At 49.0% G+C, this 71,448-nt stretch overlaps 1 protein-coding gene across 1 annotated transcript; it reads left to right on the plus strand.

The window, feature by feature from the left end:
* The first annotated feature begins 16,530 nt into the window (after positions 1-16,530).
* On the plus strand, positions 16,531-20,841 carry SOX9 (SRY-box transcription factor 9). Its single transcript, XM_086687900.1, has 3 exons — positions 16,531-17,339; positions 18,287-18,543; positions 19,135-20,841. Exons 1-3 carry the CDS (start codon positions 16,909-16,911, stop codon positions 19,980-19,982), a joined length of 1,536 nt encoding a protein of 511 aa, XP_086544026.1. The 5' UTR covers positions 16,531-16,908; the 3' UTR covers positions 19,983-20,841.
* Positions 20,842-71,448: the final 50,607 nt, after the last annotated feature.

Raw genomic sequence — 71,448 nt, forward strand, 5'->3', positions numbered from 1 at the left:
AGCTCTTGTCTGTTTCTAGGGGAAGGCATGGGATTCCTTAAAGGCAAATAGACTGCCATCTCTCAGCCCAAAAAGCTCTGGACCACTTCCAACCCTTCCCTCACCCTAAGCTCCTTCAAACACATTCTAACCAGATTCCTCCGTTAGGCAGTGTGTCACAGATCTCTAAGGTAAGACTCTCAGCCTTGGGAAAGGCAAAAGAAAGGGTGAATGGATACTAACTTTTGATGAAGAACCACCTTTGAGTAAGAGATACCACAGAAACCCAGACATGTGGTTTAGCTCTTCTAAAGTCACAGAGCAAACTGAACAGTAGGAAGGAAGGAAGGAAGGAAGGAAGGAAGGAAGGAAGGAAGGAAGGAAGGGGAAGAAAGAAAACAAACCCATAAGTTCTGAATCCAGAGTGCCTCTGTGCATTAAATAATTAATAATGCCCATTAGCATAAGTCCAGAGACCTGAGAACTGAAACAAATCCAACTATAGAGCAAGTGTTTTGGAAAAAATTGAAGGCACTCTACTGATACCATCTTTCTCAAAGGGATGTAGTTTCAGATAGACCAAGATAGGACACTGTGGATGAACCTGATAAATTTTGCATCCAAGATGACAAAGCAGAGGCATGTTCTGAGTCTTTGCCAGTAATAGTTGAAGAAGATAAGTTAGAATTTGGGGAGTGGGAGCTACAGTTTGCACGAGAGATCCCCAGCCCAGGAGAGAGACAAAGATCCAAAAAAAGGGGGAACAGATGTGTTCAGAAGGAAACCAATCCAACACTGATCCAACAGTGCAAGTCTCCCCCACATAGAGCTCCAAGCGATTCTGGAGCTATATCCACACCAGTAGGGCTCTTGCTGAAATCTACAGAGACAGAGGAACGAGAGGGGAAGAGGGATAAAAGAAGGTAGTAGGGTCTGTCGAAAACCTACATATGTTCACGAGAATCACAGGTAAGAACTCGATGCTCTGAAGGACCGTCCTGCCGAGACCTCTGGTCACCTTAACCCTTCCGTGGGCCACAGACATTCACCCGCCAGCAGCTGACATGTCATCGTAGAGAAACAATCAACGATGGGGAAGAGAAAGTGATGTTTTAGGTGGGCTGGCAGAACAACTTTGTGGACTGCCTTGTTTTTTAACAAACCCACAAAACTATGTGAAGCCACGTGATCCTTACGCCGGGCCAGACTTTCCTACCCCACCTTGGGGGTCTGCCAGTTTTCGCTGGCTCTCTCTACACTGTCAAGCCTTCTTGTGAAATGACTGGTACTTCCTGCTTCCTGTCGCTCCCCAGACCCAGACGCACCACCCCTCCCTGGGTCTCCACCCTACGGTTTAAGGAAAGGAAGCCGGGGGCTTTTGAGGACACAGAAGCCCCTGTTCAGAGGAGGGCAAGAAGAACGCTATCATTTCCCCTCCCCGTTTCCGAGTTTCCTTCCACCTTCCTCTGCTCCCCCCACCCCTTACTGTGGTCATGGCACCCTGGCTCCAATTCAGCACTGCATTCCTGCTTCCTTGTGCCCCAGCCTCCCAGCTGCAAGGCCATGGGGGATGTTCAGAGAGTTCCAGCTCCAAGAAATTCTCATCTCCATAGACCTGTCTACCCACCTCCCACCTGGCCTCCAGAGAGAGAGCCAACATTCCTCCAGTCCCACAGAGAAGGGGTGTGGTCTGGATTACTCAATGAAGCCTCCAAGCCAGCATCTCATGCCCCCAAAACAATAGAGTTGTATTTTTCTTGGACTTCATTCCTTTTATTTGGTTTCTCCTTCGATTAGCAGAAAGAACGCCTCTCCCTCCCCCTACTTTTTTTAATCCACCAGCCCCGTTCTTCTGTTCTTCCGGGAGGATCCCAACCCCCAACCTCAGGAAGGTAGAGCCTTGGATCATGAACCTGAGTGACGTCAGTGAGCTTGAGAAATGCCATCCGTTTCTCCTGGGCTTTCTCACACGTGGGAATTGTCTCTTGGGAGTGTACATCCCATCTCTGATCTGTTTGTTTTGGATGCTAATCCCAGGACGCCGGGTGAGGTGTTAGTCAGACTGACCTTTCCCGTTTTCTGAGTCAGTGATCTTAGATCACTAAGCCAGGCGCTAAGTGTTGAAAATTAAAATCAATGTGTGGGGCCCATAAGCGGGAGCCGGGAAGGTAGGAACAAAGGGGTGAGAGGGAAAAGCGACACTTCGGTTTGGGTTGAAACAAACAAACAAAAACCTATCCATCTGCTAACAAACACATCCTCATCAAAAAAAGATTCTGCTCCTTTGGTGTGAGGCTCACGTTACAGAGACGATTACATGGACATGACCTCCAAAAGAGCCAGAACACATCTTAAGTCCCGATGCAGCTTCCGGCCATCCCCAAACCACCAAATCTCCTGGCATTCAGGGAATTTTCTGTTCGGTCGTCTACTGAGCTGACGAGATACTGTCAGGCTGCAAGGGACATTTATGGAGTATCTTACCTTTCAGAGGCTGGGGCATTTGAGGCACCCACCAATTCCACCCCAGCTTCTCTCTCAAGCAGACAGATCTAATGGAATAACCACGTTGATAATGCCAGGCGTCTGGTTTGGATGGGCTTTTAAATCTAGCTCTTCTCTGGGACTTCAAAACTCCTGGTAAGTCGGAGACCATGCAGCTTGAATATCAACGGAAACTCAGACAAGACAACTTCTCATCTTTAATAGGAGGAAACTGGCTGATTGAGAAGCACAGTGTTTTACAGAAGATCACATAACGTGTTTACAGGAACACAGAGGTTGCATTTTGGTCTAAGGACTTAGGATTATTACCAGAAAGATATATGGAGGTTGTGCTGTGTTCACAAAAAATTTAGGTGTAACCAAATGTCCTGACCATCTGCTTACCCTGTGTTGCACTAGAATCTTCAGGCTGTTCGTATCTCCCAAACCAACAATAAAGCACTTTACTCTCAGCTGACAGATTCCAGCTCCCAGTCTGGACTCCCTTCTACTTCAACATATCAACCTAACAGGTGCAATTCTTTAACAAATATTTGTTGAACATCAAGTACGCGCACCGGATTTGCTCAAACCAGATAACAAAAAAAAATATGAAATCCGCTTGTGACACGAGCCGTCATAATACACTTTTCACATACATGTTTCTAAAACTCACTTTTCTTTCTGCAACCCTGTTCTCAAGAAGAGAGCACGTGATTATAAAAGGAAAGAAAGTATCTCCGCTTTCTTTGCTCTGACAGCACACTTACGTGCGCATATACACACTCAGACACACATACACACGCACATGCACACCCATATAAAATCATTATTTGTCCGGTAAGATTTACACATACATCGTGGATGCAAATAGACTAGACCTGTCTCAGTCTGCGCTCCAAGTACCCATCCTTTTTTTTTTTTTTAAGGCTCTGCAAAAAGAAAAAGAGAAAAGGAAAACTCAGCAAGACCCTAAAGGAGTCAGATCTCCTTCTATATTGTCAAGTAATTGTTAGCAGAAATCGGCTGTAATAACAAGCCATTTTAAAGGAATGTCAATTCAATTCTCTCCTGCTTAAAGAAGATCCAGAGTCTGCCTTTGTTCCTAACCTGAGCAGTTTTGAGGAAATAACAATACCTTCTTTCAGAAACGGGGGGGGGGGGGGGGGGGGGGGGGGGGTAGGGGGGGGTTGAAATGTGGGGCTCCTGCTCTCCCAGATAAGCACTGGCAGGACAGGTGACTGCTATGGAGGAGGTTAGCTCTGGGGGGCAGCCAGGAGCCCCCAGGGGAGAGGGCCAGCCTTGTCACATGGAGGAGGTGGGGGGGTGGCGGCAGGAAGCAACTGCCTTGCCTTCAGAAACTTAGAAAGGCTCTCCACTCCTCCTCGTTGTGGACTCAGCAGCCAAGGCCTCCAGAGCGGCTGAACCACCAGTCTCTCAGGCAATGTGTCCTTCGCCTTCCCTGCGGAAGGCATGTTTGCAGTCTGGGACGGTTCCATGCAGCTGCTCCCTTCCAAGAGTCTGAGGTTTAGGGTTTGGGTGAGCTCGGTGGCTCGCCTCCCCACCCCCCCCCCCCAACCCTTACCTTTTTATTCACAGTTTCCAATACACAAAGCACTTTATAATGTCCATGGAAACCTCTGTGGCCACAGCCTTAGAAAAAGACAGTCAGCCACACAGGGGGAAGGGCTATGGGAATGCCAGTTACGTAGCACACAAGTGTTGCTTTCCCTTTTGCTAATCAGGTCCCCAAAGCCGTGGGGCTTTGTTTGTGTTTGTTTGTTTATTTGTTTGTTTGGAAAAGGCCAAGCTGACAAGGGCTTTAGAACTAAGAAAGCAGGACAGCATGATAGGATGAATTAAGAAATGCAGGGGGAGCCTAAGTGGCTCAGTTGGTTAGGCTTCTGACTCTTGGTTTTGACTCAGGTCAGGATCTCAAAGTACATGAGTTCGATCCCGGTGTCCGGCTCCATGCTGACAGATCTCCCTCTCTCTCTCTCTCTCTCTCTCTGTCCCTCTCCCTCTCTCTCTGCCTTCCACCACTCATGCTCTCTTTCCCTCTCTCAAAATAAATAAACTTAAAAAAAAAAAACTTATAGAAAAAAAAAGAAAAGAAATGCAGTTGCCCTTGGGTTGGTCCGTTTATGTAGTTGTACAGTGTGCAACCAGGCCGCTTTTAGACGCTCGTGAAATGTTTGTGGAACGAACCTGTGCTGCTTCTTTAAAGACTTCTGTGCCATTGTTAGAACCTATTGGAAGCTTCCTAGAGGCAAGAGTCCTAACATTTGAATTTGTCATCGTTCTTGTCCCCCACTAGGTTCCTGGGCCTCCCAGAGAGGCTCTGGGCTCAGTGAACAGCAATTAAATGTGATCTTTCTCCTTCTTTGAAGTCTGCTGACCTCATTCTGATATATTCTCTGGAGACAGTCCTTAGCAATCGCCTTTACCCCACTTTTCCATTTTCCCAACCAATTATACAGGGATAATTGCCCAAAATGAAGACTGAGATCTGTTGAATTCTAAGCTGGCTCTTCCACGGAAAAAAACAGCTAGAACAGTGGGAAGGACTTCGCCGTCATCAGGGGTCTGAATGCCATGCCTCCAAAGCCGTGTCTCTGCCCCACCTTCTGTGCTCCAGCTTCCTCTCTCCTTAAACAGGCATCACAGCATTCCCTGGGCATGTTAAACACGGTCAAGTTTTAAACATCAATCTCTGCGGTACAAATGAAATGCATTATCATTCAGACCACGTTTGAGCCAGAGGATCCTAATTTTGACTCATCCCAAAAAGGACATGCCCTTTGGCCTCAGGGGACACGTCAGGAGTCTGTGCAGAGGGGGAGCATGGCTCATAAGGGCAAACAGGGAGTCCCAAAGACAGGTGCAGGCAACCACTGAAATCATCAGGTCACCACACCCGCCATGGCTTGTGCAAAATGCAAGACCCCAAATGTGGATTAACACCCCCCACAAGATAGAGTCCAAAGGAAATAAGGCAGGGCCCCTAATAAAGAAGACCGTGGGTAAACAGCTCCCCCCACCATGGAATAGAGATGATGAAGGTATATCCCACCTGGCCTTTGTAGTAAGTGAATTTTTACACAGTGAGCACCCAGGAGTTGGTAGGGCTTTTACCCCTTAACACTTAGAGCTGGAAGTTTAGACAAGAGAATTAAACATCCTAGACCTGGGCTTTCTCACCTGTTAAATGGGAAAAAATAAGAAGAAGAACGACCACAGAAGGTTCTCTGAGGGGGTCCAGGCGCTTCATCCAAGGAAAGCCCTATGTACATCATGGACACAGAGTAAGGGCTCTGCAAACATTTCCCCTTGCTAATAAATGTCCCCATGGGACAGAAAGAAAATTTGGATCGGGTTCATAATGGAGGGCCTGCACTTCCAAATGAGGACTTGCCTGGACTTAAGGGGATAGCGACAATCCTTTTCTGCCCTGGAGAACAAAATGATCTTGGAAATCTAGACAAGCCTCGCTCAAGAGGTGAAAGGGGGCTGCCACATAACCCAGAAAAAAAGAAGAAGAAAGAAAGAAAGAAAGAAAGAAAGAAAGAAAGAAAGAAAGAAGCCCAGCTCACAGAGCAAAATGAAGTAAGTGCCGTGAGACAAAATCAACCAAGGCACCACTCCTGCAAACCCAGAAAGGTTCTCACGAAAGAGGAATAAAGAGGAGGGAAGACACGTGGAATGTGCACGGTTCAAGTCACAATTTGTTCTCTGCTCCCCGGAGACAAAGGCAGCCAAACTCTGATTAGGAGAGAAAGGAGGAGATAAGATCAAAAACTGCACTTCACAAAAGAGTGAAGCCCCAGTCTCTCCGTGTGACCCAAAAAGGAGCTGGAGCTCGGGGAGGACAAGCCTGTGGGGGAGCCTGCGTGCCTGCGAACAGGGCTCCCCGCTCACAGCAGCCTGTGGAATTCTCAGTGCGTGAGGCCCTGCAGGAGGGGTGGGGGCAGCCACCTCGCACCAGCATCCCGGGATCTGCCTCTCCCATTAACTGCCTGACCTTGAGCGAGCCACACGCTCTTCTCAGGGCTTCGGTTTCTTCACATGAAAAGCAAAGAGTAATTTCTTCCCCTCACCACCTCCAGGACATGTCCAGGGAATAGAGTTGACGAGTGGATGTAAGGGCATTTCAAAAGCAGAAGCAGGAAGCAGCAGCCAGGAATATTCATTAGCAGTGGGATTATTTTTTCAGCCATAGGTGAGAAGGGGAAGAGCAGGTGACTATGTGGGCTTCAGAGTGATGTGCGTGTAGCAGACAGGACGAGCAGCCTGCCCCCGGGCTCCTCTCTGTGAACGAGGATGCCCGCAGCCCACGGATGGCTGTTGGGTGGGGGCTGTGCACAGTGGTCTTAAGCGAGTCCAGGCAAAGGCTGGTTATGGGGGCAGAGAGATACAGCCCGTAGTGCGGACAGAAATGGACACAGGGCCTGGGGCAGAGCAGCGAGAGTCTCTGAACAGATGGAGGCCACGATGACGGCTTCTCCTGTCCAAGCTGGCACCCCACCGTTCCTACGTGGGTTGGCTGCTCGTTGGCTAGCGGAGAATGCACATTCTTGGCCCCTCACCGCATCACCCCACCGGCCTGAGCAAAAAATTTCACCCAGAAGCAGCAAAAAGCTAAGGCATTTTGACACTTAATATCTACATAAATACCTGTTGAAATTAACTCCACCCACCCCACCCCACCCCACCCTCAAGCTGGGCAACAGGGCCTGGAGGCTAGTGTTTCTCTCCTCTCCTGCTTCTCAATTTCCTGTGCCTCGTCCTCCTCCTCCTCCTCCTCCTGCTCCTCCTCCTCCTCCTCCTTCTTCCAAATAAATCACAGTTTGGATTTAGGGGCAGGGGTGGAGATGGGTGACATTGTTTTTGCAAATGCCTCTGGTCGGAAAGGATGTAGGGGGGGTTGTTCCAAACGGAATCGCAAGCCCCCAAAGTGCCTAGGCAAGAAGATGCATGTGTACCTACCTACGCCATCCTCACTTTCCCTTTAAATCCCTCCCGCCCCCGCCCCCGCCCCCAGGAGGACTTGGGGACGGATTTGGGTTTCTGGGGCTCTTGGGACTGCAGTCCCTGGGGCCATCTGGGAGTGATTAGCCTACAGATTTCAGGTAGCTCCAGCCACACGTGCAGCCCACATGATACCCCCTAATTCCAGACCCACAGCTCTCCTTCTCCAAACAAACAGCAGGGCCGTTTGCAGAGAAAAGAAAATGCCTTCCTTAGAGGAGCTGCAGGGGGAAGCCGGGTCATAATTGTCTCCTCTGCACCCCTGCCCCACCGCCCCCCACCACCCCCTCCTGCCATCCATTCAGCACTCAGCCACTGCACGGCTCATCCATGACAGGACTGTGCTTTGTGCTTAGAAAAGCAAGCAAGGAAACCAGGAAGAAAAAAAATATTTATTATATTGTATATTTGGGTAGCAAGGTCTAGAGGTTTTAGAGGTTCTGATAGGTTAATAATGATTTTGGTTTGTGGTTTGATTGTTTTCTCAAAACCTGTAAATCCAGGCCAGAAATGTATAAAGATTGCAATCTGAAAGCTTTATGTCCATCACTCCAAATATTCTCCAAATATTCTCTAACACCCTTTCTTAAAGAAAGAAGTCTTGAGGACAGGGAATTTAGAAGAGGGTTCCAGGCAAGGACAGACTTTCTTGTGAGGGGCATAGGTAGGCATCTACAGGAGACATTTTGAGGAAAGCCATGAAGATCTCATCTACTGGCCAAGGTATCCCACGATGTGCCTGGTAGCTGAGACGTACCATTAGGTAGTCATTGCTTTGGCTAAATTTTGGTCATTCATTCCCTCACTGAACATTTACTGGGCAGAGTCTATGTGGCATATAGAGGAAGATATAACACTCTGTCCTTGTCCTCGAGGAGATCACGGTTTAGGGGTGAGCATATACACACAACAGACCAATGACCACACAAAAAGGCATGAACAAAATGTTGTAAGAACACAGAGACAGGAGCAAATACCTTTTCTTGGAGAGACCTCAAGTCTTCACAGAGGGTTCAGGGTTTGGACTGGACCTCCACTGCCTACCAAAATCTGACTGTCTCTTAGACTCAGAATATACAGAGCCTTAATAGTCATTTACTCCATAGTCTGAATGAGTCTCACATCTTTTCTAAGAGAACAGTTGGTGAGGGCAGCTTTTATTGAGAGAGACACCATTCCCTGAAAAGAGAGAGGATTAGTGCAAGCAAGGGTTGTGATGAGGGCTCCCGGGCACGGCACGTTAGAAAGGAAAATCTTGACTATGGGGAAGAAACCAGTACATTAGTCTAGAAAGACAGGGCGAGTTCCGCCCATGAGTCATTGAGAAATGGCCAGAGGACATGGAAGAGACTTGAGAAGTTAGCGATGCTCTTAGGAATAAATGTAAGTCAATAATTCTTTCCTTCAAAGGGAGCGTTGCTTGGAATTTTTCAGAATCAAAAGAGAATCTAACCATTTCTTCTCGGGACTCATGGTTAAATCTCAAAGGCAACCTCACCCCCACTTCCTGGTTGGTTTGACTGAAAAATCAAAGTGTCCTCGGCAGAAGTGAAATTGGGCTGACAAAGCACAGGGACAGAGGAAGGGGGCCGGTGAGTGTTCCTTCCATCCTCCGCCTCACCTGTCCAGTCCCCTTGGCCAAGGGAACTAGCCCAGAAGTTGGCTGGATCGGGTCTTGGGCCTAGCTGAGCTGCGGCAGGTGAGCCTGGAGGCAAACGCCCCCCACCGGGATCACCCTGAGGCCCTGCTTTCCTCAGACCTAAGGTCCTGGAGGAGAGTCAGAATCCGGAGAACCTCCAAAGTGCCAGGAAAATAAAAAGCAATTAGTGACTTTTGCTTTAGGCAGAATCTGGAGGGGAAAAAGAAATCTTGGAGCCCTGCGAAGCTCCACCTCCCTGGGCCTCTTCCGGAACCACAATGTTCAGCCCACTCAGCGTTTGGCCAATGCCACTCTCTCCTCCCTCAGAAGATTTCTCTGCTCCTGGAAAATCATCTGGAAACTGTCATCACCACTGTGCTGGTTGGCAGATGTCCCCCAAAGAGAGAGTGAAGCCTACCACACACTACAAGGCATTTCTGGGCTCGGACCAAGAAAGGGGAGGGGAGGCGGGGTGGGAGGTGACGGCTCAGGCAAAGAGCAGCAGAGATGGAAGAAGAGAGGTGACTTCTGGGGCTCAGGAGAGGGAGGGCAGGGAGCCCACCGTGGAGCCGGGCGCCCCTGTTTCGCCTTCCGCTCAGCACTCTGATGGAGCAACAAGGACGGAGGGCAGCTCCCTGTGACCCACGCTCGCTTTCAGAGCAGGGGAACGGACATCCATGCTAGACGCAGAGAAAGAGGGTCTCAGGACACGAGATGCCCCGGGGGCAAAATGGCACAGGAGCAGACAGCGACTGAATTCGGAAGGCAACCAGACACGAAGGCAGTAACAGCAGAGACCCTGCGTTGGCCCCTTTGGGTGCTCACGCACGTAGTGAGCCCTCCAACGATATTTGCTGAGCTGACATGTGTGGGGGCTGAGAATGATTAGTGCCGGGCTAACTGGGAGAGGGATGGCAAGCAAAAGAATGAAGGATGTCTCCACTACATTGCACGTTCTCCACCCAGAACCCTCCTCCATCATCTACGGCCCGAGCGCCAACACTCAGACCCATCCGGTCGGCTGCCGAGAGCCCTGTACAACCTTCTGCGGTCATCCACGACTCAAAATCTGCAAGCATCGGGCTTGATGCCCGCAATAGCTCGTGCATGTCTTAGTTAGGATTCAGAGGAAAGCTGGATTCTGGGCTCCCTCGCGAGATTTGGAGGGGAGGGCCCCGGGGGGAGAGGAGGGTAGACCCTGGAGGCAGGGGTTGGGGTGGGTGAATGGCTGGGGACCCTGTCTGAGCCAAGACCACCCAGTGTGCCTTCCTGTCCCACCAGAGGTATCAACCCTAGCCAGACAGCGCCTTTTCTGCCAGTTGCTGAGGGAAACATATCCTGCGGGATGTCTCCATTGCCCCCAAGAAAGTATTTAAGGGAAAGATGTCTACTTTTAAGGCCCTCCGAGACTTTATCTTCTCTTTTAAAGAATGATAAATGCTCCGGTGATTGAATCTATGGTGACCTTATCCCTAATTTACAGCAATAACTGCTTATATGTCTCTGGTTTGCATGTGGATGTTAAGGCAGATGAGGCTAAAAAGACAGCCTCCTGCCAATCAAAGCTGACAATTTTGTGAGCTTTAAGAGCACCCCAGAAGGAAGCCTTTTCTGTAGACAGCCCATACCTTGTCCGACCCGGCTCTCGTTGGGACTTTCCCTTGCGTTTCAGCCAATCTGGAAATTGGGGTAGCAGCAGATTCCAGGGCTAGGACTCACTGTGAAAGCAAACAGTCTGCCCTTTCCCATTAGATGTAAATACACTGTGTCCTAAATATAGTAACGGGGACACTGTGAGATTTTCTGGGTCTTAATGATTTGAAGGGAGCAGAGAGGAACAAGCAAACAAACAAACAAACAAAAACTGTCCCTCTCTTCTTTGCCTGGCCAAATTTCACTCTCATTTATAAAAGAAATTAGGGAAGAGAGTGTAACCGAGGAGGAAAGAAAAGGCATTTAAGAGTCCACTGACACCTTTGACGTCCGTGAAAGGGCCTTGGGAGAAAGATGTTAAAGAGAAAAGGGGAGAAAAGTGGGAAAAGGAAAAGAAACAACAACCCCGCTTTCTCAAAAATATTCTGATCTGCCTATTCAAAGCTGAGACAGTGCTGGAGACACCCCTGGCTTCCCCTTCAAACAAAACCGGAATGGAACCGGGTAATAACGCTGTCTCTCCCGCAGGCTTGCAGACAGGACGCGCACCAAGAAATTAATTTGAAATAAACAATGACTTGGCTGGAAGCCCAGCGGGTTCCCCCCCCCCCACGTTCCCTGTGGCCCCCACTTTCCTAAGCTTCCCCCCCCAACACCGGGGGGCGGTTCTAAGGGGTTCAGGGTCCGACAACCCCCTGGCAGTTTTCTGACGTCACAGATCCGAGAACACTCTGCAGCCAGAGCCCCCCCCCCCCCCCCCCGCCCCGCGTGAGGACGTCTCTGTCCTCCGGAAAACCCCAAAGTTGGGGGCTGACTTCACGGGCTCTGCCCTCGCGGTTCCCGGGGGCAGAACCGGAGCTCCTGCCCGAAGTCAGGCAACCCGGCTGCGCGCTCACGCTTCTCCAAAGCCGAGCCCAGCTCGCAGCTGCAGGGCGCCCGGTTTGACCCAGTGAAGCTGTGGGTCCTGGCAAACCCGGAGATGTGCTCGCACACCCCTCCCCCCAGGGGGTCTTTTGGAGGGGGGCGGGTGAGATAGAAAAGGCTTGCAAGAAAGTCGCAAGAGCATTCGTCTTTAATTCTGACTGGCTACCTTCGTTCGAGATTGTATATTAAGAGCATTTCTCCTTTAACGTGGTTTGATGGACATATTTTCTCGGATTAATAAAGATCCGACATCATGACCCACCCGGTAGGACGGCTTAGTGGGAGCAGCTGGCTCCAGTCCCTTCAGGCTGAGATGAAGTCCTTGCACCACCCAGCCTACCCTGGGAGATTCACACAAAACTGTCCTCTGAGAGTCTCAGCTCTGTCCGTCCCCCCTTGGGACAGAGCACCCTTAAACCAACAGGGGATGGGAGGGGGTGGGAGGGGGTGGGAGGGGATGGGGGGGTGACTGAGGAGGTACAGGTGGAAGGAACTGCGGAGGAAGTCTTGGTGCTGAGGGCAGCCTCCTTGGCCTGTGGGAGTCGGCCGCAAAAGGAAGCACCGGGGTGTTGAGCGCTTTACTTTATTTGTATTTTTAGATCAACAAGGCAAAAGCACCTTCAGCTGCAAATGCCTTAAAGATTTTAAAAAGGAGAAGGAGGGAGGCTGGTCATAAAACTTGGCCTAAGGAAATTTCCAGGCCGTTCTAGGGATGCATTGAGGGAATCCAAAAGACGCAAGGCTCCCTTGTACACTGCCTTGAGACATATTTTCAGAAAAGTAAGGAGAACACACACACACACACACACACACACACACACACACACACCCCTTGGAAACACAACAGGCCCTTCGGAACTAGGACTTCCCCCTCCCATTCCTTCTTTTCCCTTCAGCTAGTAAGACGGTCCTGGAGGAGCTAGTCCAGTCCCCTGCTTTGGCTCTGGTCTGCACCCCCGGGGCGCGTCCTGCTGGGCTAAAGCCCCTGGGGCCTCACACCCCAGCCAGGTCACCGGGGAGCACTTTCCCGGTCCACGCCTCCCTCACCCAGCACCTCCGTCCACTTCACTCCTCTTTCTGTTAGAAAACAGAAAAGGGAAGAAAACGAAACGCCCTTCTTGGCCTACAGTTTAAGGGGGGGGGGGGTCTTCTACATGTCGGATAATCTCCCAAAGAAGGGCGCCTGTCTGGGGAGAATTCCACATATAAGACTGTACAGTCACATACGTTTACAAAACGGTCGCTGGGGGCTCTGGAGGCTTGTGACGGGTCATACACCCACTCGGGCAAAACGTCCAAAGGTCACATGCATTCGGCCCTCCATAGATATCTATTGCGCACCTACGAAGCTGTCTGGCACTTTCCTTTTCCCTCTGCTGTTGCTGTCCAGCCCAACGCCCATCCTGAGACTGGGCTTACCGGCAGCCTCTCCTTTCCCCAGAGAACTGGCCTGAAGAGCGGCCGACAAAGGCGCTCCACGTCCGGGAATAGTACTAATTACCGAGGAGAGGCTGGGAACTGAGGGCGCAGGGACCCAAGGGTCCCCCCCCCCAGGGATTGGGGTCTTTAATCTCAAGGGAACCGCGCCCCAGGGAATTGGCAGCGAGAAGGGGTATCCCCTTCCCTGAGCACCTCTCTATAGAGAACCAGGGCTGAGATCTTTGGGAGACGCTTCTTCTGCTCAACCCAACCGAATTCTTCTGGGATATGCATCCTTGCTGAAAACGGATTGAGACACGCTCCCCACTTTTGCTACGACATTTTGGAGAGGGAGACTATGGTCCCTAATTCCCCAGGTAAAGGGAACCCCGTTCGCACCCACCGCCACCCTCATTCGGAGTACGAAACCCCCACCCTGTGCAGGGTGTTCGCACCGCCCCACAGAGCCCGCGAAACTCGCCCTACGCCAACATCTCCGGGCTCCGGGACTCGGCGCGCCCGTTTAGACGCGGAGGAAGATTGGCGGCCCAGGCTAGGGAAATTGAGCCCGGCGCCGGCCCCGGTCGCCCAAAGAGGGGAGGAGGGGTGATCCCAGACCTCGGTTTCCCGAGCTCCCCCTTGGGATCCGCTTGCACCTCCAAGTCTCTGCTCCTGGCGGCAGACCTAACGGCGCGGGCTTCGAGTGGAGACCGGAATGCTCGCTGCGAGCTTGTGAAGTGCCCCCACCCCACCTCCTTGCCTGCAGCTTTTCTTGACCTGCGCCCTTTCCCTTCCTTATCCCCACCAGAATGAGGAGCCCAGCGAGTTTGGCTCCTGGCAGAATGCTCTGACTAAAACTGAGCCAACAGCCTCAGTTTCCAGATCTGTAACCTGAAGGCTGATAATGGGCTCCTTTCCCTCCAGCTGGCTCTGATGCGGGTCCTCTGGTCGGCAGACCGCGAGCGTCTTCCCGGGGCAGAGAGGAGACGTCAGAGGGGACCCGAGAAACTCACAAGAGAGCGAACTGGCCCCCTAAGTGGAGGTGGGGGAATCAGCACCTGAGCCCCTGCGGAAATGCAGGACCGCCCCACTGGCTAATCAGTGGTGTCCACGAGTCAGACTTGGCCTGGTCCTGGCACATGGAGCAGAGGGCGCCGTCTGGTAACTGGGAGACGGGGTCCTTCGGGGACCCGGTCTCCCGGTTCTGTGCAGACCAGAAACGTCAGGCACTTTGAACACTCTTTGCTTGCTGGGTCCCCCATAGACACACACCTCCCACTTCCTGTAACTGGGCTGCCCAGAGGTGAATCCAAACGGGAGGAAATATCGAGTAGTAGGAATTTCTGCAAAGATAAATCTCAGCCGCAGAGCAGTCCTGATTGAGTGGAAGACACCACCCCCACCTCCCACCACCATCTAAATTTTCCTGCAGTTTCTGGGAGTTAAGCGGTTTCTGAGCTTTTGGCGCCCCCTCTGGATTCAGTTGAAAATTGCGCCATTTTCAAAGTCCGCTGTTTATCCTAAGTTTTCAAGAAGATACAAGAATACAAAATGCTTGCATCAAACGAACAGAAAATGTACAAAACACTGTAAGTTTATGATTTAAAGTTCGGTTTTTTACATCCCCCTATTACATAAGTGTATTAAATATATATTTATATGTGCACGTATTTATCTCGATAAATATTTAGAGAAATATTCCAAAATATCTTCAAGTCCCAGTCTTCCGTGCTTTTAAGCCAGTAAACATGAGAACTACAATACAATGCAACTAAATACAGATGCCTTGGTTAAAATATCCGCCCGAAGTTCTGGTCTCGGAGTGTCCTCCCGGGTCAGGTGTCTGTGAATCACTCAGTTATATGCACAAATGTCCCCTCCCCAAGACACAGAAATCAGTTGACACTACGCGGGACTCTCTTCTCCAAAGAAAGGACGAAGTTGTTCTTACACTTTCCCAGCGAATTCACGGGGCCATGAATACCGCGGCTATTGTACCCGGAGGTCTCTGAAACTGGTAAACAAACTATGTAGGACACTATAGACATCCACTGTGAGCGAGTTACATTCGTTTAAAAAGTAAATAGTAGTTAACTGTAAGTGGTAACGTAACTACCCTCTGAAGAGCTCCGTTTCCTATAAGAAACGTCGACCTCTTCGGAAGAAAACGAGAGAAAACGAGATCTTTGAAAACAATTCTTCAAGGAAAACCAATCCTTGAAATCTTGCAATGTGCAAATTAGAAGTCAGCAAGTCTCTGCTGTGATGCGGCTGATTCCCCGTGACAATAATTTAGTTCGAGGCGGATATTTGGGAGAGCCAGAAAGGGGGAAGTTTAAAATTAAGAGATTTCCACAGTTGTGCTGTTATTTGCGATCCTGAAGGCATGTAACCCGCAGGCGTCTAGCACTTTCCTTGTCGTCCAGAACTGATACCCAACCAGGCACTAAAGGCAATTGGTGCAAACACAAAGACTGTGCGCAAATCTCACTCGAGATACATCAGAGACACCCCCCACCCCCTCCCCCAGAACTCCTAGCAGTCTGCGAGTCGCAATAGGACCCGACTACCGTCTCTCGGCCGGGAGGTGAAAAGCAGAACGTTCAAAGCAGTTGCCTATCTCTGGGCAGTGTCGCGGGATGGGGGCTTGGGGGGGGGGGGGGGGGTTGGGAGAAGGGCTTGTCACAGTTCAAGGTCGCTGTGGCGCGGGACGGCTCCCGCGGGCGCGGGGCTACCGCGTCGCCGCCACCGCCAGTCTCAGCTTTGGTTTTCATTGATTCCCCTTGCAAGAGCGCAGCAGAATCCCTACCAGCCGCAGCAGCCCCGGCGAAGCAGAGCATGTTAATCTATTTATATGGATTATTACAGAGGAACAGCGGGCGTTGAGTCACCAAAACATTTGCTTCAAAAGACCATTTCTAAGCACTTTTCGGAGGAGGCAGGCTCCGGGCGCATACACTGGGCTACGCGTGAAGGAGGGACTGCTTTTTGATCGCTGCAAACTCTCGCTAAGTCTCCGGTACCGCGCAGAAAGCAGCGAAAAGAAATGCTTGGGGGTGGAGGCAGATCCTGGTCTAGACACACACACACACACACACACGCACACAGGCACGCAAGATTCGTGCGGAGACGGCCCCAAACTTCTGACATTACGAGAGTACGGCAAACTTACACACTTGGACGTCCTGGGTCCCCCGCCCCAACCCCCCCCAGCCAGACCAGAGGCAGCGCTCCCCTCCCCGCTCTTCCCCTCCCCTCTCGTCACCCAAGCCCAGTGCCACAATCCTCCTCCCCGCAAAATCGAATCCAATCAGCTGCCTGCCAACCCCTGAAATGCCGTGCTGTGATTGGCTGGCCGTCTCTAAGGTGAGGCGCAGTAGTTATTAAAGAGCCCCGGGGCTGGGAGTTGAGGAGCTGAGAGCGGAGCTTGAAACTCACCGGAAAGTTCAGTGGCGCCGCGACTTGCCAGTTTTCACTCCAGGAACTTTTCTTTGCAGGAGGAGAAGAGAAGGGGTGCAAGCGCCCCGCTTTTGCTCTCTTTCTTCCCCTCCTCCTTCTCCTCTCCAGTTCGCCTTCCCCCACTTGGAGCGGGCAGCTGCGGGCTGGCCACCGCGCGCCTTCCTAAGTGCTCGCCGCCGCAGCCGGGTGACGCTCCAGGCTCCCCGGGAGCCGCTCGCTCCGCGTCCGGGCAGCCGAGGGGAGAGGAGCCCGCGCCTCGAGCCCCCGAGCCGCCGCGGCTTCTCGCCTTTCCCGGCCACCCGCCCCCTGCCCCGGTCCCGCGTATGAATCTCCTGGACCCCTTCATGAAGATGACCGACGAGCAGGAGAAGGGCCTGTCCGGCGCCCCCAGCCCCACCATGTCCGAGGACTCGGCGGGCTCGCCCTGCCCTTCGGGCTCCGGCTCGGACACCGAGAACACGCGGCCCCAGGAGAACACGTTCTCCAAGGGCGAGCCGGACCTGAAGAAGGAGAGCGAGGAGGACAAATTCCCCGTGTGCATCCGCGAGGCGGTCAGCCAGGTGCTCAAGGGCTACGACTGGACGCTGGTACCCATGCCAGTGCGCGTCAACGGCTCGAGCAAGAACAAGCCGCACGTCAAGCGGCCCATGAACGCCTTCATGGTGTGGGCGCAGGCGGCGCGCAGGAAGCTCGCCGACCAGTACCCGCACCTGCACAACGCCGAGCTCAGCAAGACGCTGGGCAAGCTCTGGAGGTAGGGCCGGCGCGGCGGGGTGGGCTCCGCGATGGCGGGGGGCGCTGGCCGCGACACCGTCTCCGTGCCCCGCCTCCCAGCAGGAGGGAGTTGCCGGTCCCGGAGCCGGCGGGGGGGGGGGGGGGGGGACTAAGTGTAACTTGGCTTGGAGTTTGACAAAGTTCTTGGACTGCTCTCGGGGAAGGGAGGGAGGCGGGGGGGGGGGGGGGCTGGGGGGAAGGGGACGGAGAGAGCCGGAGGGTGGGTGAGGACTTGTGGGAGACGCGGTGGGAGGGGGCTGCCAGCGCTATCTCCCGTCGCTGTGAAGTTCAATCCCAAGTGGGGGGTTGGGTGGGAAGTGAAGTTTGCCCCCCACTCGCTCCAACTGCGCTCTCCCGTGCAGCCTTACAACCGAGGAGATGGGATGGGGGGGGGGGGGTGCGCAGACATCAAGGCTGGAGGAGACTCCAGGCAGGAATGGGGGGAGCGCTGCTGGAAGTAGGTGGACGCAAGTGGGCGGGGGAGGGAGCAGGAAAGCTCCTTGCCGATTGTTTTTTTGGAAAGTTTTTAAAGATGTTGGGGGCGGGGGCCGGTAACCTACGGTGGCAAAGGCACTTAGAGCCGAGCAGCGGAGAGCTATTTTCATCTCCAGGGTTTCCAAAATAGAAGAGGAGAGAGGGCGGGGCCGGGAGTGACCGCTCAGGTCGGACTGAAAGAACCGAGATTTATTTTTCTGGTTTTTTTTTTTTTTCTTCCTTCTTTTTACTTTTTTTTTTTTTTTTTTTTTTTTTTTTTTAAGAAAAGTTATGAGCTGCAGCAGTGGCTGGAAAGCGGGGAGGAGGGAGGAAGGGGTTGTGCGCGAAGAAGCCGAGCGGTCGGGGTCGCCTCCCCCTCCCGCCGACCTGACAGCTCGGCCGGTTTCACAGAAGCCCCTCTGTTTCCCTCTGCGCCCCCTCCCCCGCCCCCAGACTGCTGAACGAGAGCGAGAAGCGGCCCTTCGTGGAGGAGGCGGAGCGGCTGCGCGTGCAGCACAAGAAGGACCACCCGGATTACAAGTACCAGCCGCGGCGGAGGAAGTCGGTGAAGAACGGCCAGGCGGAGGCCGAGGAGGCCACCGAGCAGACGCACATCTCCCCCAACGCCATCTTCAAGGCGCTGCAGGCCGACTCGCCTCACTCCTCCTCTGGCATGAGCGAGGTGCACTCCCCGGGCGGCGAGCACTCGGGTGAGTCCTCCCACAAGCCCCCGGCTACGCCTCCCGCGGCCGACGGGCACACCCCCGGGTCTCCACCTAGCAGACTCGCCCCGGGGACTTTGCGCTCCCCGGGGAGGGAAAAACTACCCCGAGCGCCTCAGCCTCCTCCCCTCCCTTTCCAGGGCCCCGCGAAGTCCCTACGCGCGCGCGCGCGCGCACACACACACACACACACACACGCACACGGATGTAGAGCCATCCTAGGGGATTCATTTTTATGGCGAGGTAAAATGCCTTTACAGCTTTTCAGGACTTCTCCCTTCTTCTCTGGCTCCGCCACCCCAAAAGCACACACAGGCTTCTTCCACAAGTAGCAATTTGGCCTTCCCGACCCTCCGGGCCTCCGACCCTCCCTGATAAAAGGAGATTCCCGAATGTGTACCGGCAGGTTAATCATTTGGCGACTTAGCTCCGGTGCTGCGCGCCTCCCGCGCGGTTGCGGGTCCTTAACGACACTTTTCGTTTGGAGGGAGGGTCCCAGGAGGGTTCCTAAGATTGAGGCCTTTGCGCTGCACGGCCCTGGTTGACTTTTCCGCGCTGCTTCTCTTTCCTTGCCCGCAGGGCAATCCCAGGGGCCCCCGACGCCACCTACCACCCCCAAAACCGACGTGCAGCCTGGCAAGGCTGACCTGAAGCGAGAGGGGCGCCCCCTGCCAGAGGGGGGCCGACAGCCCCCCATCGACTTCCGCGACGTGGACATCGGCGAGCTGAGCAGCGACGTCATCTCCAACATCGAGACCTTCGACGTCAACGAATTCGACCAGTACTTGCCGCCCAACGGCCACCCGGGGGTGCCGGCCACGCACGGCCAGGTCACCTACACGGGGAGCTACGGCATCAACAGCACGGCGGCGACCCCGACGGGCGCGGGCCACGTGTGGATGTCCAAGCAGCAGGCGCCGCCGCCGCCCCCTCCGCAGCAGCCCCCGCAGGCCCCGCAGGCCCCGCAGGCGCCCCCGCAGCCGCAGCCGGCGCCCCCGCAGCCGCAGCCGGCGCCCCCGCAGCCGCAGGCGGCGCACACGCTGACCACGCTGAGCAGTGAGCCGGGCCAGTCCCAGCGAACGCACATCAAGACGGAGCAGCTGAGCCCCAGCCACTACAGCGAGCAGCAGCAGCACTCGCCGCAGCAGATCGCCTACAGCCCCTTCAACCTCCCGCACTACAGCCCCTCCTACCCGCCCATCACCCGCTCGCAGTACGACTACACCGACCACCAGAACTCGGGCTCCTACTACAGCCACGCGGCGGGCCAGGGCTCCAGCCTCTACTCCACCTTCAGCTACATGAACCCGGCGCAGCGGCCCATGTACACGCCCATCGCCGACACGTCCGGGGTCCCTTCCATCCCGCAGACCCACAGCCCCCAGCACTGGGAACAGCCCGTCTACACACAGCTCACCAGACCTTGAGGAAACCTTGCACGGAGGGTGATGACGACCTTGACGATCAGAAGGAGAACCGAAGAAACAAATCACCAAGCAGAATTTCCTTGGGGACGTTTTCCCCCACCTCGTTCCGTAAAGACGTTTAAGCTAAAGGCAACTCAGACCCAGATTGCAAGACACAAACCTTAGCCATCCAGACGCATTACCACCTTGTTGCAAATCGGGGGCCAGGCCGCTCTTGGCCGGATGGACCGTTGGAAAACCCGTAAGAAACCGGACTCGAAGACCTTCTTCAGAGCAATCACGGAGGATAATGGAGAATCGTGTGATCAATTTATTTGCTCAGTCTCTCTGCCTGTTTGGACTTTGTAATTATTTTTTAGCAGTAATTAAAGAAAAAAGTCCTCTGTGAGGAATATTCTCTATTTTAAATATTTTTAGTATGTACTGTGTATGATTCATTACCATTTTGAGGGGATTTATACATATTTTTAGATAAAAGAAATTAAATGCTCTTATTTTCCCAACAGCTAAACTACTTAGTTGAACAGCGTGCCCTAGCTTTTCCTGCAACCAGAGTATTTTTGTACAGATTTGCTTTCTCTTACAAAAAAAAAAAAAAAAAAAAAAAAAGTGTGCGTGTTGTTGTATTAACATAAAAAAAAACACACAAATTTGTGTTATGCGATCAGTTTTTGGGGGTTAGCTTTGCTTAATTCCTCAGGCTTTCTGATTCAAGGAGGAGCTGCCTTAGAGAAATAAAGGCCTTATTTTGCAAATATGGAAGTAAACCATAGTTTAGAGAAGCATTTGGTAAGCTTTATCATATATATTTTTTTTTAAAAAAAAAAAAAACAAGAGAAAATACCTTGAGCCTTAAAACCATGCTGCTGGAAAATACTCTTACTTTTTAGTGCGTTTGCTTGTTTGCTGCAATCTTGAGAGAGAAGTAGAAACCAAGCAAAGGATCTGAAATCCGTTCTGGGAATGTTTCAGCAGCCAAGTGTCCCAGCGCACTGCCCCCTGGTTGCCTGCTCAAGCCCCATGTGGGGTACAGATGCTATGGCCTTTCTCTGACACTGTCACTGTGCCTCTCCGAACACCAGCAGTTGACCTTCAAGACATTCCACGTGCTAAAATTATTTATTCTGTAAGGAGAGGTTTTCATTAAAAAAAAAAAATCTTTCTCTTTAAAAAAAAATTTTTTTTTTTAATTTTACCTTCTTTAAAATAGGTTGTTGGAACCTTCCTCAAAGGGTATGGTCATCTGTTGTTAAATTATGTTCTTAACTGTAACCAGTTTTTTTTTTATTTATCTCTTTAATCTTTTTTTATTATTATTAAAAGCAAGTTTCTTTGGATTTCTTGTCCTAGATTTGTATAAATGCCTTTTTGTCTGTCCTTTTTTTTTTTTCCTTTGTGGTTTTGTTGAAAACAAACTGGAAACTTGTTTCTGTTTTTGTACAAATGAGAGGTTGCAAATGTAGTGGATCACTGAGTCATTTGCAATGTTTTCTGCCACAGATCTTTGGGCTGCCTAAATTTGTGTGTGTGTGCGCGCGTGTGTGCGTGTGCGTGTGTGCGTGTGGTGACGCAAAACAATGCTGGCATGTGTCATGGATAGTCCCCTGCAAGTTCTCTTGGAGACAGGGAAGAAAGGCAGAGGGGACCAGCCCAACGAGACCTTAATTCTTAATTCCTTCTGTGGCTGGAGAGTTTGAGGATTGCTTTTTAAAAAAGACAGCAAACTTTTTTTTTTAATTTAAAAAAAAAGATATATTAACAGTTTTAGAAGTCAGTAGAATAAAATCTTAAAGCACTCTTATAATATGGCATCTTTCAATTTTCTGTATAAAAGCAGATCTTTAAAAAAAAAAAACTATTTCTGTAACTTAAGAAACCTGGCATTTAAATCATATTTTGTCCTTAGGTAAGGTTTGGTTTGTGTTTGTGTTTTGTTTGTTTTGCTTGTTTCCTCCCCAAACCTTTGTTCTCTCTGTGAAACTCATCTTTCCTTTTTTCTTTTTCTTTTTTTTTTTTTTTGTATATTATTGTTTACAATAAATATACATTGCATTAAAAAGAAAGCGGCCCTGTGGACTTACTCCATGCTCCCATTTAGGGATAATTTGAAGAACTGACGTAGAAAAGAGACGGTTACATACAGATCACTGTGATGTTTACGTTTTATGTGTGTGTGTGTGTGTGTGTGTGTGTGTGTGTGTGTGTACTTTCGGCACCAATGAAGAGACCGTGTTCCCAAAAATCGACCGGGGCGGGGGGTGGGGGGAATAATCTGGGAGAGTGTCATCTCGTTAGGTCACATAGACAATTATGCATCAGCAGTCGCCAGCGCAGGCAAAATGTTTGCTGTGGTATTAACAGCCTCATGCTTCAGGGCAAAAGCTGGTCTGTAGAAGTCAGAGGGGGATGTTAGACCTGAAATCAGTAGCTGGTCAGTAGACAGAATGCCAGAGGGGGTGACTTCACTGTCTGAATTTAACGGAGCAAACTTTCTATTACTACGAACACATACCAAAAAAAAGGGGGGGGGGGGTATCTGTTCAAAAGGCAGAAGAAGCCAAAATAAAAGTTGGCAAAGAAGATCAGAAGGAAGTCTGTTCCATTAACCCATTAAACGATTCAGAGCCTTCCTGGTGTATCTGCAGGGACAATGGAGTGAGATTACCTTATTTTGCTGTTCCCCGCAGTTTAACGCCTTCTGAGGAGATGCAAAGCCTTGGTAGAAGTAATAAGACCTAATCCTGTTTTCCTTGGCCTCAGTGAGATGGGAGTTTCCAGGATCAGAGAAACGTCCAGGTTATTTTTCATTAAACAGATGAAATCACTCCTTCCCTCCCGCCCCCACACAGAGACACCCCCCCCTCACACCCCCCCCCACCCCGGCTGATTGGGGAAGTGTCTCCAAAGGAGGCAAGTCTCTGTCACCTCAGGCTGGTTTTACTTCTAGGCCCTTGTCTCTGACAGTCTTAAATGGTACCCAGACTCTCTGGCATTACCTCACGTTGTCTGTTTTTGCCTTTTGGATTCCTGGCTTGCGTCCCACGCCTGGATCATGGCAACCAGGAAAATGGTAGTTATCAAATCGAGGCAACATTAGTCCTCGGCCTCCTTTGCAAATTCCTCCAACATTGATTGAGGGCCTGTGATCTGCGGGGTGCTGTGCAAATCTCCCCCACCCCACCCCCAGAGGTCACATTCTGTTGTTTAGTTGTGCCACGGTGCCCATTGGCTTAGGCTCAGTCTAGCTTCCATTCTTACAAAATCTCTATTGTTTTTCCCCTTGCCAACACTCACAAAGTCCTTTTTAAAGTGTGTGTGGTGTTCATTCTTATTTACTTTTATTCCCCCAAATCCCCTTATCTATGAAACTCAACACATACCACCCCATCCTGACCACCGCTTTCCCTACCAAATCTGTAATGTTTGCTAGATTGTCCTCTCTTCTAGAAATATGCTTTTTTCCCCCAGTGTGTGACCTTCCACAGACCTTCTTAGAGCCAGAAGGTTCCATTCGGGTATAATCTCGCTAGGTGAGGTAAGGCAAGCTGCTTACTTTCCTGTGCCTTGGTTTTCCCTTTTGTTAAGAACATTTATAATCTCTCCCTCTTATAACAGGGTTTGCTATTCAAGCAGTTTTTAGCAAGAAGCAGTCTGGAAATTCACTGCATCTGAATCTTTTGGTATGCACAGGATTCCACAGCACCGGAATAAAAGATAAATGGTGAAAAGGGTGTGCACAGGATGGTCCTGACACACAGGAAAAGACAAGAGACAATGGAGCACAGGGAGAATTCATCTGAATCCCACCCACCCCCATCCACCAGATTGAGTCAAAGCCCAGCACCACCAGATTATAAAATATTTTAGAGGAATTTTTATTCTAAATCTAGAAACACAGAGCTTATCGCCCTGACAACAAGACATTTATTGAAAACCTAGGAAAGAGGGGCACCTGCTCAGTCGGTCGAGCGTCTGGCTCAATTTCCGCTCAGGTCGTGATCTCATGGTTTGTGGGGTCAAGCCCCACATCGGGCTCTGCACTCACAGTGTGGAGCCTGCTTGGGATTCTCTCTCTCTCTCTCTCTCTCTCTCTCTCTCGAAATAAATAAATAAATAAACTTAAAAAAAAAAAAAAAAAAAAAACCTGGGAAAGAGTCCTCCAGACCAGAAAAAGCTTATAATTAGATCCAGAGTTATTTATTTCTTCGTATTCAAATAAAACCCTTTTTTTTTTTTTTTTACTATTTTAACAAAAAGGGTTTTTTTAAAAAAACAAAAGGGAATAAACATAAGGGAATAAAAACCTCGCTTAGAATCAGTCCTTTGGGCTTTTATTAAAATGGCACTTACGGATTAGTTTGAGCTGTATGTTTGACTTTCCCACCTCAACCCCATCCCATCCCTTCTTTTCCCTGATTTCCACAGTAAATATTTTTGAGGCAGGGCAGAGGCACTTTTTATATGAACTTAATTGATGAACTATCATTTTAGCCAGAGATAGATTTACCATGATGCTAAATAAGCTGAAGCCTCAGGTCTGGTCACCTGCACAGACTCCTTTTAAGGCCCTGCACTTAATCTCGTATTTTAACAATTTAGTATCTTTTTTTTTTAATTCTGCCCTCCCTCAAACACACACACACACACACACACACACACACACACACACACAACTGTATAAGCTCCAGGACCCAGAAAACCCGGGTCTGTCCAAGACCCAGACAGCAAACCATGATATCAGAGGCTGAGAGGTAAATAAATACTTTTATTTCTATTCTCAACAGTGCACGGCACGTAGTGAGCTTGCTGAATACCAACCTTTTATCAAACCGTGGACCTGGTGGCAACGTCCCAGATACATCACTGGGAATCTCTGCCGTAACATTCCTCCATGAGACCTTGCACGGTGTTCTCATCCCTCTGAGACTCAAAGCATTTCCATTTCTCAAATGATAGTTTCTCCTGGGCATAGGTTAAGTAAAGTAGATCTCACAAGACTGTTAATTACCCGTCCTTCCTGGTTCCTTCACTTCTCATTTCCAACTCATCTCTATTTTTTTCCTATCTTCCAGCACCTCTTTCCTGCATTTTCTTAGGATATCTCCTTGACTCTTGTGGCTAGAAAAAGTTTGCTGGGCCCTTATTGGGTTATTCCTTTTCCATAATTCACAGGCCAGACCTGTTTTACTCTGTATCTGAAGACTTATTTTATTTTTTATTTATTTTTACATTTTTTAATGTTGATTTATTTTTGAGAGAGAGAGAGAGAGTGAGAGAGAGAGAGAGAGAGAGAGAGAGAGAATCCAAAGCAGGCCCGAGGCTCCAGGCTCCGAGCTGTCAGCACAGAGCCCGACGTGGGGCTCCAACCCACCAACTGTGAGATCACGACCTGACCCAAAGCCAGATGCTTAACCAACTGAGCCACCCAGGTGTCCCTCTGAAGAATTATCTTAGACCAAATATAATGATGGGGACAGCAATATCGGATTTACATTCATTCAAAACAACTAGGCAAAGGGCAGCTGGGTGGCTCAGTCGGTTACGTGTCCGTCTCTTGGTTTCGGCTCAGGTCACGATCTCACGACCTCAAACCCCGCATCAGGCTCCGTGCTGACAAAGAAGAGCCTGCTTGGGATTCTGTCTCTCTCCCTCTTTCTCTGCCCCTTTCCTGCTCATGCTCTCTCTCTCTCTCTCTCTCTCAAAATAAATAAGTACACTTAAAAAAATCAGAAAGAAAAACAAAACAACCAGGCAAAATTCAAGGCAGTGTGTACATTACTTTGAAGTTACTACCAGACACATCCCTTGAAATCACAGGATTTTATATAGAACTTAATCCATGTACCGTGATTTCGTGCCACCATAGTCCACTGAGGAAAGTTTCTACTTACTGTCCCCACCAACATTTGCAAAACATCTCCTATAGGTAGGATTCAGTGGCCGACAAGGATAGATGCAGTCCCTGCCCTCAGGGAGCTACATCGTATAGCAGCGAAGGCCTGCAAAAACCAATGTACTCTGGCATTTTCTTGTTCACACGCTATGAAAACAACACTCCTGATGAGGGCCAACTGGGCTGCTCCTTATCTGGGAGAGAATGATGGCAGCCTGGCCTAGCACAGAGGGACTGGGCCGTTGATGGATCTGGGACCTCTTTCTCTCCTAATCTCCATCCGTTTTTCAGTGACATGAATTTATTCTGACCCAATTTACAGAAAAGTGACCCACTGTGTTTTTACCTCAGTCATGTCTTCCTGGCCCCCTGCCAGGAAGGCAACCAGGTCTCTGCCTCTTGATGAACCACATGTTCATGTATCACACAATTCTCTTTTTACCTGAGACCCCTGAAATCCAGGAGGATCTCTTGATTTCAGAGACTCGTTGAATGCACCCCACAGGTTTATGGAATCAGAGATATAGAAGGCACCATGGGTGGTGTTTTAGTTTGGTTGTGCTCTTGTTGCCAAAATCCTTTTTGCAACATCCAAGCCATTGAGTACTCTTCAATATCTTCCAGAATGCTCACATTGGTTCATGAGTACGGACTTCCTCTCCTGGAGAGCTGTAATTTTGCAAAAATCTTACCTTTGTAGTCTCTACCAACAGCCCAAGGTGACCTGGCTTTATACCAACATGATGGGAGACTTGTCTTTCTTTCAAACGATAGCTCTTCAACTATTTATACAGTTTTCAAGTTTTCTTTCCGTATTTTTTTCCCCATGTGAAACATTTTCAATACATTTTACATGTGACCCGGTTCCCAAACGTTTCTGTACCTTGTCCTTCTTTGAATGTATTTCACTCACTAGCATTACCCAAATTAATTCCAGGCCCCCAAATCTGGTTTGACTAATATGGAAGAAAGTCAATTTATCCCCTTTGTAATCAGAAATTGTGCTTTTATTAATTTAAACTAAAATTGTATTCATTGTTGTGGTAGCCAAAGCACTCAGTTATGTTATGGTGAGACATCTCTCACCTATTCTATAATCGTGCAACTGGGTTTTTGAACCCAATTACCAAGGTTTACATTTGCCTCTGTCTTGACTGAAGTATGACATATACAGGCTCCAGGAAAAGGGATTTACATCATTGAGCCCTTACTTTGCCAGGCACCGTGACAGATGTTTTATATACATGATCTCATTTAATCCATTTAATTACCCTTAGAGACAGGTGTTATTATTACACTTTTCTTAAGAAGGAAACTGAGGCTCAGAGAGATTAAACAATTAACCTAAGGTCGTGTAAATAGTAAATGGCTCAGACAACTACCATTGACTCCCCCAACCTACTACCGGCCCCCACCTACTGAATCCTCAGTTTTCAAAAGGGAATTTGAAATAGAGTTTATAATGGGAAAAAGAGAATAAATTCTTATGTTGTTAATTATGTTATAGAGAATCTCTTTTAAAGGAAAATCCAACCAGATGACCCACCTGCCTCCTGCTCATTACCTTGCAATGCCTACCTGTTCACTTGGAATCAAATCCAAAATCTTGACCAGAGGATACTCCAGGGCTTTGTGAACTATAGCCCACAGATCAAATCCAACCCCTCACCTATTGTTGCAAGTAAAGCTTTATTGGAACACAGTCACGTCCACTGGCTTACAGATCATGTACGCTGCTTTCCCGCTATGACAGCACTATTGGGCAGCGGGAATAGAGATCATGGTCTGCAAAGTCTAAAATATTTATTAGCTGACCTTTTACTGACCCTTTATCTATATCTAGCTCTTGCCTGTTTCTGTGACTTCATTTCTTGCCATCACTCTCCTTTTTCCCCATGACCCATCCCTCTGCCTTCTTTCTCATTCTCAAATCTGTCAAGCTCTTTGCTACTTAAGGGCCTTTGCGCGTGCTACTTTCCTGGCCTAAAGCACCCTTTCATCAGAATTTTCCATTTTTCCTTTCCATCTTTCAGTTCTCGGCTCAAATGTCACCTTCCCCAAGGGACATGGCCACCCTAGATGGAGAGGTCCACAGTCAGTCTCCCATTATCCTGTCTATTGTAATACCATCAATTTCTGGATGCATCTTTGTCATTTGTGTGTTCATCAACTTTGACTAAGGCTTTGAACTTGGTTTTCTTTCCAGCTTATCTCTGGTACCTAGAAAAGTGTTTGATGCATAACAGGAGCTCAATAACTATTTATTGATGAATTCATTGGTAGAGTAAGCTGTTTTCATTCCCCCCGGGTTCTCAGGTGGGAAGTGAATATTAGGGATTAAGAAGCAAGAAAGTCATCAATTCCTGTGTAATTAAATAATCAACTAAGTGAACACACGATGAGCCTTCAGCTAGGAGCTGGGGACTCCAAAACTAATAAGGTAAAGAGCTCACAAGACAAAGGATGGAAATGGGGCACCTGGGTGGCTCAGTCAGTTGAGGGTCCAACTTCAGCTCAGGCCATGATCTCCCAGGTCATGGGTTCAGACCCTGAGTTGGGCTCCGCGCTGACGGTGGGGAGCCCGCTTGGGATTCTCTCTCTCTGCTCCTCCCCCATTTACGCTCTTTCTCTCTCAAAATAAATACGTAAACTTAAAAAAAAAAAAAAAGGAAAAGGACAGAAGTAACGTAATTAAACCAACAATAGTAGTATTGAGGGTTGAGCTAGAGGTGTGCACGGGGTGCTATAAAAATACACAAGATGGGGAAGGAAGCAGCCTAGCCGAGGGGAAGATTGTTGAGGCACAGAGAAGGGCCAAGGCAAGAACATGGAGATATGAAGCAGATTCATGTTTCGGGGCCACCGAAAGTTGGTTCGGTGTGACCAGGTTTGGAGGTGGGTAGGTAGATGGCAGAGAATTAGTTGAGAGATAAGCAGGGGTGTAGAATCTCAAGGAATTTTAGCCAGGATAATGACAAGAGCAGTAGTGTGCTTAAACAAAGGCGTTCCTTCCCCTGCACCAACCCAGGTTTTTGATTTTTGCTGTCAAAATCCAGAAAAACAGGCAGAACAGTCTGGAGTCTCTTGTTTCACCCACTGCACGGGACATCAAAGCCCGAGCTAAGGTTAAGGCAGTGGTGATAAAGGCGGAGAGACGAATGGAAATGGCTATGAGGTGACTCTAGACCTCTGTTCTCTGTCTCTGGTGACAAGGTGAGTAGTGGTGCCATCGAACACACTGGAATGTAGGAGCATGCTTAGTAGCACTTGACTACAAGTGTAACCTATAATACGAAACAGCATAGCCTGTGCGATGTGATCAAAATGCAGCTTGATTTTCCCCTTTACTGGCTCTTTAGGCTTTATGCAGGAGCTGGGGTCTTCCCTTGGCCCTGAGTGATCATTGGGAGTGGGATTGGGGTTGGGCGGAATGAGGACAAGACTCGTCCCAACATTCTCAGAAGATAAAAAGTTCTCTGGTTCTATACCTATAAAGTAATAATAATTTTTACAAGCCATTTCAGTCATTGCAATGTCCCATTCCAGGAAACACATAAATTGGCTTAAAATTATATCTTCTTCCCTGGGCGCCTGGGTGTTTCAGTTCGTTGAGTGTCTGACTCTCGATTTCAGCTCAGGTCATGATCCAAGGGTCGTTGAGTTCGAGCCCCGAGTGGGGCTCCACACTGAGCGTGGAGCCTGCTTGGGATGGTCTCTCTCTTTCCCTCTGCCCCTCCTCCACACGTGCATGCTCGGTCTCTAAATAAATAAATAAACATGATATCTTCTCCCTTCCTCACCTTATGACTTGGGAAGCAGGGTAGTCTTACCCTTCTTCGCACACTTCCTCTCTGCCCAACAGAGTCCACAGGGATGGGACAAACAGGGGAGGAAAGGGAGAGAAACATTTATTGGGATGGCATCACATGTCAGGTCCTGGTAGATGGTCAAAGCTTATCTCTGGTGGGCCAGGCACTTGATCAGAGCTGACTTTTTCCCCTGGGCCACCCTCATGGCTTCTCATTTAGGCAGCTGTCTTGACCCAGGTATATATGTTATCATTCACACAGGTGGTTTTCAACTCCTAGCCCACTGCTCAGCATGCTCAGAACACCTCCAGCCTCTTCCTGTGAGGTCTTGCCCCAGAAGATGACTCTGCTAAAAGGAGCCAAGAAGATCCCCTGCTTGGTCTCTGACCCAGGGAACCACATCGGGTGGGTGGAGACCTATCATTTACCCAGGAGAAGTCACCACTTCTCACATCCCACCTGACTTACCTAGACTCTTGAGTCGGGCACCAGTTCTCTGGGTTTCTTAACTGTAAGAATGCATTTCAAAGCTTTGTGAGCAACATCTTTTAAAGCCCTGTTTGCTTAACTCGAAGATACTGGATAACACCACCATATGGAGACCATACTATGCTATGGAGACCATAGCATCAACTCCCCAGAAGCACCTTCACAGATTTCCTTTTCTTTTTCTGACTCTGACCCTCCCTTATTTTACTGGAGTAAAAATTAAAACGAAAACAAACACAAAACTTTACATACCCTGAAACGCACAGATCTTAAGTGTGTAAGTCTGTACTTTTTGATCAATGTATTCGTCTGAGCAACCACCACCCCAATCAGAGAATGTAACCATCACCCTCACAGAACCATCACCCTCAGTCAATCCCCAATTCCCATGGACAATCACTCGTCTGACCTCCATCACCACACATTACATCTGCTTGTTCTTAAGCTTCATATACATGGAATGACACGATGCGTAACTATTTATGTCTGGCCTCTTTTGCTCATCGCGTTCTGTTCTATTTCTATGGAATCCATCAATGTTGCATGTGTCAATAGTTGGTTCTTTTCTCTTGCTGAATAGTATTACCTCGTATCAATATGCAACAATGAGTTTATCTGTCTTTCTACTGAGGGATATGTGGATTTGGTCTAGTTTGAGACTACTGTGAATAAAGCTGATAGAAATCTCTCTTGGGCAAATATCTAGAAATGTTATCGCTGTGTCGTAGAACAGATAAATGCTCAACTTTGTAAGAAACTTCCAAACCATTTTCCAAAGTGCATAAATCATCATACGCTCGCTCCCACGCGAAATACGGAGAATTCCAGTTCCTCTCTATCAATAGCAACATTTGTTGTCAGAGTTTAAAATTTTGACACCTATTTTTGTGAAATGGTTATCCGTGTTTTTAGTTTGCATTCCCCACGAGCCCTCTTCCTCAGTGCCCTACGTCATGCTCTCGTACGTTCTTCTGCGGTACAGAATTAACGTGACATCAGATCTGACAACCCCCTACACTCTCTGGGAACCCAGACATTTATTTCCTTTCTTTGGATGGGAAAAGTTTAGGTATCCGTTTTTCTTATGACTTTTCATTTTGCAGCTGCCTCTGAACTGTATGAATCCAGCGAGAACCACATGAGGCGTGCCAAGCATGTAGGGGGGCCAGTTGTACTGGTTCTCTCTGGGTCCAGCTGCCGGACAAATAAGGCTGGGAATCCAGGACTATCTAACAGGAAACTCCCAGCTCTTTTGTGGGCAGCTTGGGAGACAGAGGAAGTGAAGATAATGGAAGGGAAAGTTCAAGCCCAAATAAACATCTGAACTTGTAGGTGGTGCTTATTCAAGTTAAGCTCAATTTTCTCACCTGTGGGAACCCACATCTTTTCAGATAAAGGACCTTATAGAAACACAACATTTGCAGAGCATTTTCATTTTATGGCTCAAAGCCCCTGGAAAGATAAGAGTTGCTCCTGTTCTGGGGGTCCTTCGTCTCTATAAATTCATGGGAGAAAAGAGCACTCTCTTGGAGGGTTCCCCAAAGCAGAGATAGAGGAAAAAGCCTGGAGCTTCATTTCCCCTTATGCCCGAAGCCCCTGAACCCCAGAATGGCCATGCAGTAGTCCTGTCTCCCGGTCAACAGAACTACCTCCCTCCAGAGCCAATTTTGAAAGTCCCTGAAATTTCTGAAGCCCTCACTGAACATGAGCACACATCTGACCTCTGCGTTGATTTCATCACCCAGCTGGCCCCTGTCTGAACCTCTGCCTCCATGGAGAATTCTTGAAATCCATCCTATTCTCCACCTGCAGCTGTTTCCTGGGATTTGAAAAAAAAAAAAAAAAAAAAAGATATGCCCCTGTTCCTAGATTCCCTATTCCCACCAAGACTCTTTCACGTCCAGCTTTCATCTGTGTTATCTGGTACTTTCGATTCGGCCATGGTGCCAGTGGTTAACTACTGAAACCAAGTCTGCATTCACACCAGACGGCAAGATTGACACGGCAGGAAAGTAACTTGAGCCAACGGAGTATCAGAAACCAGCCGTGAGCAGTAACCGATCGATAGACATGAGGGCAAATGAAATTCAGCCGTCCAGCTAGAGGCCAGCACCCACAGCTATGCATCAAAATGGCCCTCGCGGACACACAGTGCGGAGAGAACTATCTTGCTCTGGTCTATTCAGCCACATTGCTCAAGAGACCATAATCACTGAGACGACAAATGTTTCATGCTCATCTACCACCTGACAGGCTCAATGCTGGGAGCTGGTGGTACAGAGAGACCCCACACCTGGTAAGGAGAGATCTGCATTAACAAGTAATTTTAATAAATCATGGAGTTATGGTCCTGGATTAAACACAGTCGAGGGAGTTAAGGGAATAAAGAGCTTATGGTCAGGTGTTCCTTAGCCTCTAAAATTCATCACCTGAACGTGTACTGCTTTTAACTACCCGAAGAAAAATAAAAGATTACTTAATAAATAAATAAACTGATCACCTGGGAGGGGGGGAATCAATAGCCTGATTTACAGAGCCACCTTCCGTTTGGTTAGCATCTAGATTATCCTACCTGGCAAGGTTATGCTTTACGACAACCCCAGTGGTTTAATTGAAACTGTAATTACGATGCCTTACTGATGGTGGGTGGTGGGGAAGAGGGGGAAGAGGTGACAGGTTCCTCACTTTCCCAGCAACTCTGTCTATTCTGATGCGATATCTACATCCTTCCTCCAAGTGGCCACATTCTTCACTCTTGATTTCTCAGAGCTACCCAGCCCAAAAGTCCCCCTGGAGAAAGAGTCCAGTGGTTCTCAAAAGGGAGCCAATGGTTCTGTCTAAAATGTCTTTACTGCTCACTCCCTGCAACATCCTGGTCCATCGTCGACAGAAACGATACGCTGTGCTAACCTTCTGTTGACTTTATGTGCCAAGGGCCTGACGAAAAACAGCTTTAAACAAAGTTGACACAGCCAGATTTATCTCAAATTTACATGAGCTCAAAGAAAGAACAGCCACGCTGCACAGACAGACGGTTAACTACCACCAGCAGCAGCGGGGAAGACTGTTTGCAAATCTTCCTCTCTGATACTTAACAGATAATTCAACCTTCATTTCGGTTGAAGTGAAGACGGAGAAAGGGTGTAGGAGCAACGTCTATGCCGAGGACGCCAATCTTGGTGATACCCACCCTGCCTGGGAGAAGAATCTTGACAGCCTGTAACCCCCCTCGGGCCGGGACCCACCCCACAAGCTGCTGTTGTCCCGCCACAGCTGTTTCCGTTTTTTATTACGATTTTCTCCGCCTTTCATTTTTCAGGCCAAGGAGAAGCTCAGGGGGCCCATCTGTTTCTCTCTTGCCCTTTTCCCTGTTCCCAGAAGCAAAGCACACACATGCATGCATGCACACGCACTCCACACCAGGCCGCCACAAACTCCTCTCGGGACAATGAAGAGAGGAACCAGAAGGGAACACTACCCACCCAGTCCACACCCCAGGGACCCGCAGGGAGAGGCAACAGGAGGAGAGGAGGGGGTGCTCTCAGAAAGCCGGAAAGGAAGAGTGGATGGTGACAAGAGCAGCAGATACAGAAGCAAAACCTCATTAAAGCAACAGGTTTTCTCCCGAGGAGAACATTCTGTCTTGTTTTTGTTTTTACTTAAACTTTCCTGTTCAAAACAAAACACAAAAAAACAAAACACCAGGCCTGGTAGTTCAAGCCTGCAGTGCAAATTCACTCATGTCCAGAAAGCCTAAGAGAAATGGTCCCATTGAGCTTAGGAAGAGTTACAAACTAATGAAAAGAGCAACTTTGCCATCAAGATGGGACAAAATAGTGGTGTTTCCTGAACCACTGAAGTCGTCGTCAGAAAGCTTAAGCCTGAGGGGCCCTGGCTTTGGGTCTGGCTGGGCATAGGACCCCGCTTCCTGATAAATGACAACTGTCGATTGGAAAACCTCCCGAAATGCACAACCTTAAATCCAGAGCTTTGGCATCTGTAGTTTTGTTTTGGTTTTTCGTTGACGAGTGCGCTTAGGAGCAGTTGCAAGGAGAGTGCAGGCCTCAGGTGTCATCAGTGCAAACTCTGAGGAGCCTCCAGATGGCGCGCGAAGGCGAGCCAGCGGTGAAGGTATGGAAGGCAGGGCAACGCCTGAACGCCAAGCAACCGAAATGGGCAAGGGGCGACTACATCTCACACGAGGCACGTGCCCGTGGACCGGGGTGAGGGCAAGGTCTATCCAAGCTTAACGTGGGCCAGAGGGAGTAAGTGAGCCTGGAGAGGGGAAGACCGAGTTGACTCATTGGATTTTCCCAATAACTTCCAGGGTCTTTTCAAAGCCCACATGAGATCATACCTGGCATATGGTGCCACACCAAGAGACGGGCTTCCATCTGTCTTCATGACTTGTCCACCATGTTGTTGTACTAGCCTTCAATGCCACTTCACACTAATTCCCTTCTGTGTGTCCATACGTCCCTGATCCCAGAGCACAGCCCTAGTTATTCACCATGATGGTCTCACCTACTCATGCCAACAGTTCCACTGGCCCTCTCTTATTTGGATGATAAAATCCCAAAACTGAGCTTGCCCCATCACCCCTTGCCTTTCTCACCCCCTTCCACTCCATTCTCTTTCTATTGCCTTTGTGTTTTCACCAGCCTCAGGCTCTTGCTTCTTCCCCTGTTTCTGTTTAGCTCATGCTTTTCCTTCCCTCAAAATGCCTTTCCCCGTCGCCTTCCACCCAGGTCTGTCTGTCTCAACAGTTTAGCACTTCCCGAGGCTTCCTGAGCACACTCAAGTTAAAGGATCTCTCCCTCCTCCAAACTAGCAAAGTGTATTGAAGGGACTGTCCTATTTGATCAAATCGATAAGATGCCACTGATTGAAAGACAAGACGCGCATCTTCACATCAATGAACCAAATATGTATTCCAAAACCTATTCTTTTCTGTACATTTAACCTGTATCACAGTTACTGTGTTTGGGTTTTCTGTCTTTCTGAATGCAGTCTTCTTAAAGGCATGGCCTCTAAGTGACCCACTTCTGCACTGCTCCTCAAACCTAGCACAGAGCTGAAGTCGTATTCACATGCACATATTCAGATGTGCATAAAACCTGGCAGGAAGAACGAATAAATACTCCAGACTGTATGCATCCTTGTGAAAATATTCAATTCATTAGCCTTTGTAGTTAAAAATGTACACTTGCAGGGCATCTGGGTGGCTCAGCCAGTTAAGCGTCCCACGTCGGCTCAGGTTATGATCTCACGGTTGGTGAGTTCGAGCCGCACGTCAGGCTCTGTGCTGACAGCTCGGAGTCTGAAGCCTGCGTTGGACTCTGTGTCCCCCTCTCGCTCTCTGCCCCTCTCCCCCTCTGTCTCTCTCTTTCTCTCTCTCTCCAAGATAAATAAACATTAAAAAATATTTTTAAAATAAAAAAATGTACACTTGCATATTTTAATGGCTTAACTCATACATTTCAAAATGTGAACTGATGCTGAACAAAATACAGAAATTTATACAAGTTAATGAGGAAGAGCAAAAATAAAAAATTAGAAAGTGTCCAAACAGGGGCGCCTGGGTGGCGCAGTCGGTTAAGCGTCCGACTTCAGCCAGGTCATGATCTCGCGGTCAGTGAGTTCGAGCCCCGTGTCAGGCTCTGGGCTGATGGCTCGGAGCCTGGAGCCTGTTTCCGATTCTGTGTCTCCCTCTCTCTCTGCCCCTCCCCCGTTCATGCTCTGTCTCTCTCTGTCCCAAAAATAAATAAAAAAAAAAAAAAAAAAAAAAAAAGAAAGTGTCCAAACATATTGCCCTGAGCATCCACTAAGTGCAGAAGCTCTACAGACCACCTGATGGATGCATTTGGTTGTGATTCTCACGCAGCCCCAGGGAGCGGGTGTCAGGGGCTCCGCATGACAGACGAGCACCCCTCTGTTCATCTGTCCAGGGTCAGGCCCCACCTTGGACATGGCTGAGGCAGAATTTGAACCTGCTTTATCTTGATGCCAAAGGCTGAGCTCAAGGATTTCTGAACAATGCCTAGTCTACTTCTCTCGTCAGAGAAGCAAAATGTATTCACTCTCCTGGAAAGGAGCAAATCTCACCACCCGGCCAGAAGATGCTCTCCCGCCCCTCAAGGAAAGAATCAGGGCACCTCGGGATATGATTCCAAGGGAGGCCGTGAGAGGCCATGAGGGGCCGTGAGGGGAGTCCTGGAATCTTTCTCCCTCTTCAGAGCGAGAAACCAGCAAGGATCATCCCATTTGTCTCTCTGGAAGTTGCAGACAGGAAGACAAAGCGAAGAGGCAACAGCCTGAAGTGTGCTGGCCTGGGTCTTCTGGGGAGCAGAAGCTGAGAGAAGATGAAGTGTGTAAAGGCTTTATGAGGGGAAATGCCTGTGTGAGGGGAGAGGGGGAGGAAACTGAGATGCAGGGAGAGCCATCCAACCACAATGCAAGCCTGACCCTGAGTGAAGGAGAGGTAAACGCATCCTAGCCCGCTGAGGGAGGCCCAGTGGGAACTGTCCGGCCAAAGGAGGCCTCCGCAGGGATGCCGAGAGCAAGTCTCCCTTAGCACCGCATCTTCGTCTTCAGCCCTTGGCCAGGAGCAGCCCCGGGGGGAGGCATGGCTTCTGCACCAAGAAGGGGGTGGGCTCCACAGAGCAGTAGAGGCCTTTGGTCAACACTCCCTGCAGGTGGAGGTGCCTTCTCAGCGGGAGAAAGGGAAGGGGGATTCTCAGTGCAACTGAAGTAGACAGTCAGCAGGCATGTTGTGGCTGCATGGTTGGTGAAGAAAGGGAGAAGACTAGCTCACCCCATGAGCTGAAGAAGGCTTCAAACCTATGTTCAGGGGCACCTTGGTGGCTCTGTGGGTTGAGTGATCGACTCTGGATTTCCGTTCAGGTCATGGTCTCACGGTTGGTGAGTTCAAGCCCTGTATTGGGCTCGCAGAGCAGAGCCTGCTTGGGATTCTCTCTCTCTCTCTGATCCTCCCCTGCTCATGTTTGCTCTCTCCCCTTCTCTCTCTCTCTCTCTCTCAAAACAAATAAATAAACATTTTTACAAAACCCTGTACTCAGAGCCACTCTTCTCACCTGTTCTATGGGTCCAAGTAACTACTATTCACACTGGACAAGGTGTTTTCCCCTTAGCTACTGTGCTACATGTGGGGCACAGCAAGAGACCCTCAATTTTCACCACTATGGTGTTTCAGCCTTTCTTTTTACCTATAAAAATGCCATACACATTGTGAACAATGAACGCATTGCAGATGCATAGAAATACGTAGAAGAATCCGCACACCCCCATCCCCAGTGGATACCCTCATCGACCACACACGTGTGCCCTTCCATCGCATGTGTGTCTCGGAAATGAAAGAGGGAGAATAGGGCAACCTGATTTACTGGATCTCTACGTACTTAGCACCTTGTACTGAACACCTGTCTCATGTCTCCTCCTGATGATCCAATGAGAGGGCCCATTTGCCCCATTTTCCGGGTATTCAGTGTGGAAGCAGCAGTCAGAAGAACCACTGAGGCATCTGAGGGTCAGGTAGGCCAAGGAGCTGACAAGAGAAGATCAGCGGCCAGATCCTCGTTAGGACTCTAAGCTCCTGGGCGGTGAGATGACAGCTCACACTGCTGCTAATCCTGTCCTCTCTCCCAAAGATTATACCAGAAAGCATCCCTCAACAAGATACCCTGTATGAACTCTGGAAAGGGCTTCCACACTCGCCCCAACACAGATTGGGTTTCTCCCTTCCACAACGGCCGATATTGCACTCTGACTCAGAATTCGAGAGAGAAGAAAGGTCTACCCGTGCATCCACTTAAAATAAATTGCCTGTCTTACCTTTCAGTTGCTAAAAATAAAACAGCATATCAGAAAGTTGTGCGGAGTTCCCATGACTGCAGCATATAAACACGCCATCCCACGACCCTGGAACTGGAGTCCTACTCTCAACTTGACTGTGTGTGCTTTGAACAAACAGATGCTATCCCAGAAGGGAAGAACATAATGCCTCCAGAGATGCTAAACCTGGGCCGTGTTTACTTTTGATCATCTCTGTTTATAGGGCGGTGAGATCGGCCCACTGGGCTTTATTTTCTACCTAAGGGATTGTTACCCTGAGTTGCTGGGGCTCTGAGTTCCTTATCGCCCCCAGTGGTCTCAAGTCATAAATTTCAAGCCACTATTAACTTGGCCAGACAGATTTTTAAGACTCCTATAGACAGCATACAATTAACCATCTCCTGTCAGCTGGAAAATCAGCTCGATGGCCATTCAAGTTCATGTCCAAACTCCTTTACATTAAGGAAGGCTTAGAAAAGTTCCTTGAGTCTCACAACTAGAATCTCTTTGAAGCTATGGATGCAGGAAAAAGTCCAGAATGGGAGATAGAGCTGGCCATGAGGAGGAAGGACAAGTGTCATATATGCATATGGGCTAGGATTTTTAAAAACTCTGTTCTTTCGAAGTATTCGGAAAGAAGGAAAACAATGCTCCAAGAGGGGTCATCTTGTGTGTGTGTCCGGTTCATCTTGGCTTTGCTGGGATTACTGATGGAAACTATCTTAGTTCTTTCAGGCTTCTGTAACAGAATACCACCACCACAACAGAAACTCCTATCTCATAGTTCTTGGGGCAGGGAAGTTCAAGATCAAAGCTCCAGCAGATTCTGTGTCTGGTGAGAGCCCACTTTTCTGGTTCATAGATCCTGTCTTCTCCCTGTGTCCTCATAGGGCAGAAGGGAGCTAGGGAGCTCTCTGGGGCATCTTTTATAAAGTCACTGATCTCCTTCATGAGGGCTTCACCGTCATGACCTAGTCACCTCCCAAAGCCCCCTTCCCCCCCATACCATGGCCTTTATGTGTTAGGACTTCAACACATGAATTGTGGAAACTGAGGGTGGGGGAGTGGGGGGACACAAACATTCATTCAGTCTGTAACAGAAACACATCACTGTCCATGCACCCAGGACAGGGGCTCTAATGAGATGATTTCATTAGTACACATCATTATTTTAACCATATTTGAAACTTAGGTGTGTCAAGAATTAAAAAGTAAAAATATCATAAAATAACAAAATAAAAGAAACCATGCGGAGATTTCCTCTGATTTAGGAAGGAATTTTCAACCCTCTGAAAACCAGACACCAACACAGGGTTGCTGTGCTTTCTCTCCCTTTGCCTGGAAATGACAATATTAACAATGAGACCTAGCAATTTAAAGATCTCCAAAGGAAAAAGAAAAAAGAATTGCTAAATCTTGAAATTCCAGTAGAACACGGTCTGGGTCTTGAACTTGTACCTTTCATGAGAAATCTGTTTAAAAAAATTTTTTTAATGTTTATTTATTTTTGAGAGACAGATTGACAGAGTGTGAGCAGGGGAGGGGCAGAGAGAGAGGGAGACACAGAATCCAAAGCAGGCTCCAGGCTCTGAGCTGTCAGCACAGAGCCCGACGTGGGGCTCGAACTCACAAACCATGAGATCATGACCGAAGCTGAAGTCAGATGCTCAACCGACTGACCCACCCAGGTGCCCCTCATGGGAAATCTGTTTAAAGGCAGGTTGTGACTTTCTACCTGGGGTTGCTAATCTGTTCTGCCTCCAGATCAAGTAAGAACAACGCCTTTTCCCAAAATGCAGCCTGGGTTTGAGTTTGAATTTTGTCATCCATTTCTTCTGCCTCCGTGGGTCTTTTTTCATGATGGCTGGGCCAGTGGCCACCTTTCCCTCTGTCTGCAACCCAGCTGCTCAAGAACAAGTGTATGACAGGGGCGCGAGGAGATGATGAGCAGGGGCTGGGGGAAATGAAGGAGAGCAAAACACGTGTAAAGTCTGGAAGCAATTAGATCAGGGTTGTCTTTCTGTCCGCAAATGGGAATCAAAGTTATTATTTATACTGTTGTTCAGCTAGATGTTAACTGAAGCTGTATCAAAGCCTGCTTAATGTATAACAGAGCTGCTAGGTGAAAAGATACATTGCAAACTCCAAACAAAGCTACAAATGAAGGCTTGGAAAATCATCCCTTCTGGAGTTGGAAATTACACGTGTCTTTATTAATAGACCATAAGATTGGATTCAATCGTTTTGGCTACCTCCTTGATACTTTTAGTTCTTACTGACTGGGCTTGCCTTTAACCCAGATAGCTTGTTTCCGTCCCATAAAAGCCATTCCTGATTGGTTTTTGAACTTAAAATCTTCAGGAATTTACTTTGGACCCTGTTGAATTTCAGTTGGCTTATCTGGAGCCACTACAACCAACTCTCAATATTAGTTTTCCCTTCCAGTTATTGATCTCAGACACGTTTCATAAGCATTTCATCAAATTTTTGTGCATGAAAATGTGGAGTGGGATGGTGGCAAAGTGAAACCCAAACGATCCTCATAGATTTTCTGTCATACTGACTCTGATTTAGTATTGAACGGTTGAGACATGCCTGTAAGATGTGGCCGTCTTGGGCACAAGGCCAATCAGGCTTCATATCTGCCTCAAGTCCCTCCACTGTTTGCTGCCATCCAGGTCTATGGGTGCCATGCGTCCCACCCAGTTTCGGAGCTAGAAGCTTCATGAGTTGAGATCAGACAGCTAGTTTTTCCTTCCTTCACGCCCTCTAGTAAGGGACTTGCAAAGCGTATATTGAAATGACCATCTGTTTGATTTGCATTTAGTGAAAATGTCTATTTCGAAATATTAGATGACAGGATAGGAATCCGAACAATTCTGTTTCTCAAAACTGAGCGTGAATTTTACGAAACGTGTCTCCAAGCCAGCGAGTGGGTCATGAGATGCCCGTTCTTCTCAGGGATACTGTGGAGCAAAGCTAAGAAACTCAAAATTACTTTTAGATGCAGTAATTTCAACTCTGACAATCAAATCTTGTTCTGGGGGAGACAGAACACTTCATACCATGAGACCGTTGTAGATAAAAGCTGCAACCACAGTAAAATGAATTGGGCTTCTCCACTGACCTGTTAGATACAATATAACAAACAGGGCACTATCGGCGGCTCACAAGCTGTCCAGTTCCAGTAAGCTGGCCACCCCCCTGGTGGCAATGGCAGGAGATAGCAGCGGAGGGGTGGGGGATGGGCTGTCCACCCAATGAGTCATCACACAGTGCGAGGGGACGTGAAGGCAGTGGAAACCAGTCAGTGGAAGCATGAACAAAAGAAGAAAAGAAGGATGGTGATGCCCAGCACATATCACGCCTGGCTTGCGACATGCTCAGTATGTTCTAAGCACTCTCTCTGCGTAATGGGAGAAGGGACCATGATCTCCATTTTACTTGTGAGGACACTGGAGGAAACAAAGAGTTAACTCACAGGGCCAAAGTCAGATGGCTGGTGAACAGCAGAGAGGGGATTTATACCCAGATAATCTGGCTCCAAACCCTCCCCTTGAATTCTCCAGCCTCCAGAGTAGAGGGAGGGAAGCAGGAGAGAAGAGAGTTGCATCATGCCAATCTCAAGTCCTTCCAGGGAGCGTTGATGGGAAAGCTAGGAGAGAACAGCGTGCTCTGAACTAGATTCCAAGGTCCCCGAATAGTCCGTGCCACTTGTGTCTCTATCCTTTGCCCAGCACCCGACTCCCACCCTTAACCTCGCTATCTTCTGCCTCCCACCTACCCTTATGGCTTCTCCCCCAATATCACCAATTACAAGGAGGCTGGCAGCATTGAGGATCCATCTGTTTTTAATTAAACTACACGCACTCACACCTCTTTCTTGGTCATTTCCTAAGAGGTGGGAGGGAGAAACAGGGGTCTGGGGAGGTTTTGAAAAGCATTCTTTCCACCTCATAGCGCCCTTTCCTCCCCACTAAGAGCACCCACCCCAGGGCATATTCCACTGGGTGAGGGGCTGGGTCTTTCCGCGGTGAGAAGGGAGAGGGGCAGGAGGGAGAGGGAGGAAAGGGGGGAAGGAGGGGGAGCACGGGGGAGGGCACTGGAGGAGGAGGGGGGAGGAGGAGGAAGGAGGAGGGGGAAGAGAGAGAGGAGTAGGTAGGGGAAGGGGAGGAGAAAGAGGGGGAGGGGAGGAGGAGAAGGGGGTGGAGGAAGAGGTTGCCTCTCAAAGGAAGATCCTTTTCCCATGGAAATGCACGGTGGCTGGTGCCCATTAGCATCCCCATGCATAATAAGAGTTCAGCCTATTGTCATGCAAATTAATTCAGATGACAACATTCTCTCCTCGACAACACGCCCCCGCACAGGGAAGTTTCTCACACTGCCTCAGCCAATGCTAACCGGTGGCCTCTACACCATCTTTCATTAATTATTTTACCCCCTTCCCTCCCGCAAGGTTTTCGGCTTACAGCCCCTTCACTCCCCCAGCCGCGGCTGGCTACGTTTCATTATGGAGCAGTTGAGAACATCCCGGTAAACAAAATAAACTATAAGCAAAGTAAATAACAAGCAGAGGAAAATCCACATGGCGGATCAATCCCGAGGGGTCCGGCTGAAGAGGGCGGTGGGGCTGTTTCCAGGCATCCCACAGGGCAGTGGCCTCTTTATTTCCTCCTCCCTTTGCGGGAAGACTCCCGAAGCAGTGTCCCTTCTTCCTGCTGGTCATGGGGGCCTGATAAGCTGGACTCTTTTTGAGTTTGACTACAAAGGGGCTGAGTCACTCTTGCCATTGTTTGCCTGCCAACCTCTTACTCCAGGCCACTGACCAAGTGTTTCCCACTCGGCCACATCTGCGGGCTTAAGCTGGCATTGCCACAGGCTGAGACCAGTTCCTGCCCTGGAGGGCGTTCTCTGTCAAAAGAAACAGTAAACATGGATGGCTTTGGACGAAGCAGAGGGACTAAGAGCAGAGCTATGGCCCATTCCAGCTCGCCACCTTCTTCTGCCTCCTGACTCCCTGGATCTCCAGACGTGCGCCTCCCCCCCCCCCCCAACCCTCTCCTGGCCTGTCCTCCCCCTAAAGTTAAGAGCTGGCCTCACCCTCCCTTCCAGAACTATGCCTTCTGGTTCTACGCACAGCATACATAGTAGACTAGCTAAGCCATAGTTTGGGAGTCTGCGGACCAAGCCCAAGTTCTGACTGTCCCTCTTGGGGCTGCAGGATCTCAGGCAAGTTACTTACCCTTTGTGTGTGTTTACTCATCTATAAAATGGGGGTAATAAATGAATTCACCTAGTAGGGCTGCTGTGGTGATAAACACATAATTCATGTACAACACTTACAAACAACGCCTGGCACCTTGATAAGCATTTTTTTTGGTAACTGTTAGCTAGCATCTTCAATTTTCCTCTTCTTTTGGTTTATCCAGCTATAACTCTCCTCTTTCCGACTCAGCTGAGTTCACTCCCTACTTACTGCTTCCAGCCCTCCGGGCAGCCCTGCCCTGGTTTCTGCTGCCGTCTGTCCAAGACGTTCTATGACAATAAAACTCATAATAATGTGCAGCATTGCTGACACAGAGAGCATGTGACCCAGGGTCTCCCCTTGTCCCCTGAAAGTCCTGACATTTCTACCATGCGTCTGAGTAGACGGGGGTAAGGAGAGATGGGGAAAGAAAGACATTCTAGAAATTAACTCTAGCTTAAACATTATCTGAACAACAGACAGGCTTTGTAGCCAGACACAAATTATATGCAAATCATATGCAAATCTGAATGTAAATACTTTGGGCCTAGGGAGAAAATCCTTGAGGAGACATTCCCATTCCCTTGCAAACCCCACCCCCTCCCCACCCCCCCACTTCCCAAGCTGCACTTTTGTTTTCTGATTGGTTAGTTTGGAATTCATTAGAAAGATTCAAAGGTGCATATCATTTTCCAAAAGAGCTCATTTCACCTGTTTGTCAGGGGTCAGAGGCTGAAGAGACCCGGGGAAGGACACTCCTGCAGAAACTTCTCCCACGGAAGGGAGTGTTCTATCCACTCTACCCCCAGTCAGCGGACAGCCAACAATCCGTAGCTCTGGACAAGGTCAAGAGCCAGTGCGACTACAAACCTCTCAGGGGCTCTTGGTGGGGCTGGGGAGGCCCGATGTTTGGACCCTCGAGATAGCCAGAAATCACGTGTGTTTCCTTAGTGAGCTCGCGTTCCCATTCCGAAAATGGCTGTGTCACCCTTTCTCTTTCCTCCAAGCTACTATTCCCCTTCTGCTCCTCACTCCAGGGTGACGATCATGCCTCCTACCGAAAACTAGAGAAAAAAGGGGCTCCTGGGTGGCTCAATGGGTTAAGTGTCCGACTCTTGATTTCTGCCCAGGACATGATCTCAGGGGCGTGGGATCGAGCCTCGTGTTGGGCTCCGCCTGAGTGTGGAGCCTGCTTGAGATCCTCTCTCTCCCTCTGCCCCTCCCCAGCTCGTGTGCATGCATGCGCTCTCTCTCCCTCTAAAAAAAGAAAGAGAGAGAGGAAACAGAAGCCATCCCCCTGAGCCCGCAGACTTACCAGCACCTTATCTGTCCTCTCCTCCTCCCCTAGGACTTGGGGAGACACGGTCCTTCTCCTGTAAACCTCGTGCCCTGCATCCTCCTTGGGACCTTGCTTCCTCAGTTAGACCCCGTTCCAAGACCCCTTCAAATTCCTCTTCCCTTCTTGTGCTTGCTTTCCAGCATTTACACATCCAGTTGGTTGAAAACACTAACTGGGCTCTCTCTGTCATGCACTTGGAATGTGGCCTGTTATGTAGCCTGAGAGTTGGCTGTAATTATTCTATGGAGGCTGGTCAAGCTCATTAGGGTCAGGCACATGCCTCCCAAAACAGTGAGGTTCCTTTCTCTGTCCAAGAGTAGCACTGTCTAGCAGAACTTTCCGTGGTGATGGAAACGCTCTGTACCTGGGCTCTACGGCATGGCAGGCCACTAGAGCCACGTGCGGCTGGTGAACTCTGGAAAGGTGGCTGGTGCAACTGACGAGCTGACTCTTTAATTTAATTTTATTTTCATGAACTTGAAACAGACACACGTGGTCAGTGGCTGCTGTTTCAGGTAGCGTAGATCTAAACCTGTGGAAACTTAAAGGACTGATGTGGCCGAGAGTGTGGGAAGACAGGTGCCCCCATACACTGGGAGTTCAGGTGTCAGTAACTATGTCCCCTCACAGGGCAGCCTGGCAGTATCTATCCGTTTAAACCTGCTTTCCTCAAGGTCGCAGAGTCTAGACTAACATGAACCCATGTAAAGGCTCAGAAAGGGAAGAATAAAGAAGTTATAATTTGCAGATGTGTGTGCTTGTTTCCAGTTTCTCCTATTGCGCAGTATGGTGTAATATGCATCCTTTCTTGTCTATAAACTGATGGTGGTCCTCGTATACAGAGTTGTTGAGAGGATAGGAGCTAATTTATCTTAAAAACCTAACGCGGACTCTGGTACAAAGCAGGTGCTTAATAGTGGTAACCTGTGAGGCGCCTGGGTGGCTCAGTCAGTTAAGCATCCCACTCTTTTTTGTTAATGTACTTATTTTTCAGAGAGAGAGAGAGCCAGAGTGCAAGCGAAGGAGGGGCAGAGAGAGAGGGAGAGAATCCCAAGCAGGCTCCAGGTTCCGAGCTGTCAGCACAGAGCCTGACGCGGGGCTAGAACCCACAGACCGCAAGAGCCTGACCTGAGCTGAAGTCGGACACTCAACTGACTGAGTCACCCAGGGGCCCTAAGCATCCGACTCCTGATTTCGTCTCAGGTCATGATCTCATGGCTGTGATTAGATCAGATTATCTTTCTCTCTCCCTCTGTCCTTCCCTGGTTTACGGATGTACTCTCTCTCCATTCTGTCTCTCTCTCCAAACAAACGGTAACATTTATTAATAATAATAATCACAGGAGTAACATTGGTAAGGTCAGAATTGGAGTCAAAGCCTTGTGAGCCAGATCCTAAAGTGTCCTGGGTTTACGGGGAAGCGAAATGCAAGGGGTAGCTGCTGGGTGGGTGAAGATGCCCCCAGAGAGACCATGTGCTAGAGAAGTACCAGGCGAAGAAGGGCACACCTGGATTCAGATCCCACCACTTACACCTCCTCCATTATTACTTACCTTTTCTCCACATGATGGAAACAGCCAACACCAGAGTCCCACTGACCTGTGTTGAAATCCCAGCTTTTCCCTTTAAAAGGTCCGTGTCCTTGGGCAAGTTACCAGGCTCCTCTGAACCTCGGTTTCCTTACTTGTGGAAATTGCTGTGAGCTCATTGTCAGATTCCCCCACCAAACTGTGAATGGCTCAGAAAGAACGAGGTTAGAGCCCCCGTGTTACAGGATGAATTGTGTCTCCCTCAAAATTCCTGTGTTGAAGCCCTAAGTCCCAGCACCTCAGATCATGACTGCATTTGGAGATGGGGCCTTCAGAGAGGTCGGTATGTTAAAATGAGGTCACGTGCCTGGGTCCTCATAAGAAGAGGGGAGATTGGAACACAGACACATTCATGGGGCTCCTGGGTGGCTCAGTCGGTTGAGCGTTTGACTTCGACTCAGGTCATGATCTCACGGGTCGTGAGTTTGAGCCCCGGGTCGGGCTCTGTGCTGACGGCTCAGGGCCTGGAGCCTGCTTCGGATCCCGTGTCTCCCTCTCTCTCTGTCCCTAACCCACTCGCATTCTGCCTGTCTGTCTCAAAAATAAATAAACATTAAAAAAAAAATTAAAGAACACAGACACGCACAAAGGAAAGGCCATGTGAAGGGGCACTTGGGTGGCTCAGTCGATTGAGGGTCTGACTCTTGATTTCGGCTCAGGTCATGATCTCACGGTTTGTGGGTTTGAGCCCCATCTCGGGCTCCACACTGACAGTGTGGAGCCTGCTTGGGACTCTCTCTTTCTCTCTCTCTCTCTCTCTCTCTCTGCCCCTCCCCCACTCTCTCACTCTCTCAAAATAAATAAATAAACAAAAAAATTAAGGAAAAAAGGAAAGGTCATGTGAAGACACATGGAAAAGATGGGCATCTACAAGCCAAGGAGAGAGATCTCGGAGGAAACCACCCTGCCGACATCTTGATCTTCGACTTCTAGCCTCTGTTAGGTAAGCCCTCCAGGATGTGAGATTTTGTTATGGCAACCCCAAAATGAATGCATCCTCCCAGAGTATTTTAACGTTTCACCATCACTTCTAGAACAACTTTGAGGTCTATAGGAGTCCGTCTCTAATGGGAAAACCCGAGCAACGGTGACAAGCAGTATAAGAAATACACTTGGCCGGTTCCTGTCCTATACAAAGCTGCCTCCATCCAGGCACTATTTTCCTATAATGTTTCTTGGGCTCTGAACAGTCTGCAGAGTCGGAGGACTTCTCCTGGGAACGCTCAGTCGGATTTTAAGGTGGTGGGAAAGATAAGGGGAGATGTTTTGAGCTTTGGGGTGTATGCCCTAGGAATTCCTCTTGTCTGAGTCCTAGCTTGATTCGGTGCCTCAACGTCGCTCCTGCCGGTCCGCAGCAGGAGATGACAGGTCCCGGAGCCGAGTGTGACGAGATTGACACAACTCTAGGTCTCCCCGCCTTTAACATTCTCTCGTGTTTGTGTCATCCTTTCTCTTTCTGTGCCCCCCCCCTTCTTCCTCGTTCTCCGTCACACACACTCACTCTCTGCTCCATTTCTCTCCACATTTCTTGCTTTCTCCTCATGTTGTTCTTTTTCTCCAACTTTACCCCCACTCCTGCCATCCCTCCTCAACCTCTGGTGGAAATAGGTTGGAATTCTGGAAGGCGACCAAGACTTGGTCTACAGGCTTGCTTCACTTGGTGGGGATAAACGATACTGCTCTCTCTTTGTGGGGGTGCCTCAGCTTAGAGAATTCCCATGACTTCACTGGATCCAGTAATGGACTTCAGGTGGGTTGTCCTTCCCCCTCCTCCAAGAATGCAATAGTCAAGGAAAGAAACTGAGATCCCGGCTTCATTTCCAGAAGCCATTTCGTTACCAGAATGTGTTTCTCCCAAGTCTTCCACCGCTCCCCTCTTTCTTCTATGTCCCCTGCACCCCCTACCATCATTTCACAGGCGGAGGAATGTTCCCATCTCTTGCCTGCCTTCAGAATGTGGAGTCCCTCAAAAACCTAACACAGGGAGAGAAAGAAACCGTGGAACCGGCCCATTGCTTCCCATGCGTTGCCTAGACCTCACTTGGCCCAGTCCAAGTTTCCAATGGTCACATGCCTGCTCTCTCTGAGCCCCTTGAACGCCATTCATTTTCACTGACGCCCCCTTGTGCCCAGTGCCATCGACAAAGACGAACGATCTGACCCTCTGTCCATCTTCCATATGACCTCGTTTGCAACGTCCAGGGCAAAGGACAGGACCAGGCAGGGCCTCGAGTGCCCTTATCGGTGTGGGAGAAGGGCCCACAGCTCGGTCCTCCCAGCAGAGGACTCCTGCTTTTGATGTTGCTGCTCGTCCAACACCTCTCACCCCGCCTGCCAATCGCCCCAGCAAGGGGGGTGGGCGGCGGCTGGGAGGGGGGGGGGAGACAGAGGAAGGCGTCACTCAAGCTGCCTGCCTTGGCCCGTCATTCCCCGTCTGTGCGTGGACTGTGCCTCTCTGTTCTCATAGCCCGCTTCCCCGAGGTGTCACGGTGTGAAGGGACCAGGCATGTTTCCTCCTGGTTTCCCTAATCCCCCCGTGTCAAGTAACATATGCATCGAGCTCTACCCTCAACACACTTTTGGCAGGCCTTCCGCCAACATCTGCTGCCCGCGGTCTGCCCCATACAAGCTTCCCCTTCATCAGATGACAGGGCCAGTAGGCAGAGCCCTTCTCTTCCCTGCCCTCTGCCAGCTCGCAGCTTGGGGTCCCGGGGCCCAGCACTCGAGCCTCCAACCAGCGGCCGAGCGGGCCCGGAGGCGGAGGCGGCCCCAGGGACACATCACCAGAGCCATCTCCCGCCCCATCCCCCCCCCTCCGAACGACGCCCGGGTGACCTCCCCGACAACACCAGTAATTTGTCTTGGAGACCCGCCATACCTACAGCAAACACAGGAAGGATTAGAACACAACCTATGCGGCACAGCAACAGAAACATGTTAAGGTCCTTCCTGAGCCTGAAGGATTATTGAGGGGGAGGCCAGGGAGAGACAGCGAGCAAGGAAGATGAATGTCCAATAAGAGAAACCCCGTTTATTCATCCAGAATGGAAAGGAAATGGATGCCTCAGAACTGGGTGTGTTGAGGTCAAATCCGATATGGGCTTTGAGCTGCAGCCGCTTTAAAGCTCATTGGTGACAGATGTGGACTTTCGCCAAGTCAACCACAAAATAGGATCAAAGGAAGTTGAAAAACAACAACGACTGGGGCTCCCTCGCTGAAGTTTCTGCTGCCCTCGGAATGTTCGCCCGGTGGACCTGATCAGGAAGTGGAAGAAAGACCGGGGCTCTATCAAAATGAAGTGGGGGAGAAAAAAAAAAAAAAAGAGAGCCCACAAAGATCCAGAAACCGGTCTGACGCCTTGGGGCGGGGCGGGGGTGGGGGGGGGTGCTTCTCCATGGCGCAGCAAGGAAGCAGAAAACAGGAACCAGACCGCCCTGAGTGACATCTCGAACAGTGCTGCTCCTTTGAGAGGAGATCACTTCACCCTCATTCAAGGAAAAGAGATGTTGAGTAATAATTACTGCATTTTAAAGGTGGAAGGGACAGGGGAGTGACTTGGGTTTCAAATTACTGGCTTTGAGGTCAGAGTAATTAAGTTCTAATCTGGGTGTTCCCAAGAGTCCTAGCTGTGTGACCCTGAGAAAGTCACTTAACTTCTCTGGGTTTCGTTTTTCTCATCTGCGGCTAGGGTGGATAATAGCGTGTGTCATAAAGGTTTGTAAGGATTCAAGATACACACAGAATGTGCTCGAAACAGTGCCTGGCGAAAGTAAAAAGGCAATAAACGTGAACGACTTTTTCGACACTGGTTTGTAAGAATAAATTTACATCTTCTAGAACCCCCCAACCTGGGGGAAGGCCAGATCAAAAACACCGGGCACGTGTTCACAATTCTGAACTCAAGGAGTTCTCATCAACGTTTCATTTTGCAAATGAAAATTGTGTTGTACAAACACATGTAAACTTCAAATTCCCCATTCTTCACATCTAAAGCCAGGCTCTCTGCGACCCATCCGACGAAGGTCAGAGACAACTAAAATAACAAAAATAATTGCCTGGAGAAGAAAAGCATACCTGAAAAAGGGTTGACCCTCTTGCTGGCGCTTTCCAGTTGTGATCATGTTGCGACCTGTTCTTTAGTCAGTAAAGGTGGTTAGAAACATTAACCACTGTTTAGTTATCCGGCTTCCTTACCACCAGTGTTAATATCACGCCTGCCGTCCGCCCCCGACCCCCCACCCCCGCCACCCCTTCCAGGTCTGCTCCTCTCTACCATAATGTCACCTACTCCAAAGACCTGGAATTCTCAGGTCCTTTTACACAGCTCCATGTGGATCCGTTGTCCAAGAGTTAGGTTTAGTTATGCTGGAGCCCTGTGGGAAACGGGATACGCTATTATCACTAATTCTGGGGCACAGTCTCTTTACACAAGACATCCCATCCACCGACAAATGTTCCCAGCTGTGGGAAGGAGAGGTGGGGGTCCTTTCACAACACCCCGTCACCCACTGGCTATTCCTCTCTGAGGAGCCTCCTGCAGAGAGGAGGCTGATACCTCTTCCTGGGAACGTCTCCAAGGCCGGCTGTGTGCTCCCCGGAGTTTGGGGGACACCCCACGCTGTCTCTGGCCCTATGGCTCAATGGAGATCTTTATGATGGCGGGGGGGTGTACTGGGATAAAATATGTTTGAAAGAAAATCTCTCATCTTAGAAAACAGTTGAACAGATTTTAAATGAACGATTGAAATAGCGTTCTGGTTTTTAGATCTATCCAAAGACGTCTGTGACACACAGGTGTGGCAGGTAGGTTTTTATCACATCTCAGCAACCAACCCTGATGGTTTGGTGTGATAAACCAACACTAAGTTGTTCACTGCGATCGATTAGCAACGTCTGCCCTGTGTGCATGTGTGTGTGTGTGTGTGTGTGTGTGTGTGTGTGTGTGTGTGCAAGTTAACAGTGATTGGTTAGCAATGTCGGTCAGGTGTGGTGGCCTTGGATGGGAGCCTGGGATAATACGAAAGAAAATTCATCCTTTTTTAATGTGACTGTTCCAAAGAATCCTTGAATGGTTTCTTAATTTCCTAAGCCTTCATTTCCATTTTCTTAGAATACAAAAGAGAGAGAAGGAAGAGTTAATCTTTTAAAAAATATTTGAATGAACTGGTGTCTGAAGTCAGTTTTTATTTATATATGTTAAAGCAGGCATGGAAACCTTCCTATCCAAATACCAGATCTAATCCTAGAGAGTTCAGTAAAAGTTGATTTCTACAACTGTACCAGACTTTATTTTCTGCCTCCCTACAATAATTTATCCAGCAGCTTGACGGTCCAGCCACCTACCTATCCATCCACAGGCTGGTATCACCACTTGAATCAGAAATCTTACCATCAAAGATCAAGGTGCAGAACCTCAAGGGGAAAGCAGGTAAATTCATGGCAGGTGATGTTAAAGGTGTGGCTGGAGGGTAGGGGGTTGAAATATGATATTACATAGACTGAAATAGGTCAAAACACTCCTCTCTGGATAATCCATATTCTCTCTCTCTCTCCCATCTTTTTTTTAATGTTATTTATTTTTGAGAGAGAGAGAGAGAGAGGGCACATGTGGGGAAGGGGCAGAGAGAGAGGGGGACAGAGGATCCCAAGCGGGCTCTGTGCTGACAGCAGAGAGCCCGATGCGGGGGTCGAACTCCCGAACCCTGAGATCATGACCTGTGCTGAAGTCAGACGCTTAACCGACTCATCCACCCAGGGACCCCTCTCTTACCTTTGGAGATCTCCTTCTCCATCTTTAAGAAACATACCAGAAGAAATAGGACAACATATCCCTCCGCAAAGAGGCAAGGAAGAAAGGAGAGATTCCAGAAACATGAATGAACTGAGATTTTGGAAATGAAGTTAGATTGCATTAATCGTTCATCCTGATCTACCTTTTAAGATTAGCTTCTGCTGTCTTTATAAAAGGGACAGATATAATTAGTACTATTAGTTTCTTCCCTCTTCTTGCCTGGAATGCAACTATGATGCCTGGAGCTGCAGAAGCTGTTTTGTGACCATGAGGTGACACCCATGAGGGTTAAAGGCCAACATGTTAAGCTAAGAAAAGCCCTGTAGAAAGGCAGACGAAAGCATGGATTTGCAGTCGTCATTAAGTGCCGAGCCAGCCCTGCATTACCATCCTGCAGACTTTCTTGTGAGGCTGTTTAAATGCTTTTAATTTTTAAACCACTGTTATTAGAGTTTTATTATTATTAATTTTTTAACATCTATGTATTTATTAAATATGTTTATGTTTATTTGTTTATTTTTGAGAGGGGGAGGGCGGCCACAAGTAGGGGAGGGGCATGGAGAGACACAGAATGTGAAGCAGGCTCCAGGCTCTGCACCATCAGCACAGAGCCCGACACGGGGCTCAAACTCAAGAACCGTGAGATCGTGACCTGAACTGAAGTTGGATGCTTCACCGACCGAGCCACACAGGAGCCCCAATGTTTATTTGTTTTTTAGAGACAGACAGACCTCAAGTGGGGGAGGGGCTGGGAGAGGGAAACTCGGAATTCGAAGCAGAGTATGGGCTCTGAGCTGTCTCCCCAGAGCCCAGGGTGGGACTGGAACCCACAAATCATGAGATCATGACCTGTGCCGAAGTTGGAGGCTTAACCAACTGAGCAACCTAGGCTCTCTTAAGGTTTTATTATTTATAGCTCAATGTATTCCATACAAGTGTTTACCTTACTACTGCAGTTTGGTATTTTTTAGGTATTGGACCCATACTGATTTTCAGAATTGCCTTACATTGGATCTTTAAAAACAAAAGCAAAAACAAACAAATTCCCAAAGAGTGTTAAAGCTATCAATCTGAATTGTCAGGTGGTCGCAAAGAAAAAGTGAGTCCTGGTAGCTAGCGTTATGGAGGTTTGGGGATGTGGGCAGAGGGTCTTAAGGATAGCAAGGCCAGGATTTCAATCCGATTGACTTTTCTAACATATTCTGGAGGATGAGAAAATAGCCAGGCCATCAGCCAACCCTTTCTAAAGACAGCATTTCCCAAAGCAGTGCCCTATGTGTCAACACCTTTGGGACTTGAGTCAGAGAGAGAGCCCATCTGTACATACAACATCCACCCACCTTCAGCTTATCCAAGCAGAGTGTAGCTGAGTCAGCTCCCCACACCTGTGTTAATTCGGGGGGCATACAGCCTGCTTTTTTTCTGTGTACAACCTACAAAGAACAACCCAGAACACTGCGCCTGATTTAGACTTCAGTGCCCTGCTGCTCCCAGGCAGTACCATTTTGTGCCATTACTGTTTCTAACAAAGCCTGGAAACAGCCACCGAAGCAGAGGGGAAGGACTCAACATGGGCTAGGGAAACCTGTGCTTCCCAAACAGCTAGATATTACTCAGCAAAGAATGCAAATGGCATTCTCCTCACATCCTGATTTTATCCAATGAAAACCATATGTAGACCATTATGCCTTGTCTTCTCCTATGTGTTATACGAAACAATGAACGCAGGGCAAGAGGCGGGACTGAAAAGAGAGGTGAACGTTTCTTTAGCGTCTGCTCTGTGCCCCGTACCTTCCTATATATTATCTTAGTTAATCCTCGTAAATTAACGAGCTAGGGGGTTCTGTCCCTTTTGTATGGATAAGCAACAGGTTTATCCAGACAACAGGTGATTAGTCTGGAGGCCCACCACTAATCGTGTACGACGGGGATCATCCGTGTTCACCCATATTTCTGTCCGTCTCTACATTTCCCAATCTTCCTTGCAATGGTGTTGATCATGTTACTGAGCTCTGGAGTGTGAACAGAAGCGATTCACCCCTAAACCACTTTGTCTATTTTTGCCCTATGACTGGAAGTAAAACATTTCAGGATGGCTGAGCCATGAAATAAAAGGAGCCAGGACCTTTGAGTCACCACTTGGAGGACAGCTGGCCATCTTTTTGGATTGTGCAAATTGACATTTTTACATTTATTTGTTGCTAAAGCATGATCTATACTTTGTCTTATACAAAGGTCCCATTCTAAATTTTTTTTAATGTTTGTTGATTTTTGAGAGAGAGACACACACAGAGTGTGAGCGGGGGAGGGGTAGAGAGAGAAGGAGACACAGAATCTGAAGAAGGTTCCAGGCTCTGAGCTATCAGCACAGGGCCCGATGAGGGGCTCGAACTCACGAACGGTGAGTCCAGACCTGAAGTCGGACGCTTAACCAACTGAACCACCCAGGGACATTCTAAAGGTCCCATTCCAAAGAAGATCCATGATACACTACTCCATGGAGAAATGGAGAATCTTGCAAACAAGTGGACCCAAATATTACATAGGTCTATCATGTCCTATACAACCTCACAAGAGAAACTGCCCCAGAAACTGAATTCAGAAGGATTGTATGAGGACAGGGAAGACACATTATGAACTCTCTAGGGCACAATGTTTTGTGGCTACTCTCTTTATCGAACTTAATACTCAGACGTAATAGAATCCAGAAAATGCATGTTGAACCTAATCAAGTTTAGCCTCATGTTCGGCTTGAACTTGGTATAACGGCCTTTGGTGAACTCATAAGATTCCTGTCTCAGTTTCTTCCTTTCTTCAGGATTAGTGGAATAAAGGCTCCCCTTCTGGGGTGTTCTTAAGGTATATGAGAACTGCAGACACTCCATCAGTCTAAGAGGGAGGAGTCCAAGAAATCCATAACATCTTTGGGAGAAATTATTTATTTAAAGAACCCACATTGCAGTCACAATGCAGTATGGCCTGATGCTTCAGGTATATATTCCAGGCGGGGCTAAGCTCTGCGAAGCCAAACCAGCGATTATCCCAAGCAGATCCACTTTTACTAAGAAGCTGTCAAAGAAAAGTGGGTGGCGAGATGGATTAGCGGACGGGGAAGGGGTAGAGCCTGCTGGTGAAAAGCAACAAAGATTTCAGCAGAGGATTTTGTATCCTTGGTCCTCCTTCTCATTATATAGCATCTCCCATGGTATGTGACTGTTGATAAATATTCATTGAAGGAGGAATGGACCTAATGTAATGCAAATCACATGCAAAGCAACATGTAAATTGGGACCATTATATGAAGTCAATAGGTGAGGTACCATGCATATTAAAAGTACAGGACAACAGTACAGAAAGACCTAGAAGAGACCCATAACGCTAGCAGACCTTCCATTCCCCAAGGGATCTGATAGTCAAAGAGAGAGCATTGCTGCCAAAGACTGTCACCCAGCACGAAGCAGGGACAGTGAAACCTAACAGAGAGAGAAACAAGAATGGAGACTGCTGTCTGCTCTCCCCATCCCTTTCAATGCTGTATTCGAAACACGTTCTCCTTCATCGCCTTCCCATACTGATCAGACCTGATACTGATTGATTGGTCAAATCCACTGAGTGACTGGGAGGCAGTCTGATCCGCTTGTCCATTAGCCACGCTATTCAGGATGGTTCCCGCAAGCCTTCCGACAAAAGAGCAAGGGACACGGAGCGGCCCGTGAGGCTGGTCACTTTGAACTCGCCGGCACCCCCCCCCCCGGCAGGCTTTTATAGGCTTTTGCATCGCCGTGAAAGTGCTCTTCCCGTAAGGGTCCAGTGCCCCCCCCCCCACAGTGCATGTGTGTTCGGCACAGATCTGCGTGCACCCGCAGAAGGGCCCAGAGTGCAGAGACAAGCCCACACTCAGACACGCACTTTTTTGCCTCCACCTACGTCCTCAGGGAGCGCTGTGAGAGAGCTGACCGTTGTACCTGCTCTGGGCTACGGGAGGTCACGGGCTGTTTCTGATTGGAGCCCTCCACCGTGTTTGCTTTCTGGGCCCCCACCGACCCCCTGACAGGACTGGAGGACATGGAAATAAGTCAGGGGTGACCCTTCTGGTGACCCGTAGCCTGGCCAGCCGACTCCTGATTGCAACCTTCTGGCTCCAGTAACAGCCTTTATAATGCAGGCCTTCTGGCTTCTCTGAGGCCAGAGCTGCGGCCCAGCTGAGAGCGTAGACATGCTGGGGCTCCGTGCCCTCTCTCGGCGTGTGAGACATCCTAAGGTGGGTGGAATGGGGTGGAAGGTGCCACGGGAAAGAGCAGAGGCGGGAGCGAGCTTCCGACTGGCCAGCAAACAGGTATTCGCTCTTTGGCCGCTGCACACCCGTCTGTCCCCAGAGTTATGCGGGTACCAAGCGAGGACCTGCCGACTTCAGGCATCGGGTGCCAACCTCATCAGATCACGCAGACGACCGTCATCGAAGTCCAGCCTTCAAATCCCCGCTCCTCTGAGAGGTGCCTGTAGAAGCTAGTCCCACGATTTCCAGGGGATAATGAAACATCAATGTAGGCTCAGACTCAACTTCATACATACACAGAGCAGACACTGTGAAGGGAACACACACACACACACACACACACACACACACCTGTGCATCTGGCATAGTCAGCAAAGTCCTGTACACCAGGGATAATGTGGCTTTTTCCAAAAGACATGAAGAACCAAAGCAATTTCCAGATCTCTGCAACCATACGTGTGGGATGGCCTGCCCAGAGCAGACAGGGATAAGTCACAGACTCTGAAACTGATAAGCTCTTCCATCCAGTTGTCTCTTTTTATACCTGATAGACCCGAGACCCAGAGAGAAGAAGTGACCCGGTCCGAGTTAGTGGCACTGCTGGGTCATGGGGACAGCGGGACTTGAATACCAGTGGCTGGACGCCGAATCGAGTGCCCTTCCTACGACATGCGTTCTCGGACGGCTGGCCAGTGTCCAAGACCTCTGACTGCTGCTTCCGCAAGCCCTTCCCATCAGAGCCCCTCTCTCCCATTCGGGATTCTTACAGGTGGATTTATGGCAAGCAGGTCCTAAATAAATGCAATGACATCCTAAAAGAGTGTTTAGAGCAGAAAGCAGAGGTAAAGTGAAAGATCCTGGGAGCCAAGCACATTATGTCTGTTCTAATAATTTCTGAAGGCTCTACACAATGGACCTAGAATCCTCGCTGGGCCTCCGCTGGCAAGACGCTAAGTCTGATCCAGAATATTCTGCTAGCCAAGCTCCACTCCTCCCCCGGCTCCTCTGATCCAAATTCAAACATACCCTATCTTTTGGAAAATTCGCTTTTCGACTCCAAGTTCCTTTTAGACTTCAGGAGTTGCAAGACAAATAGTATAAAAAGATGAAAGTTGCTGGAAGGAAGTCAGCCTTGATAAGTCGTCTTTTATAGGGGTGTAAACCCGACTCCTCCCTCCCTCTGGAAGAATCAGCAGGATTGCCCCCATTCAGCCTCCCAACTGAAGAAAATTGGCTGCCGAAAACCCTGCTGCTTATATACATATTAAACACACTCTGTCAGGGTGATCCGGGCTTAACATTTGACCCGCTTTTATTTTTCTTTTCCTTTTGCGGAATTGGTGGTGAGTTTACGTTTTTATTGAAAAAAAATTTTTTTTGCGTTCATTTATTTCTAAAGTTTCAAAGCAAAGTTCATGTCACATTAAAAAAAAAAAAAATCAAATGCCAAATTATTCTCAGGTCCCTTTTAATGACCAGCATGGTGTTTAGCTTGAATGATCCTCCGAACGTATACCTTGCTTTTAAACACTGGACCCTCTTGCTGGACGTGTGTCTGGGGAAGCACTGTTTAGCCATAGCCTGGGACTGAGACCCACATTCAGGAGGGGCTGCAGGGTAACACCTTTCCCAGATGCAGGACCCCCCGTTACCAAGTCTCCACAGGATTAAGTCATTCGGGCTTCTGAGGTATCTTCTCCTTCAGGAAAGGAGCTTTTAACCTTTTTAGACCTGGGTAGCTTATTGGAAAAGGACCTTCCCTTGAGCCCCAGCTTGGAAGGCTGAGCTGTTGACCATGGCGCCATGGTAGTTTTCCAACTTCAAGCTCCTGAAATGCATATCCATCCTTCCTCTTTCTCCTTTTCTTCTTTCCTCTCTCTCTCCCTTCCTCTCTCCCTTCTTTCCTTCCCTCCTTCCCTCTTTCTTTCTTTCTTTCTTTCTTTCTTTCTTTCTTTCTCTCTTTCCTTCCTCCAACCATTCATTTAACCAACAAATCCAGTGAGCAGATAAACATAACCCCTGACTTCACAGAGCACACAGCTTGGGGACACAGACAACAATCAAAGGCCAAAACTAATGGAGAACACTTGCCAAGGAAAGGAAGGGCACAGAATGGGTCCGAGAGGCAAGCAAGGGCTGGTACCTCAGGACTAGGAGGCCCCGGAGGCCATCGTAAGGTTTTGGCTTCAGCCTAAGAAGAAGGGGAAGCCATGGATCCTGCCCCCTCCCTTCTCCTGCCCCTGTGCTCTTCCAGAGGGGACACACCCTTCTGGTTTGAGTTAAAATTTTACTCCTATCCACACTAAAAGTCTTTCCCTGAAACCAAAGAGCGTCTTTCATGTCATGCCACCCACAACAGTCCCTGACATCACATGCCCCACATGAAGAAGACAGAGTGGGTGTTCAAAGTCTGAAAATCAGCAACAAGAAGGCTCCAAAGAGATGGGGCCCCCATCCTGGACCAGAATTTCAGCCCAGCTGGAAAACAAGTGTAAAGGTGACCCAACTCCTCTCTTGTTTCATTTGGAAACGTGTCAAGATGGCACGATATTCGTGTTGAGGAGCCAAGATGGGTAACTGACCATCCCATCGTGGGGCCAGTACACGTTTACTGGGGCAACTCCACAGGTTAGCCGACCACTCCCTGCACGTCCTGACACAGCCGCAGGTCCCTTCCCCATGGAAAAGTGGCTTTGCTAACAGCCCCCTTTTCCAGCTTAACAGCTGCACAGGAGGCAAAACGAGCTGTGGTGTCATTAGCAAAATGATGGGAAAATATGTAAGCAATTCAAGTAGCACCGGGGTCCCCCTAAATGAACACATAACAGCATTCAGCACACGAGCGCCAAAACACAAGTATCCGACGCCATTGGGTGATTTTGCAAGTGACTCTCAGAACTCTCCAGACTGTGGCAATCGTTTGGTTCAAAAACCCCTTCAAGAATTCAGCTCAGAAAACTCATTTTCAGCTGTTCCTGAACAGGCTAAAGTTGTCATCAATTTTACCTTTGCCTGCTGGTCTTCAGAACACAAGATCTGCTTAGAATGGTCTTAAAGTCAGCCCGGGAGTCAGACTATGGGCCTCCAGACCTCTGCTGTGGGAGTAGCAGAGTCCCTGTGCTTTGAAGTCCATGGTGTTATCTTCACACACTGTCTGGAGTATACTCTTCTAAGGTATAAGAGGGTTTGATTTTGCCTAGTAAGTGGTCTCATTGACTGAAATCGAAAAGAAAAGCGAAAAAACAGAAAACAGAAAATCGAAGTAGAAAAAATATAGAAAAGAAACCAAGTCACCTTTGAGATCAGTCCCTAAACTCCTGACATTAGGGACTGCGATTTTCCATCATCTTCTTAAAGGAGAATGGGTGGAGGGGGCCTGGGTGACTCGGTTGAGCATCTGACTCTTGATTTCAGCTCACGTCAAGCCCCCTATCAGGCTCTGGGCTAGGCGTGGAGACTGCTTAGGATTCATTCTCTCTCTCTCTCTCTCTCTCTCTCTCCCCCTCTCCCCCCCCCCCGCCCTCTCCCATTCACATGCTTTCTCTCTCTCTTAAGTAATAATTAAAAAAAAAAAAAAGGAGAATGGATATTGTATGATTTTCTCAAGATCTGGAGTGACTTCTCAGGAAGAAAAACGATCAAACAAACAAACAAAAAAAAGGAAGAGAATCCTGGGATGTGCCACCAGCCACTGAAAGGCAGCATATTCATTATTTTTCTCTAAAGAAATAGTCTTCCACGCTCGTTCTCTGTTCTACCCAATGACACAGACAGCCAGCCGGATGACCAAGCCCGAGCACCAGGCCCTATCTTGTGCCCTTTCCTTTCTTCCCACTTTCCACAGCTAGAAGCCCTTTCAACTTGAACTCCTAAAATTTTCCCTCATCTTTCCCTAGCATCACCGTTTAATTTGGGCCATGTTTATTCTCTCCACAATATTATTATACTTTCCCCCCAATACTAGCATCACTGGATCCCTCATTTTATCCAGTCCAGGCTTCAGTTACACCTGCTCGCAGAGCCCCTCTCTAGCCGCCCAATCTACAATGTGACTTCCTATCACTCTTTATTCTTACCCACCCCATTTTTCTTAAAAGGCCTTATTCACGCCTCTCATCACATCACGCATGCATCCATATATATCATGTAACCACATATCATACATTGATATACCATGTGTGTACTTGGACGTGTATCCTACATTTGTTGTGGCTTTTCCTTCCAGAAAACAATCTTGTGTTGTTCATTGCTGTACCCCAGGACCTGGAACGATGGCTGTTACCCAAAAGGAGCTCTATAAATAGTTGCTTAATAAACCAAAAAACAGGTCTCCCTCCCTCCACTCTCATGTAACTAACTGCCAGTCCCTCGCCTGTATCGGCGAGACTGACTTTCTGAAACACAGATTAACCCACACTCTTTGATGGAGGCCAATGCTTCCAGGCCTTCTAGTCACCCATAGAATAAGTCCCATGTGCTACCATGGCAACCACAGTGTGCCAGGGCCCAGTCCACCACCTCTGCAGCCTCTTTTCCATGCCTACCTCCAACTCCCCAGGCCTTACTGACCCAACATGCCGCCATATGCAATGACTATGGTTTCCCCAAACAGGCCATGCTCTTTGCCACTCAATATCCCCGTGGGGGCTATTTTCCAGGCCCTCAATGGCCCTCCTCCCTTCGGTTGCTGGGAAGACTCTGAAAATCCATCCCTTATCCACCCAGCACCCTCCCTCATCCCCTACTGCTTACCTGGCACAATACTCCTAATGCAGGTTATAGAAACTTCGCAGAGCATGGAGTGTGCACTTTATCTTTGTTTGCCTCCTTCCTTGGGCCAGGAGCAGGGATCATATCAGAACCGTATTTTGGTAGACACTCAGTGTTAGTGTTTGTAGTACGGGGACATTCTTCTTTCATGTTGGCATTTCTTTTTTTTTAAATTTTTTTTTTTCAATGTTTATTTTTGGGACAGAGAGAGACAGAGCATGAACGGGGGAGGGGCAGAGAGAGGGAGACACAGAATCAGAAACAGGCTCCAGGCTCTGAGCCATCAGCCCAGAGCCCGACGCGGGGCTCGAACTCCCGGACCGCGAGATCGTGACCTGGCTGAAGTCGGACGCTTAACCGACTGCGCCACCCAGGCGCCCCTCATGTTGGCATTTCTTATCATAAAACAAAACATAGGTTGTGAATGAGATAAAGACAAACTTGAAATCCGTCAACTCTGCCTTTCATATCCCTTCTCTGGGACCCGGTAATTTATTCAGAAAAAAAAAAAAAATAAAGAGAGAGAGAGAAATCAGAAAGAGGAAAATGAAAGGAAGATAAAGAGATTAGTGAAAGATGCATTTTTTTTTTTTCAGCCAAGGGAGAGAAAAAATAAATAAATAACGGGCTTTTTTTGCGTTTTCGTTGCGTTGATTACATAACTGAAGCCTGCTCTCACATGACGGAGAACTTGGCAAAATGACTGCCCCCACCATGAAGCGCGGCTGCACATGTCCCAAGAGCAAAGCTGGCAAGAAGCCAAAACCGGACAGGCAATCACTTGGGGCTTTGACTTTGATTTCCCTAGAGTGGCAGGGAGACTGTGGAGGATGTTGAGGACACCCTCAGATGCAGCTACCCGTGTTCCCAAGCCGGCGTGGGCAAACCCGTTAGAGCCCTACCTCAGCTTGCCTGTTGCTGCCCCTTCCCTCCCAAGTTCCCGGCTTTCCCACTAAATGACTCCATCTGTCCCGAGCCCAGTTTCCTTTCCTTCACTCTGTTTTCTTTGATGAGCTCACGCTGAGTGCAGAGAGCGAGCTGGGAGTGCTGGCTTTTGGGCAATGTCCAGGGACACTGGCCACTATTGTTACCTCCACGCTCACCGCCCAAAGCAGTAAAAACAATAGGCAGGACATAGAAAAGTGTATTTCGCTTCTGTGAAAGGAAAGGTGCATTGAAGCTTCCAAGAGGAGCACAGCCTGGATTGGAACCTCCAGAGGCCGTGGGCCATGGAGGAGGGAGAAGCTTGAGAGCCAGTCATCAGCCCCATCTCTGCTGAGTATGAGGAGCCAGGTGGGAGGGAGGGTGTGCACGGGGCTGCGGCCCCCACAGCAGGACGCGGGGGGCGATCCTACCCCTCTGACTGTTGTGCACTCACTGTTGCCCTGCCTTTGAACGCGGAGTGCTTCTCTATCTCAGAAACATGGGCGTGAAGATCCCGTTTTGACCTCTGTTCTAGCCTTTCTAAAAAAGTCTGGAAGTGCGGCATGTGACGTCCCTAAGCCTCCAGAAAATATTTCAGCAGGATTCAGCTTCGTGTCAGCCTGGCCCACGATGGACACATATACATTCTTTCGTTCAAAATATAGAGTCACCGTTACGGGATCTGAGATAGCGGTAATATGAAAGAAAAGAAGTTCCACCAAAATCCTTTCCCTCTAGGAACCCATTTTCTGCTGGAGAGGAAAGGGGATGAGAAAACCAAAAAAACAAGGGAGCAGTTAAAATCGATGGATGCCAGAGAGTGAGCTCCAAGGAGGAAAAGACAGTCGCGCAACAGTATGTGAAGTGCTGGGAAGCTGGTTGGTTGATTTTGGTCCAAGGAGGCGGCACTGAGAAGGGGACATCTTAGCAAAGCCGGGAAGGACCCCACGAGGGAGGGTGCAAATCTATAAAGCAAAGATTTGGGATGATAACAACGCTTCCAGTGAGGCTCACATTCTGTCCTGCCCTGAGGCACGGGGAGCAAATAAAAATAAGGAGGAGAAGAAACGGAAACCACATCACCCACTGTACTTGCCGTCTGGCGGGCCCTGGAAATCATCAGCGTGTTGGGTTACTGTGTTTACACAGCCGGCAGGACACACACTGTTCACTCAGGGCTCCCCAGAGCTGCCGGAGTGGTCCCTGCTTCCCCGGATTCCTGAGGCCCCCGCATCCGGGTGTTCAGCTCCCCCCCCTCATAGGGGTTCAAGAATCCCCTTGGGTTGTCCAAAGCCGGGGGCCTCCAGAACCTCCCCAGGCCGGGTCCAGATTTTCATCTACCAAGTCCAAGGCCTTGGGCGTCAGGTCCGGGAAGGAGGACTCGGGAAGTCACTGCCTCAACCAAGAAGGAGGGCGATCGGGCTGAGTAGGCCGCTGAGCTGAGGACGGCGAGGAATGAATCGTGTGACGTCCTTAGCACAGTGCCTGACCCCTGGGAGGTCAGCTATGATTAGTGATCATCACCGCTCTCTGACTGATGATCATCATCACCAGGACTGTGTTTCCAGGTACAGGAAGCATATACCTGCATGCTGAGCATGTTACGTGCACGTTGGTTTTTTTCTCCATATGATCCTATTTTTGACCGACGTTAGATCAGAGACACTGGGGTTTAGAAAGGGTCAGTACTTCTCACAAGCTTGCACAGTTAACGGGTGGTGGCCGGAGCATGAACCCAGGCCTGTCCAATCCTAAAACCTGGGTTCTCAATGCGGATGTTTTAGCCTCCACCTACATTTAAGGATAAAATAGAGCCAATATCTCCTGGGCTTATAGGCGAGGCTGATTTATCTCTTTCCACATCAGAACGTTAGGAAGAGGACCGTCTGTAGCATGAAAAACCAAGGAAGGACAGTGTTCGTGTCTCTAAGCCTCCACACCTTCTAGTAGTTCTTTTCAGAGAGGCTGTATGTCTTTGGACCACTAAGCGTAGTACCTAGGATGCGGTGGGGAACACACAGATGGTTTGGACCGTGTAGACAAATCCAGGCGCCATCACAGGAAGTGCCTAGTGGTCCCCAGTCGTGCACACACGGCTGCATCTGTGATCTCTGACCCTCGTTACCTGATCTGCATAGTGGCTCCGATGAAGTGTTTGTAGCAAAGCTGGGACTTGTTTCTCATTCCAGTGGCTTTGAAAGCCGCCCTAAGAAGGGCTCGAATGACCTACGACCCCTGTAAGAAAGTAAGGGAAACAGAGGCCCTTGAGAGGGGCTGTCTGAAGTTGCTCAAGAGCCTGCAGCCTGGGAGAAGCCAGCTAACTCCCGGCATCGCGGGCCAGGACGTCCAGCCAGGGCATCAGGGACCAGACAGCCCGCTCACCTGTAGGCTAAAGTCATCAGGCAAGCAAATAAGGATCCATATTTAGAAGGAGAATGTTCCAGCTGACTCGAACGCGTTCCCCACTACCTGCAGTCCCAAACCCCAGACTCAGAGCCGCACCTGAGACACATCCAACAGGTATCCAAATAGACCTTGGAGGCCAGGCTGGGCCCACTCAGCCACACGAGGACGCAAAAGCGAACGCTTCCCTCCCCAGGATTGGCCAAGGCAGTGCGTGGACCAGCCTAGGCCAAGTCAAACAGGGACAGGGCATCCGAAGGCATTATTGACAAACCGGGTGTGTTCGTGGACCCGAGAGAGTGGGACGGAGGGAAACTCCACGGCTGCAGAGAAGCTGGAGGAGAGGCAAGGACTTCCCAAATCTCTCCGCAGCCTTGCCCGCCCCCCCTGGAAGAACCCCAGGTGTTTTAGCTCCCTCCCTCCCCTATTTCCCTGCCTCGCTGGGAGAGCCCGGCCTTTCCTGCAGGCTGGCTGTTTAACGAGGCAGGTTGAGAATTTTCAGCCTCTAACTCATGTGTTCTAATCCTATTAAATATGCACCGGCTTCCAAACTCAGCTTTTTAAAAACTGGCTTCCCCACCCCCCCCACACACACTCCCCTCTCCCTCCTCCCCCTCCCCCCCCCCCCCCCACTTTGCCTTACTTAGTCGGACTTGCTCCCTTCCAGCTTGAAAAGCCATTGCTCACTTGTTGGCAGGGGTCCCGCCAGCGTTTTTGCAAGGATTTGGGCTGTGATTCAGCTACCTGCAGCTGTTCCCAAGTTACCACCCACGTAAAGGAATTTCTGATATTAAAACGGGTGACAAACTTCCTCCCCCTTCCCCCAACACATTACTTTGATTGACGTCCACAGTCCAAGTGGCCAAGTTCACCCTCACGGCATTCTCCACGTTCACTGGATGATGCATTTAATTCCACCCACCCTCCCCATGGCTTACACACACCCGCTTCTCGCCCCGAAGGACACCCTTCTGCTGAAGACCGTTGAAATATTTAAAACAACGACAACAACAACAACAAAACCAACCTACTACATCTCTCGAGAACTAAATTTTGGTTTCTTTTTATTTATCATCGAATGAAATCCAATCTCCACCATTGCGGTGAATCTACCTAATTTCTCCCGGACGAGCAAGGACAGAGATCTGCTGTCGAAGATCCCAGTTCAGATAGTTCCGCGGGGCCTTGCAGAGCTAATGCCGGAGCCTGCTGTTCCTTTCCGATGGTTCAGAGATGCCAGGGGGCTCCTTTTGACCAGATGGCCTTGTCTCCGGTGGGGCAACTGGGCACAGGCCTGAGTGTCTGGGCTCCAGCTACTTTCCTTTGTGTGCATTGGGGTTGGGGGATGGCATGCAGTGCAGATGGCCATGCCGTCAATAGCCCATCCTCCTTCTGGAAAAAGTCCCATCTCACCCCAGGCTCATCAAAGGAGGATGAGACGGAAGCCAACATAGCACCCACAGAAGCGTCAACGTTCAACATTCTAGGTACCTACCTTGAGGGTAGACACTTAAAAGGAGGCTTTTGAGCACTGACCACACGGATGCCCCTGGATGCCAAGTCCTGGACTTTCTCTGCGTCTCTCATTCTGCTTGTCAGACGCTCTGCTGGGGGACAATGGAGTGGCCACACCGGTCCCATCAACCCCGAGGCCGTGTCCCCTTGCTTCTGGGCAGTAGCCAGTAATGTGATCCTTCAAGGCACTGCCAACCCCCCCTGTTGGGAATTCAGCCAATCTTGGGGCTCTTCGGGGAAGAAAAATTCCTTTCCCTGACCTCTGCAGGTGATCAGATTGAGGTCCCTGCAGCTTGAAATTTGATTTGATCTTTGATCTCTGCTTGCACAGCTGCAATGGTTATTACGCACCATAAAGGGTCCCAGCACCCTTTCTTGCTCACCTGCCCTCCAGAGTGAGTGCTTGGGGCCAGGTATTCCTGAGCTGGGGCAGAATATTGCTTCTCTGGTTTTCTCATACTGTGCCCCCCCCCTCCCAATTCAGGACTGCTTTCTTGTTCCCCTCATTCCCAGGACTTAACCCCAAATTCCAAGACCCTGGACAATTGCAAGTCCTTCTAAATGAGAGCATGTGGTTTCAGGAAAAAAAAAAAAAAGCACTGTGTGTTAGAACCAAATACTTAAACAAGGTCATAGTCTCAGAAGAGCACTGCACACGTCTCCAGAAGTTCTTAAAGGAGAGTGGTCTTCAAAATGTGTTTTCCTGATGAGATCACTGCAGGGAGATATGTCTAAGGCTGAAAGTTTTCAATAGTTCATCAGACCTATGTCCTTATGAGGAGTAAAGGACATAATAACAGGTGATATTTATTGAAAGCTACTGTGTTTTAGAAATGATGCTAATTCACCTGCATGGACACTTTTAAGCCTCACGAACTCTATGAAGGATATACAATTATTCTCTCATTTTATACATAGGGAAACTGAGATTTGAGATCACCTAAGCAGGAAACAAACAGAGTTAGGGATCCCCGGCAGAACTGTTTGATCCTGAACACAAGTACTCAACCAAATTCATCTGCTGTCTCTCCCTGGAGATCTCTGCCTGTGAACTGCAAAATTACACTACCAAGAGAACCTTGATATCTTGCCTGCATTGTCCACAGCCCCAGAAAACCAAGATTTATTTTGTGGCCACCTTGATTTTAATCTGAAAGCAAGATAAGAATAATATATTTACTCCTCTCATCTTTTAAGATTAAAATCGAGGGGCCCCTGGGTGGCTCAGTCAGTTGAGCGCCTGACTCTCGATTACACCTCAGGTCATGATCCCACGATCTGCATCGGGGCTCCATGCTGAGCACGGAGCCTGCTGAGGATTCTCTTTCTCTCTCTCTCCCTCTCTACCCCTCCCCTGCTTGCACTCTCTCTCTCTCAAAAAAAAATTAAAATCAAAATTGTATTCAACAGCTCAAAAGGCTGATAAAAAGATTTAGTACACCCTTTTAAAGAAACATCCAAATGGGCATAATTTGAAAACTTTTCCACTAATATTTAATTCCTGGGTCCCCATGCCGGTCTTACCTGTGGGACTAGACATAATAAGAATATTTCTCTGCAGTTCTGCGACTAGCAAAGTCAGCCACTTCTCTTGTGACTCTCAGCTCCATTCGGCTTGATTAAATATTTCGGCTAGTTTTTTTGTTTGTTTTAGTTCCCATTGAATGCCGGGCATTAGAGAGCATTTCAGAGGCTTTAAAACCATGACTATCTTTTTAACGTTTATTTATTTTTGAGACAGAGAGAGACAGAGCATGAACGGGGGAGGGGCAGAGAGAGAGGGAGACACAGAATCGGAAGCAGGCTCCAGGCCCCAAGCCATCAGCCCAGAGCCCGACGCGGGGCTCGAACTCACAGACCACGAGATGGTGACCCGAGCCGAAGTCGGACGCTTAACCGACTGAGCCACCCAGGCGCCCCCCATGACTATCTTTAGTTACTTCAAGGAAGGAAACCGTTCTCTTGCATGCACACCCCCTCCCACCCCACTCTTCCCCATGATGGTTTTATTTCCCAACACTGACCTCCTTTCCCTCATAGAGCTCTTCCTTCACCTTCCAAGTGGAAGAAGCAAGAAGAGAACTGTGTGTTGCTGTGTCTCATCATCCACTACATTAGCCCCTCTGGCTAAGGATGTTTGGCTAAGCCCTTCTGCCGGAAGAATGTCTTCTGACACCTAATTCTTTCCACCTTCTTTCCTTTTATTTTCTTTATTGGGTGGAGGGTTGCCTTAAGTTCCCCCTGCTTCTGACTCGTGACTGTCAATAGGTTTTTGCTAAAATATGATCAGGTGCATTCTTTCGGCAGTTAGCAACCTTTACAACCGAATTGTGACTGAGAGCTGAGTTACAACTTAGACAACCCATACAAGAACCTACATCCTTAACAAGGAGATAACAGTAGCCCTTCTACTCGAAAGCTTTTTCTCAACTTTTGGTGTAAACTTACGGGAAACTTGAAAGAATAGTACAGGGAGAACCCATATAGTTCTGCTGAATTTTTTTTTTTTCTCTTGCTACATTCGCTTTGTCTCCGTGTGTGTGATTTTTGATTTTTGATTTGTGTTTTGTTGCTGAACGAGCCGAAGACAAGTTGCAGGGCTCGGTTCACGTCACTTCTCAAAAGCCTAGAATGTTGGCATGCTCCGACATAATCACGTAACACTGGTGAGCCTAAGAAAAGTCACTCTGCCCATCATTACCTGCTATGCAGCCCCTTCTAAAATCCCCTCATTGCCTTACAAATATCTTTTAGAGCTTTTAGTTTGGGGTTGGTTTTAGTTTTAGTTTTTGTGTCTATTTTTTACTCTGAATTAGAGTCCTGTTTGCCTGGATGTGTCCCAGGTTTAGGACTGAAAGTCTGGGGAACATCCCCCCCTAATTCCATCCTTGGCAAACAGACTGCCCAGCACCCCGCCTGGGAGCCAATCAGGTGGCAGGCATTGCTCTCGATTATTCTATTTACTATTTCCTCTTTTTTAATTGCATGCATAAGCAGATTTTACCCAGAAAACTCAAGGGGTAAAATTAGACAACTTAAGAAATCTCCCGGGGCACCTGGGTGGCTCAGTCGGTTAAGCGTCCGACTTCAGCTCAGGTCATGATCTTGCAGTTCACGAGCTCGAGCCCCGTGTCAGGCTCTGTGCTGACAGCTCAGACCCTGGAATCTGCTTCGAATTCTGTGTCTCCCTGTCTCTCTCTCTGCCCCTCCCCCACTCACTCTGTCTCTCTGTCTCTCTCTCAAAAATAAATAAACATTAAAAAAAAAAAAAAGAAATCTCCCAACACACAGGTCAAACCTTGTTTTGGGGGAAGGTGGTGGTGTCCAGAAAGAACATGCATAGACATCCATAGCCTTACCAATACATCTAGCCTTACGAATGAAATGGTCACCTCAAAGACAGGGTTTTTCTTCTGTTTTGCTTTGTTTTCCAGTGGTCGGATTTGTTGTCAGGCTTTAGAAGCATTTGCAGGAGAATCGAATGGAATCATTCGCTCAGGCAGCACCAACATGGTCCAGACTCTGGACCTCATCGTTAGCCACTGAAGGTGAGATACCGGAGGGTTCCTGTTGCCTTTCCTTGGGACCCTGTATCGAGGTACCATCGAAGGGTGGATATCAGGAGCCTGCTCGTCTCTTAGGTCACAGCCTTCGACAGCACGTTCATGCTGGTCCCCACATAAAGGACTGTTGTGGGAACCTAAGTAGGACCCTACTCCGGGGCCCAGCTGTGCGTACAACTAGATGGTATACCTCTGGTCCAAGCCTATCTCCCCTCCAGGCCTTGGTTTCCTCATCTGCAAAGCCGTGAGTTGCTATGGTCTAAAAGGCAAGGCCACTTTCTTCTCGGCTGGCTGGCTTCATGTCAGGCCCTCCCAGGAGTGAACACCTGGCACTCCAGGCACTCCCTCAGATTATAATGAGAATTTCCTCACTTTGTCTCCAGGAAGTCACCTCTTTGACGCAAGCCTGATAAATCCATGGAAGGTCAGGATACTGGCAACCAGCAGGCCGTGAGAGTTTGCTCTGCCCTCTTCCTACTTCAGAAATGTACAAGCAGTACATGTGGCCCTCAGCCCTCAAGCACAGCCCCACCGTGTCAACTCTTTCAGCCCCTTCTGTCCCCCCTTCTTTCAGCCCCTTCAGCCCCTCTGTCCCTTAAGCCCTCACTGTCCCTTAAGCCCTCTGTCCCTTAAGCCCATTTACGAAATGGTGGGAAATATGTCAGGAAGGGGGACAGAGGATCTGAAGCAGGCTCTGCACTGACAGTGGAGAGCCCGAGGCGGGGCTTGAACTCACCAACCATGAGATCATGACGTGAGCTGAAGTCGGACGCTTAACCGGCTGAGCCACCCAGGCGCCCCAACCTTCCTTATGTCTCAAACACAACTCTTAATGCCCTTCAAACCATTGCTCCCCTAACCTTCCCCAAAGCATAACGTATGCATCACCGCCCCCCCCAGCTGTGCCAGACAGAAGCCTAGGGGTCTTTCTTAAACCTTTCACTTCTGCCACACCCCAAATCCAGTCCACTTACCGGTCAGGTGAGCGTGCCCTCCCACACACGGCTGAGCCTGCTCCCTACAGATCAGCTCCACAGTCTTCATTGAACTAAAACTGCCACTGCCCCTTGCCTGAACTACTGCAGACATCTGTAGCTCCAGCTTCCCCCTCGGCCCTCCCGCTGTCTCACCACTGCTCAGAGCCGCTGATTAAAATCTCCAAAACTGTGAACCAGACCAGATCACTCCCTTGTTCGTCATCTACCCAGAGTCTGCTCGTGAGGGCAGGAGCTCGCTCAGTGCTGTATCCCCAGTGCTGGGCTGAGGGTCTGGCACGTAGTAGGTGCTCAGTACACATAGCAGTGCTCACACACTACGTGGGAAGAGTAACCAAGACTGGAAATCTCATGAAAGGAGATAGGGAGCTGTTCACGGTGAATAACTACATTTTTTTTTCATCTTCTTTGCACTTCACTAAAAGCCTAACACAGTGCTTTGCACTTAGTAGGAGTTGAGCAAACATATGCATTCGGTTGAATCTCACTGAACAAGCCAAGTTTCAGAGGCTCCATGTCCTAATTAGAAAAACTCTTCTGGAGGGGATAAAGGCTGGGAGGAGGAGTTTGTCAGGAGACCCAGGTTCCCAGCTTGGCAGGATATATACAAAGGGCTCAATGGGCTCATTTGCATTTTGTTTTGCATAAATATGCAAGCCCAGTGGCTGAGCTGGTGTCTCTAAGGATGTCAAATGGCAACTGACTGCGTTTTCAAATCGGATATCCAAGATCCTACAGTCAGATTCCCACCCCAAAGAGGTTCTTCCTCTGCCCTGGTTATGGTGAGGTACCCTGACCCTGGCTGAGCAAATGTGCTTTGACTGGGTCCTCCCTATGCCCTGGCCACTGCCAGCCGCTTCCCCCATGCTCACCCCCTACAGAGACCTTGGCAAGCCTGGCTAAGGTGTGGTGACTTCCAACAAGGCCCCGTTGACAGAGCTTAAAACAAACCTCCCTGTTCACACATGGGCCAGAGAGATGGAAAGAGCCAAGTTGGGAGACCGACTCTGACC

The sequence above is a fragment of the Puma concolor genome, chromosome E1 (genome assembly GCF_028749965.1).
Source record: "Puma concolor isolate L17-30 chromosome E1, mPumCon1.1.hap2, whole genome shotgun sequence".
Classification (NCBI taxonomy): domain Eukaryota; kingdom Metazoa; phylum Chordata; class Mammalia; order Carnivora; family Felidae; genus Puma; species Puma concolor.

What these genes read in the sequence shown, in the direction of transcription:
- SOX9 (XM_086687900.1), top strand. Translation starts at nt 16,909, where the DNA reads ATGAATCTCCTGGACCCCTTCATGAAGATGACCGACGAGCAGGAGAAG. An exon ending in ACGCTGGGCAAGCTCTGGAG is followed by an intron (nt 17,340 to 18,286) that starts GTAGGGCCGGCG and finishes CCCCGCCCCCAG; the next exon opens with ACTGCTGAACGAGAGCGAGA. An exon ending in CCCGGGCGGCGAGCACTCGG is followed by an intron (nt 18,544 to 19,134) that starts GTGAGTCCTCCC and finishes CCTTGCCCGCAG; the next exon opens with GGCAATCCCAGGGGCCCCCG.